At 42.6% G+C, this 72,089-nt stretch overlaps 1 protein-coding gene across 1 annotated transcript; it reads left to right on the forward strand.

The window, feature by feature from the left end:
- Positions 1-13,013: 13,013 nt before the first annotated feature.
- On the forward strand, positions 13,014-58,589 carry LOC124003565 (contactin-4-like). Its single transcript, XM_046311922.1, has 22 exons — positions 13,014-13,144; positions 23,430-23,556; positions 23,729-23,898; positions 25,061-25,156; positions 27,621-27,824; positions 28,627-28,729; positions 31,787-31,971; positions 33,488-33,630; positions 37,319-37,448; positions 37,788-37,938; positions 45,530-45,657; positions 46,236-46,408; positions 49,500-49,617; positions 50,002-50,160; positions 50,503-50,652; positions 51,564-51,634; positions 52,467-52,701; positions 52,809-52,924; positions 53,631-53,811; positions 54,374-54,486; positions 57,390-57,558; positions 57,690-58,589. The coding sequence occupies exons 1-22, from the start codon at positions 13,090-13,092 to the stop codon at positions 57,773-57,775; spliced, it is 3,063 nt and encodes a 1,020-aa protein (XP_046167878.1). The 5' UTR covers positions 13,014-13,089; the 3' UTR covers positions 57,776-58,589.
- Positions 58,590-72,089: the final 13,500 nt, after the last annotated feature.

Here is a 72,089-nt window from a genome sequence, read left to right on the forward strand (position 1 = left end):
AACTAGGTGAAAAATGTGTTGATGTTCCCTTGAGCAAAGCACTTAACCCTAATTGCTCCTGTAAGCCACTCTGGATAAGAGCGTCTGCTAAATGACTCAAATGTCAAACGTAGCTGTTGATGAGAAAGTGTCAAGACTAAAAGTTCAATCTAGGAAATCATACTCTCCTTGAAACTTTCCATTGTGCTAAAGATATGCCTATGTGTGCTCATTATCACCTAATTTGAGTCATTTAGTAAGATGCAGTAGGCTTCAACATTGCAAGAAAACAAGCTGTGAAAAATGTTGTGTGTCGTAAGCAACTCACTGGAAACAATGGCATGAACCCGATTACATGCATTTGACTTGCGCTGTCAACCCTTAAAATAGAAAAGCCATTAGTCTAGAGAAGCATAACACCACACTCCAACACTCCTCTTAGCTCAACGGGTAGCGAAATATATATATATGATTGGTTAAGGGTGGTGTTATATTGCACCCAACAGGGAACAGCATACCATATCCATTCACTATTGTAACAAGAGTGGCAGAATTATGCATAGTAATCAGTAATAAAGAATTGCCTTATATTGTTCCCCTCATTACTCTCTATTGGACACAGCCATTCAGATAGAATGAGATGTTCAATATCACTGCTGTTGCTTATATTTATTGTTTTTTTTCCTGTTAGAAATATAATTCTCTCTCTGGAGAACAACCGTTCATCATAATGATTAAGTAGTAAAAGTTGTCTTAAGTTATCTTTTCTTATTATTATTGAGCCTTGGTTCTTTTCACTGAATATGAAATTGCCTACCAAACAAACACGGACACTAGTTTTGTATGAAATACAGCTCTTAAATAATATGAATTCTCACGAGTTGGATTACATTTAGCCATTTCAACAGCAACTTGCTCAGTGATCCTTTCTAAGACACTTGTTGTGAAATTGCTAGTAGTTTGCTCCTCTGCCTTTTTTCTGATGTTGCGCTGTAGAGTATGCAGAGTGCTTTTTATTAAGGCTGCTGCAAGCTGGGCTCTATCCACCTGCAGAAACGATCTGTCTGTTTGTGTTAGCCTTGCTGGTGTCTGTCATGCTGGAAACCAAATTACAATGAGTAAATGTCCTCTGTATTGCAAACACAGGAATTCAGGTCATTGTGATTGGTGTGTGTGTTTGTGTGTGTGTGTATCACAACAATGCCTCTTAGAAATGGTCATACCCTATGAAGTAGCTAACACTTTTACAAAACATTTTTATAGCGTTATACATACAACATTGTAGAAAAGTTAAAAGCAGTGAATTTATTGGCCAGTATTTAACTTTTTAATATTTAGCACTGTATATTCTTACCAAGTTTATGATTATTTTATTCTTACCAAGTCTTGAGTCAATAATGCATATGTCCAGGCAAAATACAGAAATTATTTCAAGCAAACTATGACCTTATCACTGTTTGACATCCAGTCATCCTTTTTCTTCAGGAATTCAAGGACAATCCTTGAATCCTGTAGTGGTGGACTGTTGCCGTCACTGGTGCCATAATTGTGCAGAGCCTTGAAGAAGGAATGTTCTCTGTGATCAGGGCTGTACACTGTGTTACAGACTGGTAGCAGCAGCAAGGCACAGTGTCTCTCTTTCTCTCTCTCTCTCTCTCTCTCTCTCTCTCTCTCTCTCTCTCTCTCTCTCTCTCTCTCTCTCTCTCTCTCTCTCTCTCTCTCTCTCTCTCTCTCTCTCTCTCTCTCCCTCTCACCAAAGGAAGAGGCTGATTGTGTCTCAGCTCCTGGGGAAGTATAGAGCTCTCTCCAGTTACTCTACGAGTACTCAATCAGTGGGAAACATGGTTGTCAGTGGAGCTGGTGATTTATTGCTTAGTGTAAATGAGTGTGACTTTGGGTGTTTTTTTTTCAGGTACAGGAGCTGTGGCTACTGTAATCCCATTATTCTATGTGATGTGTCTACTGTACAGTGTGTGGGCACGCATGTTTGAGCGTTTATACACACTTTACATATAGAGATACTGGGCTGTGAATTTTCAACATACAGCAACTGGCGCTGTCCATGGTGCTGATCTGTGTTAGTTACATTATTGGTGATGGCACTTATCGTCTTATCACTGTGTCTGCCTAATCCGAATCTTACTATGTTCTTCCTTTTATACCACACTGTCGGGAGAAGCTCTCTTCACCTCCATGACAACAACCATTTTTCAAATAACAGGATCATTATTTATTTAACTTACCATTTTGCGCCGCCGCTTTTCATAACCTATAAAAGTCTTGTTTTATTTGTATTTATTGGATAGTGATTTAAACATATGTGTGAATCACTGGGTTACTGTAAGTTCAGAGTGTAAAGATTAATCTGTGGGTTAATTTGAGATCCATCTATTTATATGAACGATTTCTCTTTAGAGCTATCTTCATTCACTCTGTCCTTCACTCTTCGTTGCCTGTTGACTCTGTGAACTCACTGTCGTGTTCCTGTGAATACTAAAAACAAGAAGGGATGTAATTAGGTTTTACTCGTCAATTTTCTCCTCTCCTCTAGCTAGCAACATGTTCCCCCATTAGCCGGTGGATGTTGATTGACATCTAGTCACCATAGTGCTGCCTAGCTTCCCCTCTCCCATGCCTGGATATGGGTCGACAGTAACCTGAGATCAAGGAGATTACAGGAATGTTTTGGAAAGGTGAGCTATGATATGATTAGGATATAAATGGAAGTGGATGGACAAGATTTAATTCAGTCTCTACCCCCGGTATAATATTTCATAGCAATAATTAAGGTCTGTCCATTGCAACACTGTAGATTCTTAGGTTCCCTTTCCCCCTTCCTCTACCCTCCTTGACGTTGCAATTTCACAGAGAAATGGTGTAGTCCAGCCTGGTCCAGATGCTCTATGCCATGATTAACCCTAACAAAATGAGGATTTTGAAACCCAGGGTGTGTGATTCTGTATACTGGTCTTATTAAAAGGGGTACACTCGAAAAACATGACTTAATTACCTCTGGCTAGGCTGCTGATGTACATTTTCAGTGGTCACGTGTTTATCTCAGTACTCAGGAACTAATGAAGTGGAACACTGCTCACCAGAGTTCAACTCCATCCTCCTCTCAGTTCCACCTAGTTTACATATCCCACTAGGGGATGCTGCTCATCAGTAATGAACATTAAACCAGCCAATGCATCATACTAGAATCCAGCCGTGTCGATACCCATACCTCATTGAATCCAGCTAGCTATCTTAATCTCGGAGGCCGTTGAGGGAGAAGAGGCTCATTATCTATGCCACAGTGTTATTAGGGATTATCCCTGACAGATAGTTTCCCTTGCAGGCACCATTAACTCGCATTCATCCCACTTGGTATTTCCAACACCTGCGACCACCTTCCGCTGGGCACAATAATTATTACAGTTGTATATAAATTAATCATGGGGTTCATGAGCAACATTTTTTAAATTTTTGGACTGTGACCAAGAAACACATCCTCCCCAAAGATTCCCAGGACCTAAGAATCATTAAAACAGAGCTGTGTTATCTGACAGAGGAACAGCGCCAGCTCTCTGTCGTACATTATGCTTACGGGACTCTAGTTTCTGCATCTTGACGCTGAGCAAAATCATAGCAGCGATCCATGAGGCAAATGCATACAGTTCCGTGAGTTTGACTTTGAGCGCCAGGGGGAGAGGACGTGCTACAGCGAGGAGACAAAAGAAAGTTGATCAGCTTGAAAATGAAACTGGACAGCTGACTAAAGCGAACATAAATTAGCATCGATCATCTGGCAGAGCAGGGACACTAATGACTTTAGGCTTCAGGGCCTTGTTAGACAACCTCAGCAATGGGCTGCAATGGTTCACCTTCCCTCACAATCCCATAAATAGCTATAATTCCTCAGTGAGCCTCGTCACAATAGGAATGGCTAGATTTAATGCCACTACTCCTCTACTACACAATTCATATCCATGTACAGTAACACGTTTGGCTGGATCCTAAAGTGCTTTACTGTGTGTTTGGGTTTAAATCAACTCATCCATTAACATGTGCACCACTTGTCTGGGTGATGCAGAGAAAAGAGCACCAGAATGATCACTACTTGATGCAGCAGTTCTTGGAGTTGGAAAATGTGAGGAGTCATTCCATGCCATTCTAAACTGAGGGATGATTGGATGGCCAAAATATTATGATCATGGATTTAGTCATGATACAGTATTTAAGGCCCTGACTCTACATCATTACAGTAGGATATACTTGGAACATTAGGAGGAGTGACCCCTCTTGGCCAATGTACATCACTACTGTCAGTGAATTTGTTGCACCTTATCTCACTCAGACAGTTTTCGGCAAGCTTGTCTGAATTTAGATCACATTGATTGTGAATGACTCACCACAGTAACTGGCATGCATAATTTATTGATTACAAATAGGCATTTTGGGTAGTTGGCTGGCAAATATTCCTGGCAGGTTCAGAGTTAAACATTTCACACAAACTTAATATAACATAAAATTGTACATATACTCCCACCAAAGACTGGAGATTGATGGTATTGCAGACTGATGGTATTGCAATGGATAGGGGGAAAAGTCAGTACATTTAGTTCAAATGAATCAAATGTGAGTTCCTTTTATTGTTAGATGTATACTGTTTCAGAGTCAGTTTTTCCTACATGAGACAGATACATGATCCCTGTAACTCGAAGGGAAGTCATCATCAACGTAATGTCCTGTTATTGACTTAAAGTATTCCTCCATAGTTGATTGAGACCAATGGCAAGACTGTGGGCAGAATGACAAACAACAAAGCAGGAGGTTAAACAATGGAAACCAAATCAATGGAGATGGCTGAAAAGTCCCTCTGAATAGAAGATAAAGAACCTAATAAATCTCATCTAATTTAATCTCTCTTCTCATCCCTTCTGAGATCTGCTCAACGTGAGCAAGACAAAGAAGCTGATAGTGAATTACAGGAAAAGGACTGCGGAGCCCTCCCCCATTCACATCAATGGGGCTGTAGTTGAGCGGGTTGAGCACTACAAGTTCCTTGGTGTCCACATCACTAAGGACCCATCATGGTCCAAACACACCAACAAAGATGCAAAGTGTCATGTTTTGTCATAGATTGTCATGTCTTGTCCCTGTGCTTTCTCTTCTATTCGTTTCCCCCTGCTGGTCTTATTAGGTTCTTTCCCTCTCTCTCTCTCTCTCTCTCTCTCTCTCTCTCTCTCTCTCTCTCTCTCTCTCTCTCTCTCTCTCTCTCTCTCTCTCTCTCTCTCTCTCTCTCTATCGTTCCATTCCTGCTCCCAGCTGTTCCTCATTCTCCTAACTACCTCGTTTACTCTTTCACACCTGTCCCCTATTTTGCCCTCTGATTAGAGTCCCTATTTCTCCCTCTGTTTCCGCTTCTGTCCTTGTTGGATCCTTGTTTGATGTTTGCTGTGCTGTGTTCTTGTTCCGTCGTGTTTTTGCCTTCATCAGATGCTGCGAGTGAGCAGGTGTCTTTATCAGCTACGGCCTGCGCCTACCCGAAGCGACCTGCAGTCTGTGGCCGCTTCTCCTGTTGTTCCCCTCTACAGACTAGAGGATTTCTGTTATTCCTGTTTGGACATTACCTGTGAAAGAATTCAGGATTAGTCGTTTTCTGTTAAGACTGGAATAAACTCTGTTTCTGTTAAGTCGCTTTTGGGTCCTCATTCACCTGCATAACAGAAGGATCCGACCAAGAATGGACCCAGCGACTACGGATTCTCTCTACTCTGCTGTCGAGTTCCAGGGAGCGATGCTAGGCAGACACGAACAGGAATTGTCTGCTGCTCGACATGCCGTTGAGACCCTGGCCGCCCAAGTCTCCGGCCTCTCGGAGGAGATTCACAATCTCCGCCTCGATCCACCGGTTACCTCCTGGGCTTCCGGGTCTCCGGAGCCCAGAATTAATAACCCACCGTGCTACTCTGGGGAGCCCACTGAATGTCGCTCGTTCCTTACCCAGTGTGATATAGTGTTCTCTCTCCAGCCCCACACGTACTCCAGGGGTATTGCTCGTATCGCCTACGTCATATCTCTCCTCACTGGACGGGCTCGGGAGTGGGGCACGGCTATCTGGGAGACAAGGGCTGAGTGTACTAACCAGTATCAGAACTTTAAGGAGGAGATGATACGGGTTTTTGATCGTTCTGTTTTTGGGAAAGAAGCTTCCTGGTCCCTGTCTTCCCTATGTCAAGGTAATCGATCCATAACGGATTACTCTATAGAGTTTCGCACTCTTGCTGCCTCCAGTAACTGGAATGAGCAGGCGTTGCTCGCTCGTTTTCTGGAGGGACTCCACGCTAAGGTTAAGGATGAGATTCTCTCCCGGGAGGTTCCATCCAGCGTGGATTCTTTGATTGAACTCGCTATTCGCATAGAACGACGGGTAGAGCTTCGTCACCGAGCTCATAGAAGAGAGCTCGCGTTAACTGTGTCCCCCTCTCCCGACACTACCATCTTTCCCCACTGACTCAGGTGTTGAGCCCATGCAGCTGGGGGGTATTCGCATCTCGACTAAGGAGAGGGAACGGAGAATCACCAACCGCCTCTGTCTCTATTGCGGTTCCGCTGGTCATTTTGTTATTTCATGTCCAGTAAAAGGCCAGAGCTCATCAGTAAGCAGAGGGCTACTGATAAGCGCTACTACTCAGGTCTCTCCATCTAGATCCTGTACTACTTTGCCGGTCCATCTACGCTGGACCGGTTCGGGTGCTACATGCAGTGCCTTGATAGACTCTGGGGCGGAGGGCTGTTTTATGGACGAAGCCTGGGCTCGGAAACATGACATTCCTTTCAGACAGTTAGGGAGCCCACGGCCATGTTCGCCTTGGATGGTAGTCATCTTCCCAGTATATTATTTGAAACACTACCTTTAACCCTCACAGTATCTGGTAACCACAGTGAGACCATTTCTTTTTTGATTTTTCGTTCACCTTTTACACCTGTTGTTTTGGGTCATCCCTGGCTAGTGTGTCATAATCCTTCTTTGATTGGTCTAGTAATTCTATCCTTTCCTGGAACGTTTCTTGTCATGTGAAATGTTTAATGTCTGCTTTTCCTCCTGTTTCTTCTGTCCCCACTTCACAGGAGGAGCCTGGTGATTTGACAGGATTGCCGGAGGAATATCATGATCTGCGCACGGTCTTCAGTCGGTCCAGAGCCAACTCCCTTCCTCCTCACCGGTCGTATGATTGTTGTACTGATCTCCTCGGGGTAGACTATACGTTTAACATCCGCGTAAGGTTCCGAGGATTATTTGTTGTGTCACCTGACGTCACTAAACAGTTCATTCCTCGCCGGGTAGACGGGTTTTTTTTTCAGAGAAGGGGCGCCCTGGGAGCCATTCTGTCCCAGCGCTCCCATAACGGTTAAGAATCCACCCTTGCGCGTATTTTTCTCATCAGCCTGTCGAGATTCTGGAGGAGCCAGGTGCTTTACTGATGTTGGAACTGCTCGCCATCCGTTTAGCCCTAGGCGAATGGCGACAGTGGTTGGAGGGGCGACGGGGCGTTACCTTTTGTCGTTTGGACTGACCATAAGAACCTTGAGTACATCGGGTTCTGCCCGACTTAATGCGCGTCAGGCTCGTTGGGCAGCTGTTTTTCAGGCATTTAGTTAATGATTTCTTATCGTCCGGGCACTAAGAAACAGCCTTTGCTTTTTGTCTCTTCAGTTCTTGATTTTTTCACCGTCCCGAGATTCATGTTCCCTGAGGGGCGTGTTGTCAGCGTTGAATGTCTAAAGGGAATTGAGAAACAGGTAAAGCAAGCACTCACTCACACTCCGTTCATTTCCGCTGCGCATTTGTCCTAGGAACCTTCAGTGATTTCGTTCCCGTTTCTACTCTTTCTAGGCCGTTCTTCAGTGGGCTCACTCTGCCCAGTTAGCTGGCCACCCACAGCTCTTACTTCTGTCAAGACTTGCTTCTAGTGGTCCGGTTCGCCAGCGTTTTTGGTGGCCTACTCAGGAGCGTGACACTCGTTTCCTGGCTGCTTGTTCGGACTGCGCGCAGACTAAGTCCGGTAACTTTCTTCCTGCTTCTGCTCCTGGCCTTGCTGGGTCTCAGTCTGTCCCCAGCCACCGCATCTCTCCTGCCCTTGATGTGTCTCAGTCTGTCCCCAGCCACCGCATCTCTCCTGGTCCTGTTCCTGCACTTGCTGTGTCTCAGTCTGTCCACAGCCACCGCCTCTCTCCTGTTCCTGGTCTTAGCCTTGCTGTGTCTCAGTCTGTCCCTAGTTGTTACTCTCCTGGCCTGTTTGGTCCTGATTGCTCTTATCTTACAGTTCTCTACCCGTGTCTCATTTTTATAATAGTAATTGCACTAGATTCTTCTTCATTGTTTCCCGTTGACAGTCCTGAGGAGAGGAGATGGGTTCTTTCTCGGACGTGCTGGACCGTTCGTTGATCAATGATTTCCTCCGTTTGCTGTTCTTCAGTGGGTTCCTCTGCCAAGTTAGCTGGTCATCCCGGTGAGTGGGGGCACTGTCATGCTTTTTGTCATAGATTGTCATGTCTTGTCCCTGTGCTTTCTCTTCTATTCGTTTCCCCCTGCTGCTCTTATTAGGTTCTTTCCTCCTCTCTCTCTCTCTCTATCTATCTCTCTTCTCGACCATCTCTCTCTCTCTCCTAGACTTCTCTTCCGGTCTGCTCTTTGTCTCGGGGAAGACTCTGATTCTCTCTCTGTCGTTAGGTTCCTGCTCCCAGCTGTTCCTCATTCTCCTAACTTCCTTCCGTTTACTCATTTCACACCTGTCCCCTATTTTGCCCTCTGATTAGAGTCCCTATTTCTCCCTCTGTTTCCGCTTCTGTCCAATTTTGGAGGGATCCTTGTTTGCTGTGCTGTGTTCTTGTTCCGTCGTGTTTTTGCCTTCATCAGATGCTGCAAGTGAGCAGGTGCCAATCAGACGGCCTGCGCCTTTCAGAAACGACCTGCAGTCTGTGGGCTTCTCCTGTTGTTCCCCTGGGCAGAATAGAGGATTTCTGTTATTCCTGTTTGGACATTACCTGTGAAAGAATTCAGGATTACCAGTCGTTTTCTGTTAAGACTGGAATAAACTCTGTTTCTGTTAAGTCGCTTTTGGGTCCTCATTCACCTGCATAACACAAAGAGGGCTCGACAATGCCTATTCCCCCTCCGGAGGCTAGAATTATTTGGCATGGGACTTCAGATCCTCAAAAGGTTCTACAGCTGTACCATCGAGAGCATCCTGACAGATTGTATGACTGCCTGGTATTGGCAACTGCTCCCAGGGCATCCGACCTGTGCAAGGCACAGATCTTCGTGCGTCCATCCTGGCCCAGTGTCATTACTGGGTCGAGCTTCTTCCATCCATCACCTCTATACCAGGTGGTGTCAGAGGATGACCCTAAAAATTGTCAAAGACTCTAGCCACCCAAGTCATAGACCTTTCTCTCTGCTACCGCATGGCAAGCAGTACGGGAGCATCAAGTCTGCGAGCAAAAGGCTCCTTAACAGCTTTTACCCCCCAAGCCAAAGATTGCTGAACAGTTAGTCAAATGGCTATTTGCATTGACCACCTTATTTTATTACTATTTATGTAATTTTTTGCACATGCTCGATGTACACACACTGGAATCTAACCGCACACTCACCGCACACTCACACATACTACACTGACACTCCAGCACACACTCACACACATATACAAACAAACACGCACAAAACACACACAAAACTCACATGCATATTGACTCCACACACACACACAAACACAACATGATCAAAAGTATGTATACACCTGCTTCTTCCACACCGAGCTTGACAAACTGTTGCCACAAAGATTTCTGTATGGCCTTTGCTTTTTCACAGGGGCATTGTCATGATGAAAAAGGAAGGGGCCTTCCCCAAACTGTTGCCACAAAGTTGGAAGCACAAAATCATCTAGAATGTCATTGTATGCTGTAGCGTTAAGATTTCCCTTCACTGGAATTAAGGGGCCTAGCCCGAACCATGAAAACCAGCCACAGACCATTATTCCTCCTCCACCAAACTTTACAGTTGCCACTATACATTGGGGCAGGTAGCGTTCTCCTGGCATCCGCCAAACCAATATTTGTCTGTCAGACTGCCAGATGGTAAAGCGTGATTCATCACTCCAGAGGACACGTTTCCACTGCCCCAGAGTCCAACGGCGGTGAGCTCTACACCACTCCAGCCGGCGCTTGGCACTGCGCATGGTGATTTTAGGCTTGTGTGTGCCTTCTCGGCCATGGAAACCCATTTCTTGAAGCTCCCGATTTAACATTTATTGTGTTGACGTTGCTTCCGGAGGCAGTTTGGAACTCAATAGTGAGTGTTGCAACCAAGGACAGACGTTTGTTATGAGTAATGCGCTTCAGCACTCTGCGGTCCCGTTCTGTGAGCTTGCGTGGCCTATCGTGTTTTTGCTCCTTGACGTTTCCACTTCACAGCACTTACAGTTGACCGGGGCAGTTCTAGCAGGGCAGAAATTTTTACAAACTGACTTGTTGGAAAGGTGTCATCATATTACGGTGCCACGTTCAAAGTCACTGACCTCTTCAGTAAGGCCATTCTACTGCTAATGTTTGTCTATGGAGATTGCATGGCTGTGTGCTTGATTTTATACACCTGTCAGCAATGGGTGTGGCTGAAATAGCCAAATCCACTAATTTGAAGGGGTGCCCACATATTTTTCAATATATAGTGTACATTCACATTCATTCACACTCTTCACATATGCTGCTGCTACTTTTTGTTTATAATCTACTGTATGCCTAGTCACTTTACCCCTACCTTCATGTCCATATTACCTCAATTACCTTGACTAATCCATATCCCTGATCTTTGACTCTGTACCGCTTGTATATAGTCTTGTTATTGTTTTTATAAAGTGTTTTATAGAGTTTATTTAAAGCATTTTTCCTACTTTTTTTCAACTTTGCATTGTTGTTCAAAGGACAACTCCACCTAAAACAATAGTTTGGTATTTGTTTTATTGGTCCGATATTGACATAGTCCCAAATTGTTTTTCTTGTCGGCAACCAAGTTTTCAAGATAATGTAACTTTCAGAATACAGAAATCATACCTGTATGATGCTGCGTTTTGCATCATATGGTGATGATTTCTGTATGATTTCTGTACTTGTAACAATGGTCTTGTAGTAAGCACTTATCGGTAAGGTATACCTGTTGTATTCGGCGCACGTCACAAATAAATTGTGATTTGATTATATTATATATTATTTCTGAAATGTACTGCACCAATCACATTTTATTGGTTGCCTAAACATATTTAGCAAATGTTATTGCGGGTGTAGCAAAATGCTTGTGCTCCTAGCTCCAACAGTCCAGTAATATCTAACTAAAATAAGCAAGCAAATTGTTCGACTACAGATAGCAAAACTGAAGTTCAATGCTATGATACTCTCCCTCTTAACATACTGCTTGGCTAGTTGGGCCTAAGCTTGCTGTACAAAATTAAAACCAATTCAGTCTGTCTACAAACAGGCTCATAAAGTGCTTGATAGAAAGCTCAATAGCCATCAACACTGTTACATCTTCAGAAACCACGAGCTTCTGAGTTGGGAAAATCTTGTGCAATACACTGACGAATGTCTTGTATTCAAGTTCCTAAATGACCTGCTTCCCCCTCCACTTAGTACTTTTGTTAACTCAAACCCATGGTAGCAGATCCACAAGTTCTGCCGTGAGAGGTGAGTGTATAGTTCCCTTAAGGAAAAGCAGGCAATCTTCTTTCTCTGTTAGAACTTCCCATGTCACACTGCCATCAGACACACACAACTGCACCACCTATCACATCTTCACAAAAAAACATAAATACATGGCCAAGGGCCAATCAGATTTGTGAACCTAGCTGTGTATTGCAGCTCTCCATGTTGTCTGTTGTCTGTAGCTTGTGAGGTATGGAAACAAAGTGTTTCTTTTCTGGATTTTGTTTTGTTGCTTTATGTGTTATGTTGCTCTGTCTGCGTGCTACGTGTTGCTTGTCCTATGTTGCTCTGCTTGTGCTCACTGCTCATTGTTTGTCTGCATTGTTATTGTTATTGTGATTGTTTTTAATAACCTGCCCAGGGACTGCGATTGAAAATTAGCCGGCTGGCTAAAACCGGCAATTTTACTGAAATGTTGATTAATGTGCACTGTTTCTATAAAAATAAACTCAATATTAAAATAACAATATTCATTCAAACGTCTCCCATTCAAACATCTCCCATTAGGCCTATTAATACTCCGGCAAATAAATACCTGATACCGGCACAATATAATGTCTATTGTTATTGATACCCGACCCTCTGTCTGGAACTGCTGATCAGAGCCTGTAAATGGAATGTGTATAGCAGCAAGACTTTGCTTTTAGAATTCACAGCAGTAACAGTTCCCTCATGATTCATAGAGGATATCGTCTCTGTCTGTGTCCGCTCTGTTTTGAAGTGGATTGAATGCCTTTCCACTATGTGGATTGCTCTCTCTAGTTCTCTCAATAGAGGGCTGTTTAATTTAATATGTCTCACCACGCTGTCTTATTCCCTGCCCTTTAAAAGTCTCACATCGAACACCTCCCCAGCACATCCTTTTCATGGATATATGGGGAGAGAAATGCATGCAGATCTGTATATGCTTCACATTATTTTCAGTGTAAATGTGTTGAACCAACAATAGTTTGAGAGAAATCTAAACATTGCCTTTGGCAGGGGGGCTGTGCTGCTCATCGGTTGCTGCTGTAAGCCTTGAATCTTTTTTCTCGCTCCCTTGACTTGTGCTCCGGGGAGATATTGTAGCAGCAGAATGTATACACCAAATATCATCTCCCATGGATAAGCTGCTAGCTGCCCCTCAGGGACAGGGTCTTGGCTCTGCTTATTAGATGAATGAATTGTTAATGGCTCACTGATTTTCCTCAAGTTCCAGTTACGTTTTTCAACAGGCTCAGTGTATATTGCAAAAGGATTGTTGCCGCATTGCCCATTTCATCTTTTCTCCTTCCACAGCTAAAAGGAGCAGAGTTTACACAGGAAATATTCTACTCTCACTGGCAATTGGATGGGAGAAAAGAAAATCTTTGACCTTGGAAATTGAAGATGTTGTTGCCATGGGAACTGTTAATCCTTCTGTCACTCAAGGTCTGCCTTGCTGGTAAGATGGCCCCCAAGTCGCCGTTGATACCACACCTGATCTGCACACTCATCTCTTGCATGTCTGTGTTATCCTTTCCTTATCTCTTCAAAAAGTATCATGCCATTCTCACCCAGGTTGCATGCTGTTAGAGATTTACCACTGGTATTATTATTGTGTGTGGATGTATGTATGTGTATATATATATATTTTTTTTCACCTTTATTTAATCAGGTAGGCTAGTTGAGAACAAGTTCTCATTTACAACTGCGACCTGGCCAAGATAAAGCATAGCAGTGTGAACAGACAACAACACAGAGTTACACATGGAGTAAACAATTAACAAGTCAATAACACAGTACAGAAAAAAAAGGAACAAAAAAGAGAGTCTATATACATTGTGTGCAAAAGGCATGAGGAGGTAGGCGAATAATTACAATTTAGCAGATTAACACTGGAGTGATAAATGATCAGATGGTCATGTACAGGTAGAGATACTGGTGTGCAACAGAGCAGAAAAGTAAATAAATATAAACAGTATGGGGATATGGTAGGTAAATTGGGTGGGCTATTTACCGATAGACTATGTACAGCTGCAGCAATCGGTTAGCTGCTCAGATAGCAGATGTTTGAAGTTGGTGAGGGAGATAAAAGTTTCCAACTTCAGCGATTCATATCATTTTCCCTAACCCTAACAGCACTCCCCTAATTGGAGTAACTAATGGACAACAACACTTAGGCTTCTACTTCCAGCTTATACATACTATATAGATATTTTACAGACACAGTATATATTACATTAGTTGTCTTAGGTTTGATTTTAGTCCAATCCCTCAACCCCTCTCATCTATCTCTATCTACTGTGCTGTTGTGTTTCACAAAAGTTCTGAACCTTTCTATTCTCAAAGATTCTACAGATTGTAAATTAAACATAAACATTTTTGCTAGTATTGTTATATAATTGATCGATTGACTGACTTTTGAAATCACTCAGTAGTGCTATTTGCAGAGTTAGCTCAAGGTAAATTCTTCAGCCATTCCTGAACCTGCGACCAAAAACAAGCTAGTTAAGGACAGTAGCAAAACAAATGATCTAATGATTCTGTCTCTTCGCAGCAAAATCTGCAGAGCTGGGATGGTTGTTGCCTCCATATATATAACATTCTATTGGTTGCAAGTTCTTTGTATAATTTAAATGGAAAAACTCCATGTTGAATCCAGCGTTGTTTTAGGTGTCAGTTCATGAACCATGTGCCATGGAATCGGTACATCAAAAATCTCTTCCCAACTGTTATGCAATCTGTATGGCACAGCTGTCAATTCTTTAGTCCTTAAATCAAACGGGTATATTTCTTTTATTTATCACAATTTTCTTAAACCAATTTTGGCCTTTAATACACGGCCGACAGACAAGTTCCTTACTTTCTCCTCCTTCCACTTGCTGCTTCCATTTTTTGCGGTAATGATGCAATTAATTAGTTGTAATTTTGGACAGAGCAGATATTTCCATATAGTTTTGTTAGCTGCATGTGTGACAACTCCACCAGTCTTTTTTATGATATAATTTGAAAAGATTATACCGTTTCTAAACATTGGTTAAAAAATGTTTGTTTTAATCGTGTGTCAAACTTGAAGTGAAAGTTGTAGAGTTTGTGATGAATTCACAATGGTTTCTATCCTGCTAATCTATGTTGTATTTCTCATTCTTCATGTCATATGTCCCACTTCTTACTGGTACTGTATCTCCTTGTACAATGGGATTAACACTTCCTTATCCTTCTATATCTCGCCCTCTGCCAAAACACTCAACACACAACTAACTGTAAGGTCCCAATTGCTAACCTGAATTCCTATTCCATACACCTGAGTGACCTGGTAAAGGCAGAGCTCTGGAGTTTCAATAGAGCCTAGTACCTCCCACACAGTTATGTCATAATACTGTTAGCGTATTATGAACTATCTACAGAAATAGGAGACGTTTGAAGTTGACAGGCATTTCTGACAGATATAAATGGAAGTCAAGCCGAATGTTTACAAGTCATCAGACAAATGTATTTACATTTATACAGTGTATGGAGCAGGTGGCCATTGTGTTGTTTCCTATTCTTCCATCTCCATTTATTTAGCATTTTGTCTTAAGTCAGCACTTTCTCAGGGACACCTATGGATCTAGGCAGCCTGGAAAGGGAAACAGTATGAGGAGGAGGTAACAGAATGAGGAGAGGGTAAGAAAATGAGGAGGGGGTGACGGAATGTGGAGGATGGGGTGACAGAATGAGGAGGTGGGGGTGACGGAATGTGGAGGAGGGGGTGACAGAATGAGGAGGAGGGGATGACGGAATGAGGAGGAGGGGATGACGGAATGAGGAGGAGGGGGTGACAGAATGAGGAGGAGGGGGTGACAGAATGAGGAGGAGGGGGTGAAGGAATGAGGAGGAGGGGGTGACGGAATGAGGAGGAGGAGGGGATGACGGAATGAGGAGGAGGAGGGGATGACGGAATGAGGAGGAGGGGATGACAGATTGAGGAGGAGGGGATGACGGATGATGAGGAGGGGGTGACAGAATGAGGAGGAGGGGATGACGGAATGAGGAGGAGGGGGTGACGGAATGAGGAGGAGGGGGTGACGGAATGAGGAGGAGGGGGTGACGGAATGAGGAGGAGGGGATGACGGAATGAGGAGGAGGGGATGACGGAATGAGGAGGAGGGGGTAACGGAATGTGAAGAAGTTTATGTATTTTCCCCATCATTGAGTTAGCATTTACATACATGCATGTATAATTTATATTCAGTGTGCATGTTTAGTTTGAGGAGGGTGACTGCAAGCCAGGGTGACTTCTCTCAAACTTACATGAAGCTTTTCCCAGGTCGAATAGACAAGCTATAAAAGGTTCATTAATTTATTTCATTTAAAGCACATCGGGAAATGAAGCACCTCCCTTCGAGGCTGGTAAAAAAAAGGAGGCCTTCACCTTAGGCGATGCTTCTCCCCCAAACTCTCATTAGGGTGATGATGCGGGAGGGACTACTTCTCTTTGTCCTAGTCGTCAAGGTTAGAGACCATATGAAATAAAAAATAAAAAAACAGGTGATTTTCAAAGGGGACATAAGAAAATGTGACTGTAGCTGTGAAAAGCCACCAGGATAGTGTACCCTACTGTATATCTCAACACCAAGATAGTGTACCCTACTGTATATCTCAACACCAGGATAGTGTACCCTACTGTATATCTCAACACCAGGATAGTGTACCCTACTGTATGTCTCAACACCAGGATAGTGTACCCTACTGTATGACTCAACACCAGGATAGTGTACCCTACTGTATGTCTCAACACCAGGATAGTGTACCCTACTGTATATTTCATCACCAGGATAGTGTACCCTACTGTATGACTCAACACCAGGATAGTGTACCCTACTGCATATCTCAACACCAGGATAGTGTACCCTACTGTATGTCTCAACACCAGGATAGTGTACCCTACTGTATATCTCAACACCAGGATAGTGTACCCTACTGCATATCTCAACACCAGGATAGTGTACCCTACTGTATGACTCAACACCAGGATAGTGTACCCTACTGTATGTCTCAACACCAGGATAGTGTACCCTGCTGTATATCTCAACAGCGGGATACTGTAGCCTACTGTATGTCTCTACACCATGATACTGTACCCTACTGTATGTCTCTACACCAGGATACTGTAGCCTACTGTATGTCTCTACACCGGGATACTGTAGCCTACTGTATGTCTCTACATCAGGATACTCTAGCCTACTGTATGTCTCAACACCAGAATACTGTTGCCTACTGTGTGTTTCTACACCAGGATACTGTAGCCTACTGTGTGTGTCTACACCAGGATACTATAGCCTACTGTTTGTCTCTACACCGTGATACTGTAGGCTACTGTATGTCTCTACACTGGGATACTGTAGCCTACTGTGTGTGTCTACACCAGGATCCTGCAGCCTACTGTATGTCTCTACACCGGGATACTGTAGCCTACTGTATGTCTCTACACCAGGATACTGTAGCCTACTGTGTGTCTACACCAGGATACTGTAGCCTACTGTGTGATTCTATACCAGGATACTGTAGCCTACTGTATGTCTTTCCACCAGGATAATGTAGGCTACTGTATGTCTCTACACCAGGATACTGTAGCCTACTGTGTGTGTCTACACCAGGATCCTGCAGCCTACTGTATGTCTCTACACCAGGATACTGTAGCCTACTGTGTGTCATTTACATTTACATTTAAGTCATTTAGCAGACGCTCTTATCCAGAGCGACTTACAAATTGGTGCATTCACCTTATGACATCCAGTGGAACAGTCACTTTACAATAGTGCATCTAAATCTTAAAGGGGGGGGAATACTTATCCTATCCTAGGTATTCCTTAAAGAGGTGGGGTTTCAGGTGTCTCCGGAAGGTGGTGATTGACTCCGCTGTCCTGGCGTCGTGAGGGAGTTTGTTCCACCATTGGGGGGCCAGAGCAGCGAACAGTTTTGACTGGGCTGAGCGGGAGCTGTACTTCCTCAGTGGTAGGGAGGCGAGCAGGCCAGAGGTGGATGAACGCAGTGCCCTTGTTTGGGTGTAGGGCCTGATCAGAGCCTGGAGGTACTGAGGTGCCGTTCCCCTCACAGCTCCGTAGGCAAGCACCATGGTCTTGTAGCGGATGCGAGCTTCAACTGGAAGCCAGTGGAGAGAACGGAGGAGCGGGGTGACGTTAGAGAACTTGGGAAGGTTGAACACCAGATGGGCTGCGGCATTCTGGATGAGTTGAAGGGGTTTAATGGCACAGGCAGGGAGCCCAGCCAACAGCGAGTTGCAGTAATCCAGACGGGAGATGACAAGTGCCTGGATTAGGACCTGCGCCGCTTCCTGTGTGAGGCAGGGTCGTACTCTGCGGATGTTGTAGAGCATGAACCTACAGGAACGGGCCACCGCCTTGATGTTGGTTGAGAACGACAGGGTGTTGTCCATGATCACACCAAGGTTCTTAGCGCTCTGGGAGGAGGACACAATGGAGTTGTCAACCGTGATGGCGAGATCATGGAACGGGCAGTCCTTCCCCGGGAGGAAGAGCAGCTCCGTCTTGCCGAGGTTCAGCTTGAGGTGGTGATCCGTCATCCACACTGATATGTTTGCCAGACATGCAGAGATGCGATTCGCCACCTGGTCATCAGAAGGGGGAAATGAGAAGATTAGTTGTGTGTCGTCTGCATAGCAATGATAGGAGAGACCATGTGAGGTTATGACAGAGCCAAGTGACTTGGTTTATAGCGAGAATAGGAGAGGGCCTAGAACAGAGCCCTCGGGGACACCAGTGGTGAGAGCGCGTGGTGAGGAGACAGATTCTTGCCACGCCACCTGGTAGGAGCGACCTGTCAGGTAGGACGCAATCCAAGCGTGGGCCGCGCCGGAGATGCCCAACTCGGAGAGGGTGGAGAGGAGGATCTGATGGTTCACAGTATCGAAGGCAGCCGATAGATCTAGAAGGATGAGAGCAGAGGAGAGAGAGTTAGCTTTAGCAGTGCGGAGCGCCTCCGTGATACAGAGGAGAGCAGACTCAGTTGAATGACTAGTCTTGAAACCTGACTGATTTGGATCAAGAAGGTCATTCAGAGAGAGATAGCGGGAGAGCTGGCCAAGGACGGCACGTTCAAGAGTTTTGGAGAGAAAAGAAAGAAGGGATACTGGTCTGTAATTGTTGACATCGGAGGGATCGAGTGTAGGTTTTTTCAGAAGGGGTGCAACTCTCGCTCTCTTGAAGACGGAAGGGACGTAGCCAGCGGTCAGTGATGAGTTGATGAGCGAGGTGAGGTAAGGGAGAAGGTCTCCGGAAATGGTCTGGAGAAGAGGGGAGGGGATAGGGTCAAGCGGGCAGGTTGTTGGGCGGCCGGCCGTCACAAGACGCGAGATTTCATCTGGAGAGAGAGGGGAGAAAGAGGTCAGAGCACAGGGTAGGGCAGTGTGAGCAGAACCAGCGGTGTCGTTTGACTTAGCAAACGAGGATCGGATGTCGTCGACCTTCTTTTCAAAATGGTTGACGAAGTCATCTGCAGAGAGGGAGGAGGGGGGAGGGGGAGGAGGCTTCAGGAGGGAGGAGAAGGTGGCAAAGAGCTTCCTAGGGTTAGAGGCAGATGCTTGGAATTTAGCGTGGTAGAAAGTGGCTTTAGCAGCAGAGACAGAGGAGGAAAATGTAGAGAGGAGGGAGTGAAAGGATGCCAGGTCCGCAGGGAGGCGAGTTTTCCTCCATTTCCGCTCGGCTGCCCGGAGCCCTGTTCTGTGAGCTCGCAATGAGTCATCGAGCCACGGAGCGGGAGGGGAGGACCGAGCCGGCCTGGAGGATAGGGGACATAGAGAGTCAAAGGATGCAGAGAGGGAGGAGAGGAGGGTTGAGGAGGCAGAATCAGGAGATAGGTTGGAGAAGGTTTGAGCGGAGGGAAGAGATGATAGGATGGAAGAGGAGAGAGTAGCGGGGGAGAGAGAGCGAAGGTTGGGACGGCGCGATACCATCCGAGTAGGGGCAGTGTGGGAGGTGTTGGATGAGAGCGAGAGGGAAAAGGATACAAGGTAGTGGTCGGAGACTTGGAGGGGAGTTGCAATGAGGTTAGTGGAAGAACAGCATCTAGTAAAGATGAGGTCGAGCGTATTGCCTGCCTTGTGAGTAGGGGGGAAGGTGAGAGGGTGAGGTCAAAAGAGGAGAGGAGTGGAAAGAAGGAGGCAGAGAGGAATGAGTCAAAGGTAGACGTGGGGAGGTTAAAGTCGCCCAGAACTGTGAGAGGTGAGCCGTCCTCAGGAAAGGAGCTTATCAAGGCATCAAGCTCATTGATGAACTCTCCGAGGGAACCTGGAGGGCGATAAATGATAAGGATGTTAAGCTTGAAAGGGCTGGTAACTGTGACAGCATGGAATTCAAAGGAGGCGATAGACAGATGGGTAAGGGGAGAAAGAGAGAATGACCACTTGGGAGAGATGAGGATCCCGGTGCCACCACCCCACTGACCAGAAGCTCTCGGGGTGTGCGAGAACACGTGGGCGGACGAAGAGAGAGCAGTAGGAGTAGCAGTGTTGTCTGTGGTGATCCATGTTTCCGTTAGTGCCAAGAAGTCGAGGGACTGGAGGGAGGCATAGGCTGAGATGAACTCTGCCTTGTTGACCGCAGATCGGCAATTCCAGAGGCTACCGGAGACCTGGAACTCCACGTGGGTTGTGCGCGCTGGGACCACCAGATTAGGGTGGCCGCGGCCACGCGGTGTGGAGCGTTTGTATGGTCTGTGCATTGAGGAGAGAACAGGGATAAACAGACACATAGTTAACAGGCTACAGAAGAGGCTACGCTAATGCAAAGGAGATTGGAATGACAAGTGGACTACACGTCTCGAATGTTCAGAAAGTTAAGCTACGTAGCAAGAATCTTATTGACTAAAATGATTAAAATGATACAGTACTGCTGAAGTAGGCTAGCTGGCAGTGGGTGCGTTGTTGACACTACACTAATCAAGTCGTTCCGTTGAGTGTAATAGTTTCTACAGTGCTGCTATTCGGGGCTAGCTGGCTAGCTAGTAGTGTTGTTTACGTTACGTTGCGTTAAAAGAACGACAATAGCTGGCTAGCTAACCTAGAAAATCGCTCTAGGCTACACAATTATCTTTGATACAAAGACGGCTATGTAGCTAGCTATGTAGCTAGCTACGATCAAACAAATCAAACCGTTGTACTGTAATGAAATGAAATGAAAATGTGATACTACCTGTGAATGCGACCGGGTTGTTGAGTTCTATTCAGAAGACGTTGGCTAGCGTTGGCTAGCTGTTGGCTAGCTAGCAGAGTCTCCTACGTTAAGGACGACAAATAGCTGGCTAGCTAACCTCGGTAAATTAAGATAATCACTCTAAGACTACACACTCTAAACCTAAACAACACAATTATCTTGGAACGAAGATACGAAGACAGCAAAGACAGCTATGTAGCTAGCTAACACTACACTGATCAAGTCGTTCAGTTGAGTGTAATAGTTTTCCCAGTGCAGCTAATCAGTGGACGTTAGCTAGCTGGCTAGTGAAGACTACGTTAGGACGGCGAAATACGATAGTTACGCAATTATCTTTGATACAAAGACGGCTATGTAGCTAGCTGAGAAGAAATTGCTAAGATTAGACAAATCAAACCGTTGTGCTATAATGAAATATAATGAAATGTAAAAAGTTATACTACCTGCGGGAGCGAAGCGCCGATGCGACCACTCGCACCAAACCGGAAACCGTGTCTACACCAGGATACTGTAGCCTACTGTATGTCTCTACACCGGGATACTGTAGCCTACTGTATGTCTCTACACCAGGATACCGTAGCCTACTGTGTGTCTACACCAGGATACTGTATCCTACTGTATGTCTCTACACCAGGATACTGTCGGCTACTGTATGTCTCTACACCAGGATACTGTAGCCTACTGTGTGTGTCTACACCAGGATACTGTAGCCTACTGTGTGTGTCTACACCAGGATACTGTAGCCTACTGTGTGACTCTACACCAGGATACTGTAGCCTACTATATGTCTGTACACCGGGATACTGTAGCCTACTGTATGTCTCTACACCGGGATACTGTAGGCGTTTGCATGTGTCTACACCAGGATACTGTAGCCTACTGTATGTCTCTGCACCGGGATACTGTAGCCTACTGTATGTCTCTACACCGGGATACTGTAGCCTACTGTATGTCTCTACACCGGGATACTGTAGCCTACTGTATGTCTCAGCACTGGGATAATGTAGCCTACTGTATATAGGATAGGTTAAGTAATCCCTCTCACCCCACCCCCCTAAGTTTTAGATGCACTCTGACTGTCCCACTGGATGTCATAATAATTTGTAGCCTACTAAATGATTTAAATGTAATGTAAAAAATGTATGTCTTTACACCGCGATACTGTAGCCTACTGTATGCCTCTACACCGGGATACTGTTGGCTACTGTTTGTCTCTACACCGGGATACTGTAGCCTAATGTATATGTCTACACCAGGATACTCTAGCCTACTGTATGTCTCTACACCGGGATACTGTAGCCTACTGTATGTCTCTACACCGGGATACTGTAGGCGTTTGTATGTGTCTACACCAGGATACTGTAGCCTACTGTATGTCTCTACACCGGGATACTGTAGCCTACTGTATGTCTCTACACCAGGATACTGTAGCCTACTGTGTGTGTCTACACCAGGATACTGTAGCCTACTGTGTGATTCTACACCAGGATACTGTAGCCTACTGTATGTCTCTACACCGGAATACTGTAGCCTACTGTATGTCTCTACACCGGGATACTGTAGGCGTTTGTATGTGTCTACACCAGGATACTGTAGCCTACTGTATGTCTCTGCACTGGGATACTGTAGCCTACTGTATGTCTCTACACCAGAATACTGTAGCCTACTGTATGTGTCTACACCAGGATACTGTAGCCTACTGTATGTCTCTACACCGGGATACTGTAGCCTACTGTTTGTCTCAGCACTGGGATAATGTAGCCTACTGTATGTCTTTACACCGCGATACTGTAGCCTACTGTATGTCTCTACACCAGGGTACTTTAGCCTACTGTATGTCTCTACACCAGGGTACTTTAGCCTACTGTATGTCTCTACACTAGGGTACTTTAGCCTACTGTATGTCTCTACACCAGGGTACTTTAGCCTACTGTATGTCTCTACACCAGGGTACTTTAGCCTACTGTATGAATAGTGAAGATTGTTAGTTCTGTTGGAAGGGACTTTAACCATTGTGGGAATGATAGCTACATTTCCGTGGAGTTAATTAGATTAACATGGGGTAATTACTCTGTTGAATTGGTGTGTTGGCTACAGCTTACCAAAACAACAGACCTGACTGAGCTGCCATGCGTGCCATGGGTATGCCAACAACATACTGCACGTTGGTAAGAATTCAAATGGAAAGAAGGAAAACACTAGGATATGTCAGGTTCTTCTGTAAACTGAAGAGTCATAATATGCATGCAGAGCTACTGGGTGTAGAGAATGTAATCAGTTAATTGGCCTCTTGTGTCAGTGTAGTATTTGTCCTCGCTCATGTCAACACTGTGGGCTATTCTTGTTGCCTAAGACTACTGTCTGTATAATGAAACGATTTGGCACATAATTGGGTTTAGGTTCATACAACTTATCATTTGGCCTCAGTAATTCTCCTCGGGAATTGCTTTTACCATTCAGGCATTAGTTGTCAACAGCAAGGTAAAACTAAAACAGTTGTGCTCTTTCACTCAGAGAGAAACCCTCGCCATGGACCCGTCTTCAGTCAAGAACCAAGTGACAGCATTTTCCCCTTGAGGTTTGAGGACAACAAGGTGTTCATCAATTGTAAAGCAAAGGGGAACCCAGCCCCATATTATAAGTAGGTGTTTGTCCCTTTAACTTTTCATACCTTTCCTCTTTTTCCCCTCTATCTTCAACTGAGAAGACTGTTTTATCCTTTTTGTGTATATTGTCTCCATTTCCTAAACTCCATCAGTTATATAGAAACATGATAGTGATGAATAATTGTGTTTGTGTGTGTTGCTCTACAGATGGAAGGTTGATGGGAGAGAGATTGACATGGATTTGAACTATAACCTGGTTGAAGGAAACCTGTTGATCAATAACCCTCATGCAACACATCATGGGGGTGTTTACCAGTGTATTGCTACCAATACCTTTGGAACCATCATCAGCAGGGAGGCCAAGGTGCAGTTTGCATGTGAGTACATCTAGTCCTCTATCTACTACAAGCAACAATTCAAGTGAATTTAGACCACTACTCCTTCTTAGACACATTCTGTTTCTCATCGAATGAAGGTGCGATTTGCTGTGATTTGACATACAACTGAGTACAACATAAGCGAATCAGTCAGGTTACGAACACAAAAAGTGTTTTTGCTCTCATTCCGTGGTGTAATTTGAAAAGAGACATTATTGGGGGTAATTGCCATGTTGACATGCACTAAGCCTGCAGCTCCATGAGTGATTAGTGTAAGTCTGAATCGTAGCTTGGTTTTAACACTGGCTTAATGTTACACCCTGAGGAGCACATCATCTGGAGCATTTCAACAACGGAAGGCTCCTTTTCTCTTCCTCTCACTCAAATGCACTGTAGAAATTCACTCCCTCTTATAGCTTATGAAAAGATAGATCATTTTAGACTAAAGTTATCCTAAAAATCCATCAACATATTCACATCTCCGGAGACGATACTAAGAGCAACCCAGTTATAAAAGTCCACCGAGATGATCTTCCTTGCTGATTGCTTGTTTATCGTTGTCCCATCTTTAATTGGTAGACCTGGTTGGCTGTTCATGTGTCAGTAGAACATTGATTTATATTGTTTCACTTTACAATGCAGGTTTACTGCCAGGCTTAGCTAATTAACCAATCTAAACCATTACATTAGGGAAATTATAACCAATCGCAGGTGGTAGGGGGTTGTTATATTCATGCAGGTAGGGGGTTCATACTTGATCTTTTCATTTAAATGGTGATAAGCCTTGGATGAGATGAGTTATGACTTTATTATTTGTGATATTTGCCTGTCCCCTCTTGGGATTTGGATGATATTTGCCAAGGTTTGTGGTCCCTAGTGCTGTTTGTTGTTCCTTATAAGGCAGCAGCATTTAATGAAAAGTGAAAGTGATCTGTAAATCCAGTTTAGAGGAAGGTATTTATGCATTTACGCCTCTCCCTGTTCACACGTCTCTGTTGGTATCAGCAGGGAACTAAAGTGGATGAGGTATAATAAAAGTGCATAGAGAGGAAAATGGTCTTCAATATGAAAATGTCCCCCAGAATATCACTGCACTATAGAGGCTGTTGTACTGTAGAAGTCTGAAACTAATAAAAGCCCTTTTGTCTTTGCCTCCTCACAGATCTACAGAATTTCAGCAGAAAGCCCAGGAACACAGTGTCAGTGAGAGAAGGCCAGGCAGTGGTGCTACTGTGTGGCCCTCCACCCCATAATGGAGGTACTATAATGCTTTGTATCCTCAAAGCTCACAGACTCTATGTTGCTTCACTCTCAGTCACGCCCTGCACATCTTATTGTCCCTTACTGTCATACCCACTATCTGTCCCTGACACTGTTAAATGTTTTTGTTCTCATGCCTACTATTTCTTCTCACTACTCTTAGTCTTTCAGTCTTTTCATATCCTGTTTCCTCTCTCTTCCTCTCCTGTGGGACTGGCTATTATTATCATTTCTACTGGACTGCAGCATCACCACTCCTCTAGGTGAACGCTCCCCAAACTCATACCTTTCACATCCATAGTTCATACCCCCTCAAGCTGACTTTCCCCCATGTGAGCCGCGACCATGCTGTCATCTGTAAAGCCTCCGGTGCTCCACTTCCTAGAGGCAGGTTTTTTCAGTGTAGCCTGGGTATATGTGGGTAATAAAGGCTCCTGGTGGCTGTTCCGGGGAGGGGGGGCGTTATCCCGTGGCACAGCTGTGAGTCTGCTCCGTGTCTGTGTGGTGCTGATTAGCAGACTCTCAACTCTGTTTCTAAATGAATCAATGGCCACAAGGGATTCGAACTGTACCGTTTTGCAATTTGCCCTCCTTTTCCCAAAATGCCTTCATCTCTTTATTTGACATTTTCTTGCTTTTTTTCCAGATAGACCATTGTCACACATTTTATTGGATTTTGTTACACAGTGCTGCTGTCTTCAGGTGGATTTGAAAGGAAGTCCCGTGTGGCTCAGTTGGTTGAGCATGGTGCCTGCAATGCCAGGGTTCTGTGTTCAATTCCCACTGGGGGCCAGTATGGAAATGTATGCACTCCTTGCTTTAAGTTGCTTTTGGTAAGAGCTTTTGCTAAAATAATCAACGCTTCAATTGGAAAACAATGCTGTGGATTTTAGATTGATGGATTCTGGGTACTTACTCCTAAACTTGGGATATGGTTAATTATCAGGTATCCTATTGAAATAGTGAGTGCTTAGGTTTAGAGGGTCTACACCAGAAGTTACTGGTTATCTGTAGGAGGAAGGTATATAGTCCGTGCAATTAAGTGTGGAATGTGTTGAGTGCAGAGAAAGCCATCACATGTGGCAGGCATTGATAAGAGGAGTGAGCACTTTGGGGTAGAGGTCAGATGAAGGGAGGAAGAACAGATCTCACTAAGGTTCTGTCTAGCAACAGACATGCATCTGCTTTAGAGGAAGGGTTAAATATCAGTGCTCTTGTGAAATATCATTGTCTAATGCAGGTTAATCTTTCATAGTGTCTGTAGAGTTTTCACTCTGAGAATTAGAACCTAACAACATCCAAGCAAACATGTTTTTTTGTTTTCTGCCATAAGTTGCAGTAATGTCAAACCAAATGAATGCAAGTTAATGCTTGTACAGAAATACATTTACCTATATACATAGAAAGATACATGTCATTTGATGTAACTTTGATCAATCAGTGTTATGTGGTCTAAAACGGTCTGTGTTCAGTATTATGTGGTATATAATGGTCTATGTTGAGAGTTAAATTCTGTCCGAGAAGATTATGTGCCTGCGAGTCATCTATTGCGAGTCATCTATTGTTATGAGACCACAACCCGTAAGCAGAACCACTGATGATTTGAATTCACTGTTTCCCAGAAGGAAGCAATGGTATGTTTTACTGTCCAGTCAAAAGACTGACTGCAGGATGTAATGTGTTTCTGATCACAGAGTGGCTTTAATAACCCAGCCCATCCTACCCTCCCCGTCCCCCACACCTCTAATAACAAGCTCTTAATTTCACATTAATTTCTTCAGATTTCTTCAGATCCCGCTGCTAAATGCCTCCTCTCCTCCTCTCTCTCTCTCTCTCGCTCTGTCTCCGTCTCTGTCTCTCTCTCTCTGTCTGTCTCTGTCTCTGACTTGGTCGCTGTCTCGACATCTCTCTTTCATCTCTCTCTTTCTTTCTTTCTTTCTTTCTTTCTTTCTTTCTTTTCTCTCTCTCTCTATCTCTCTATATATTGTTTTTGAACTTACTCCTCTGTTTGATCTGCACAAGCCTGTGGTACTGACCCTTAATACTGACCCTTAATATGTGTGGCTAACTGAACATGTAATTCAATAGCGTATCCAAATCTCTGCTTACTCTCTGGGATACTTAGAGATGTGAAAAGGGCAAGGTTCAGCCATGTTAAACATAACCATTTGAATGATGCATTATTGAATTATTAACTGTTTGCACATATCTGGTATGGGAATATCTGGCACCTCACACTAAGTGCAATGTTTCATTGATATTATAATTTGAAAACTGTACTCAGCTACTGTGTCTCCACCTTTCTTATAGCTACAGTACAGGTACACAAATGTAACCTGATCTCTTGTCTATTCTTAGTTTCACCACACTGGCAGATTTTGGAATGTCATTGGAACATGTATCTCTTCCTTTGTCAATACCCACGATCCTATGCGGTTACTGTCTGTGCTCTTCCTCTGCAGAGATCAAATACTCGTGGGTTTTCAACGGACGCCCGAGTTTCCTGCTGCAGGATACCCGTCGCTTCGTCTCCCAGAGGACAGGCAACCTGTACATCGCCAAAGTGGAGGCCTCCGATGTGGGGAACTACACGTGTGTGGTGAGGAACATGATGACCAACACCACCGTTTACAGCTCGCCCACCCCCGTGGAGCTGCGCAGGGACGGTAAGAATGCTCCACTGGCTCCTGCTTATCCTGCACGCTGAACTTGCCTGTGCCGTTGCAGGGAGTGAAAGCTAAGGAGATAAAATCAGTCATCTGTTTGTTTTTCTGCTGCTCAGGAGTGGGTTGTGCAGTATTCATACTCTACAGAGCTGTGGGTCTGAAACTCTCTCTCTGCATGAAAAGAAACATTTAAACATTTACATATGCAGAGTGCAGCAACACACACACACACACACACACACACACACACACACACACACACACACACACACACACACACACACACACACACACACACACACACACACACACACACACACACACACACACACACACACACACACGCACGCACGCACACACACACACACACACACACACACACACACACACACACACACACACACACACACACACACACACACACACACACACACACACACACATACATACATACATACATACATACATACATACATACATACATACATACATACATACATACATACATACATACATACATACATACATACATACATACATACATACATACATGCACAGGGAGATTCACCTCAACCTCATTACTGCTGATTATACAGTGTGTGCCACTTAAGATTTGAGCTGGAGCAGAGATTTTATCCAAAGTCATACAACCCCTGAACAAAGTATTGCTCTAAAGCATATCAACATGCAGGCTTGCCCTCTACCATCCTGTCCTGTGCCACAGGTCTTGCATTTAATTAGAGTTATAGAACACAATGTTGACTTGGTTTGAATGTATTTGATTTTCTTTCACCTCACACAGCTGTAATGGCAGAGTATGAGCCAAAGATCGAAGTTCAGTTCCCAGAAAGTCTTCATGTCACCAAAGGATCATCAGTGAAACTGGAATGCTTCGCCTTAGGAAAGTAGGTCTTAACTGGGATCATTATCTAGAACACTGTAGCAGCATCATATAGTCTGCATATGCAATGAAATATTCTGAGAATGTACTCTGTTAGTCATGGCCCGAGATGGCACACATTTCCCATGGCACACACCACTGTTAGATACTGCAGAGATGGCACACATATCCCATGGCACACACCACTGTTAGATACTGCAGAGATGGCACACATATCCCATGGCACACACCACTGTTAGATACTGCAGAGATGGCACACATATCCCACACACCACTGTTAGATACTGCAGAGATGGCACACATATCCCATGGCACACACCACTGTTAGATACTGCAGAGATGGCACACATATCCCATGGCACACACCACTGTTAGATACTGCAGAGATGGCACACATATCCCATGGCACACACCACTATTAGATACTGCAGAGATGGCACACATATCCCATGGCACACACCACTATTAGATACTGCAGAGATGGCACACATATCCCATGGCACACACCACTATTAGATACTGCAGAGATGGCACACATATCCCATGGCACACACCACTATTAGATACTGCAGAGATGGCACACATATCCCATGGCACACACCACTGTTAGATACTGCAGAGATGGCACACATATCCCATGGCACACACCACTGTTAGATATGCAGAGATGGCACACATATCCCATGGCACACACCACTATTAGATACTGCAGAGATGGCACACATATCCCATGGCACACACCACTATTAGATACTGCAGAGATGGCACACATATCCCATGGCACACACCACTATTAGATACTGCAGAGATGGCACACATATCCCATGGCACACACCACTGTTAGATACTGCAGAGATGGCACACATATCCCATGGCACACACCACTATTAGATACTGCAGAGATGGCACACATATCCCATGGCACACACCACTGTTAGATACTGCAGAGATGGCACACATATCCCATGGCACACAACACTAACTACTGCAGAGATGGCACACATATCCCATGGCACACACCACTGTTAGATACTGCAGAGATGGCACACATATCCCATGGCACACACCACTGTTAGATACTGCAGAGATGGCACACATATCCCATGGCACACACCACTAGATTAGATACTGCACTGCAGAGATGGCACACATATCCCATGGCACACACCACTGTTAGATACTGCAGAGATGGCACACATATCCCAGAGATGGCACACACCACTATTAGATACTGCAGAGATGGCACACATATATGGCACACACCACCTGCAGAGATGGCACACATATCCCATGGCACACACCACTATTAGATACTGCAGAGATGGCACACATATCCCATGGCACACACCACTGTTAGATACTGCAGAGATGGATGGCACACACCACTATTAGATACTGCAGAGATGGCACACATATCCCATGGCACACACCACTGTTAGATACTGCAGAGATGGCACCACATATCCATATCCCATGGCACACACCACTGTTAGATACTGCAGAGATGGCACACATATCCCATGGCACACACCACTGTTAGATACTGCAGAGATGGCACACATATCCCATGGCACACACCACTGTTAGATACTGCAGAGATGGCACACATATCCCATGGCACACACCACTGTTAGATACTGCAGAGATGGCACACATATATGGCACACAACACTAAGATACTGCAGAGATGGCATATCCCATGGCACACACCACTGTTAGATACTGCAGAGATGGCACACATATCCCATGGCACACACCACTGTTAGATACTGCAGAGATGGCACACATATCCCATGGCACACACCACTGTTAGATACTGCAGAGATGGCACACATATCCCATGGCAAACACCACTGTTAGATACTGCAGAGATGGCACACATATCCCATGGCACACACCACTGTTAGATACTGTTGTTAGTGAAAGTATACACACCCCTTGCACAGTCGTCACATTTTTCTGCCTTACAATTACATCTAAAAATGTATTGTTTTCCCTATTGATCTACACAACCTGCTCCACATCTTCAAAGTGAATAAAAAATTAGAGAAACATTTAGACATTGCTAAGAAATACAAAATGAGGATGTCTTGATTGCGCATTTCTTCACACCCCGGACTTAATACTTGGTGGAAACACCTTTGGCAGCCATTACAGCTGTGAATAATTTTGAATAAGATTACCAACCTGGCACAACTTATTCATTGTTCTTGTCACAATTGCTCAAGCTCAGTCAATTTGGTTGGATCATTGATGGACAGCAATATTTGAAAGGTGTCAGTGATTTCTTAAGCAGATATAAGTCAGGACAGTGACTGGACCATTCAGGAACACTCAACACCTCTTAGAAAGCCATTCTGGTGTGTTTTTGGCATTACAATTTGTGTAATTGTCCCACAGAAAAATACAACTCTATCCAAGGGTTAGGTTTTCAACAGACTGTGGCAGGTTTTCCTCAACAGTTGTACCAATGCTTTGCTGCTAGCATATTTATTTTGATCCTAACATACTCCCCAGTCCCTGCTGGTGACAGGGAGGATCAGGTGTTGAGTGTTTCTGAGTGGTCTAGTCTCTGAGTCAAATCTGCTTGAAAATCAGAGACACAATTTGAATATTGCTGCCTATCAATGATTCCCAACCAAATGTACTGAACATGAGCCATTTTTACAAAAACATGGACATGTAGTATATTCCCCTAAGAGTTGTGAAAGTAGAATATTATTTCAAATGATTCACAGCTGCCAAAGGTGCCTCCACCAAGTATTAACTCTGGGGTGTGAAGAAATCAAGACATTTAAATGTTTTAAATTATTATTAATTTGGAAAATGTTCTATCTTCCTTTCACTTTAAAAATGTAGAGTAGGTTGTATAGATATTTAGGGAAAACATCTAATGTAATCCCTTTTTAGATTTGACTCTAAAGCAGCAAAATGTGAAGACTGCAAGTAGTGTGTAGACTTTCACTAGGCACTGTATCTATGTCTGGCAGGTAATGTCTTAATACTAAGTGTCAGTATCAAGCATGTGGCTGTGGTGACCTTTACTACCTGACCTCTCCAGCCCAGTGCCTGCCATCACATGGAGGAGAACAGATGGGAATCCCCTCCCTGGCAAGATGAAAATCAACCATTCCAATGGGGTCCTGGAAATACCATATTTCAGACCGGAGGATGCTGGTGCATATGAGTGTGTTGCAGAGAACTCCAGAGGAAAAAACATTGCCAAGGGGCAACTCATATTCCAGAGTATGATCGCTCACAATGTATATAAATTAACAATTGTATGTTGCTTTTGTGATATGTGATAATGAATTGAACTGTACAGAAGGTTATGAACAGTCCAAATCATGTTTTTCATGAAATTGGATGAAACCAGATCAAAGTATGAAAAATAACTTTTGCTTCTACATTGATAAAGTGATCATAAAGTCACTGGAACCCACCCCCCTGTCAAACACTTAGATTCAGGAGGCGGGATTATTAAGGGGATATGGTAACATCACCTTAACCCTCTCATTTTAATACAGCAGTGGTGAGATGATATTCTCGTACCTAATTTAAATAAGTACCGCCTTGTAACCAACGGAGAAGGCGTGTTTGCAGAGGAGCGTGGTTATATATAGCTAGATAGCTACTCTACTGATGTCAAAATTTGTCCATAGGGTGTCAAATCTAATTAAAATGTTTACCCTATTTATCTATGACAAAGATGTGTCCCCTTTCGTCTGTGTCTGGTGTTAGCTAGTTACTGGCTAGCTAGGTCTTCAGCCAGCATGAAACAATTGGGGGGAGGGTAGTTCAAAACTCCGACGCAGTTTTCAAGTCAACACATCCATCAGCCGTAAACCACATCAAAAGAGACAAAAGGGAGATGTATAAAACATTTTTGACATCATTGATGCAATTTCGATGTTGTTTGACTTGCTTTGTGTATCACCAAATTAGCTTGAGATTATTTTGCTGTAACACTGCATCCAAGTTGCTTGACATAGGCGTTTCAAAGAGCTGTCGTTCAAGGAGAAATCATGAATTTAAGCTCACTGGCCACTCAGCCTGTCTTTCCAACTTCCTGGTAGTTAGCCATGAGAGAGAAAAAATTAATCTCAAATATTGCTCATTTCTAAACAAAACAAATACTATGGGGGATATTTTAGTCACTCAAAAGTCTATTTTACATGGGATTCAGAATTATTTTTCGGGACCTTTAACTTTATTTCCCATCCTTGTTGCTGCTTCTTAATATAATAATAAATTGATTAAAAGCAATAAGTTGTTTTCAACTTTAAATTCTTAACATGAAATATAACTAATAATAACTAACACATTGTTTGAATGCTAATGATTTTATCTGTCCTTTGTCAATGTTTAGCTAATCAAGTCTAATTAAAATATCTGGTCCATAAATTATGGATACATTTTGGTCATAAGTCAGGCCTGGAAAACCTTTTGCTCACTCTATGAAAGGGCATTATAAAGACAGGATAATCTGGAATTAATGTGTACCAATTAACCTTTATGTTTAGTCATTCTGAAGTGGCTAAGTCGTTGTCTTGCCAACTTGAACACTGCCACAACCCAGTTGGTCCTTAGAGAAAAATTCAAATTGCATCCCAAGCTTAGGACAGCTTTCAGCTCTATCATACAGCTATTCTTTGTGCCATTAATTATTGAATTATTTAGGCCAATAAAGACCAGTTTTGCATTAGAACTGTCAATATAGATGCTGACATTTTGAAACTAAATTGTGATATTTATTCTACAGATGTTGAACATCTGCACTGGGTCCAGACGTTAAAAGATGCTCATATGGCTATCGAGGCTAATCTTCAGTGGGAGTGTAGGGCGAGCGGTAAGCCTAAACCCGTGTACAGATGGCTGAAGAACGGGGAGCCCCTGGTGTTGGAGGTGAGAATGACTTTAGAATTTGAATGTGTAATTGTGCAATCCCATTAAGAACTAGTCTAACCATCTTAAGACCCCTTTTCATCTCAGATCAAAGACATGAGATCAAACATTAAGCCAATTTTTATTTCAGAATTCTACCCATCAAAGTTTGCTGCAAAGGTCACACACAATCATCAGAGATATTACAATCATCAGAGATATTACAGGGCATATAAAACTGATACACACAGGAAACTTTTGAGAGTGAAAAACCCAGCAGCCTTGTAGTTATTAACACAAACCGCTGCGCCTGGCACCTGCTACCATACTCCGTTCAAAGGCACTTAAATATTTTGTCTTGCCCATTCACCCTCTGAAAGGCACACATACACAATCCATGTCTACATTTTCACAATTGCTTATAAATCCTTCTTTAACCTGTCTCCACACTTTCATCTACACTGATTGAAGTAGATTTAACACGTGACATCGATAGAGGATCATAGCTTTCACCTGGATTTACCTGGTCATTCTATGTTAATGTTTTCTATACGCAGTGTGCAGTACCAGTCAAACTCAAACGTTTGGGCCCTTATACTCATTCAAGGGTTTTTATTTATTTCTACTATTTTCTGCATTGTAGAGTAATAGTGAAGACATGATGTAGTAACCAAAAAAGTGTTAAACAAATCAAAACAGATTTGAGTTGGGAGATTCTTCAAAGTAGCCACCCTTTGCCTTGATGACAGCTTTGTGCACTCTTGGCATTCTCTCAACCAGCTTCATGAGGTAGTCACCTGGAATGCATTTCAATTAACAGGTGTTTCTAGTTCATTTGTGTAATTTATTTTCTTCTTAATGCGTTTGAGCCAATCAGTTGTGTTGTAACAAGTTAGGGGTGGTATACAGAAGAGAGCCCTATTTGATAAAAGCTTAAATAAGCAAAGCGAAATGACAGTCCATCAATACTTTAAGGAACTTGTCAACAAAATCAAATCAAATCAAATTGTATTTGTCACATACACATGGTTAGCAGATGTTAATGCGAGTGTAGCGAAATGCTTGTGCTTCTACTTCCGACAATGCAGTAATAACCAACAAGTAATCTAACTAACAATTCCAAATCTCCTACCTTATAGACACAAGTGTAAGGGGATCAAGAATATGTACATAAAGATATATGAATGAGTGATGGTACAGAGCGGCATAGGCAAGATACAGTAGATGGTATTGAGTGCAGTATATAAATATGAGATGAGTATGTAAACAAAGTGGCATAGTTAAAGTGGCTAGTGATACATGTATTACATAAGGATGCAGTAGATGATATAGAGTACAGTATATATGTATACATATGAGATGAATAATGTAGGGTATGTAAACATTATATTAGGTAGCATTGTTTAAAGTGGCTAGTGATATATTTTACATCATTTCCCATCAATTCCCATTATTAAAGTGGCTGGAGTTGAGTCAGTGTGTTGGGAACAGCCACTCAATGTTAGTGGTGGCTGTTTAACAGTCTGATGGCCTTGAGATAGAAGATGTTTTTCAGTCTCTCGGTCCCAACTTTGATGCACCTGTAATGACCTCGCCTTCTGGATGATAGCGGGGTGAACAGGCAGTGGCTCGGGTGGTTGTTGTCCTTGATGATCTTTATGGCCTTCCTGTGACATCGGGTGGTGTAGGTGTCCTGGAGCGCAGGTAGAATGCCCCCGGTGATGCGTTGTGCAGACCTCACTACCCTCTGGAGAGCCTTACGGTTGTGGGCGGAGCAGTTGCCGTATCAGGCGGTGATACAGCCCGACAGGATGCTCTCGATTGTGCATCTGTAGAAGTTTGTTAGTGTTTTGGTGACAAGCCAAATTTCTTCAGCCTCCTGAGGTTGAACTTTCAAGTGCTATGATGAAACTGGCTCTCATGATAACTGCCACAGGAAAGGTAGACCCAGAGTTACCTCTGCTGCAGAGGATAAGTTAATTGGAGTCAACAGCCTCAGAACTTGCAGCACAAATAAATGCTTAATGGAGTTCATGTAACAGACACATCTCATCATCAACTGTTCAGAGAAGACTGCATGACTCAGGCCTTCATGGTTGAATTTCTGCAAAGAAACCACTACTAAAGGACACCAATAATAAGAAGAGACTTGCTTGAGCCAAGAAACACGAGCAATGGACATTAGACCGGGTGTAAATCTGTCCTTTGGTCTGAGTCCAAATTTGAGATTTTTGTTCCAACCGCTGTGTCTTTGTGAGATGCGGAGTAGGAGAACGTATGATCTCTGCATGTGTGGTTCCCTGTGTTCCATGTGTGCGCTTAGTGGGACTATCATTTGTTTTTCAACAGGACATTGTCCCAAAACACACCTCCAGGCTGTGTACGGGCTATTTGACCAAGAAGGAGAGTGATGGAGTGCCGCATCATTTACCTGGGGCCAGATTCACAAACCTTCTTAAGGAAAAAATGGCAGTTAAGAAGAAAGGTCTAAACTATAAACTTAAGGAGAAAGTTAAGCCAAGTTGCTATTCCTCCAAAAGGTTATTGGAAATTATCTTGCGCTATTTCTTATGTTTCTCCTTAAGCAAAATTTAAGAAGAAGTTAGATTCTTGAAAATGAAGTTATTGGAAATGTTCTTTCAATTCCAAGATGGCTAAACCCTTGTCTTAAACTCAGGACAGTGAGAGAAAAATCTCATGAAAGCAATTGAACATGTTTAATTCACACAAACTTCATCTGAAATTGTCAGTATTTATTATTTAAAACCCAAGAACATGTTTTAGAATAGTAATCTCAGTTGGAAATTTGCTAATGTGATTGCCATTGCTAGCTAGCTAGCTAGCTAAATCAGTTGCCTAGCAACAAATATCTTAAGATGATACGTAGGAAGATATTGGAGGAGTTTGTAAGAAAATCATTAAATCTTAAGAAATTGTTCAGGAATTGCACTTACGAATTATCTTATTGCACTTACGAATTATCTTATGAACTTATGAATTTTGTTTCTTAAGCAGCTTAAGTTTTTGCGTAATAATTTTTTTGTGAGTCTGGGCCCTGGCCACCACAATCACCTGACCTCTACCCAATTTAGATTGTTTGGGATGAGTTGGACCGCAGAGTGAAGGAAAAGCAGCCAACAAGTTCTCAGCATATGTGTGGAACTCCTTCAAGACTTTTGGAAAAGCATTCCAGGTGAAGCTGGTTGAGAGAATGCCAAGAGTGTGCAAAGCTGTCATCAAGGCAAAGGGTGGCTACTTTGAAGAATCTTTAACACTTTTTTGCTTACTACATGATTCCATATGTGTCATTTCATAGTTTTGATGTCTTCACTATTATTCTACAATCTAGAAAATGGTAAAAATAAAGAAAAACCCTTGAGTGAGTAGGTGTCCAAACTTTTGACTGGTACTGTATATTTAAGCAACAAGGCCCGAGGAGGTATTGTATATGGTGCCTGGACACATCCCTTAGCTGTGGTATATTGGCGATATATCACAAACCCCCGAATTGCCGTATTGCTATTATAAACGGGCTACCAACGTAATCTTAGCAGTAAAAATACATGTTTTGTCATACCGTGATATGCCACGGCTGTTAGCCAATCAGCATTCAGGGCTTGAACCACTCAGTTTATAATTGGAGTTTTATCACACATTTCACATCCTATACTGAGATGTGTTATTGAGGGTGTATCTCTCTTGTTACCAGGACAGGATACTTTTAGAAGGTGGACGATTGGCCATATCCAGGATCAACCTGTTGGACTCTGGGATGTACCAGTGCCTGGCAGAGAACGAACATGGAGTCATCTATGCCAGCGCTGAACTCAAGGTTGTAGGTAAGTATATCTAGATGACTCTAGTCTGTAGTATTTTTTTTGTCTTATTTAAAAAAAACTGAAGCGAGAGACACAGCAAGGTTAAGACATGTACTAACGCTGTCAGTAGAAATTAACAGAAAGTGAATATCAGCTGAGCCATGGTTTTTAGCCACATTTACATAATTACTTGATAAAGAAAGTCAGCCAGTGGTTTTTCATGAAATTACATTTTTATAATTGACTATGATGCGTTTGACAGTTTGGCTAATGCATACATACGGTAGCTAGCTGCTGTGCCACTGCCTCATCAAAGAGAACAGAATGGTTTCAACAGGGTTTGTTCTGTTCCACATGCAGCCTCTGCACCTGACTTCTCCAAGAGTCTTGTGAAGAAGTCCATGCTGATCCAGAGAGGGGGGGAGGTGATAATGGAGTGCCGTCCCCATGCGTCCCCAAGGGCCTCCATCTCCTGGCGGAGAGGGGGAGAGTTTCTGAAGGACAGCAGGAGGTACTGTCGCAATAGGGTCGTTCCATGAAATAAGTGCCTTTTTGTATTTTAGGCAGAAATTGTGCACTAATATTGAATTTTAAAAGCCTGTTATGTTAACTGAATCTCCCTTCAGTACAGACGACATGGAGAAATGAATACATCTAAATGTTAATATGAATTAAGGCTTTCTAAAGCTCTGTCAAACGTGTCACTTCTAGGAAGACTTCATTCCAGAATGTATCCAAGGTTCACCATCACTGTAAAGCCCTAGCTAAAAAGTCATTTCTGAAGATGAATCACATGAAAGAAATAGTGATTTGTTTAGGTCTGTCCCTCATTTTAAGGTCAACCCTGTTACGTGAACTGAACTCTCGTTTTAATATGTTTAAAATATTCCTTTTTTTATTTAAAATTGGTTGGTTTTAGAAACATTGCACAATCATTGAGTAAATGCAGGTGAGCTGGTTCTACAATTTTGTTTGCCATTTTCTGGTGTTTTGTGGTGTAAAACTGAGCGTGTCGAGCATAACACAACATCAACCCTGTTACCTATAGATAGACAGGCTAGAATAACACATCAACCCTGTTACCTATAGATAGACAGGCTAGAATAACACATCAACCCTGTTACCCATAGATAGACAGGCTAGAATAACACATCAACCCTGTTACCTATAGATAGACAGGCTAGAATAACACATCAACCCTGTTACCCATAGATAGACAGGCTAGAATAACACATCAACCCTGTTACCCATAGATAGACAGGCTAGAATAACACATCAACCCTGTTACCCATAGATAGACAGGCTAGAATAACACATCAACCCTGTTACCCATAGATAGACAGGCTAGAATAACACATCAACCCTGTTACCCATAGATAGACAGGCTAGAATAACACATCAACCCTGTTACCCATAGATAGACAGGCTAGAAATGTTTTACAATTGCATTTTTTGTGAAGCTTGCATTCAATTGCATCTCCCTGTTGCACACAACAAGCTTCCATTCCCCTTGTCACAGGGGAATTTATGGCTGATTTTGGATGAAATCGTCAACCCTGTTACTTTATTTGGCACTTAATAGGCACTAACTATAGTATTTTTCTCAAAAGGCACCGAATTGGTTGAATGACCCAATAACAGTACCAATCGCTGCTCATGCCATTGATGGCTCGTGTATAAGGGCCATTCTCCTGGGAACTTGCTAGTCTCTCGGGCTCAACACTGTTTGTGCCTCTAATCAAGGGGACGGTGACGTGGTGTGGGTGCTTTTTGCTAACATTCTCTCTTTTGCCTGTAGTTCAATAGAGATGTCCAGAACCTTGCTAGAAGCCTGTATATCTCTGTATTCAGGGATGTTCTATACAACACCTTCACAGTTATGGTAGGGACTTTCATGTTCATTATGATGACCTTGGTCTTTCAAGCTTGTATTCAGCCATGGCTATAAATGATACCTTGTAACCTCTCATGCAAGCCTCACAGCCTCACAGCCTCACAGCTTCACAGCTGACAAGTTCACTTGAGGTGCTAGTCTTAGCACAGAAGGTCTGTGGGGACAGTGGAACTGCTGCATAACCCAGCTGCAGCTACACTAAACTATAGTAAATGACTGTACTGCAGTCCTCTGAGAGAAAGACTCTGCCAAAAGCAGGCTGTGGACCAAGAGCTGGAGAATAACATATCCAGGATACCACCGCCCACCCTCTGTGTGTGTGTGTGTGTGTGTGTGTGTGTGTGTGTGTGTGTGTGTGTGTGTGTGTGTGTGTGTGTGTGTGTGTGTGTGTGTGTGTGTGTGTGTGTGTGTGTGTGTGTGTGTGTGTGTGTGTGTGTGTGTGTGTGTGTGTGTGTGTGTGTGTGTGTGTGTGTGTGTGTGTGTGAGAGAGAGAGAGTGCAAGAACAAACTATGTGAACCCTTTGGAATTACCTGGATTTCTGCATTAATTGGTCATCAAATTTGATCTGATCTTCATCTAAGTCACAACAATAGACAAACATAGTGTGCTTAAAACTAATAACACACAAAGTATTGTATTTTTCTTGTCTATACTGAATACATCATTTAAACATTGACAGTGTGAAAGTATGTGAACCCATAGGCTAATGACTTCTCCAAAAGCTAATTGGAGTCAGGAGTCAGCTAACCTGGAGTCCAATTAATGAAACGAGATTGGAGATGTCGGTTAGCGCTACCTTGCCCTATAAAAACACTCACAAAATTTGAGTTTGCTATTCACAAGAAGCATTTCCTGTTGTGAACCATGCCTCGAACAAAAGACATCTCAGAAGACCTAAGATTAACAATTGTTGACTTGCATTAAGCTGGAAATGGTTATAAAAGTTTCTCTAAAACCCTTGATGTTCATCAGTCCACGATAAGACAAATTGTCTATAAATGGAGGAAGTTCAGCACTGTTGCTACTGCAGTCCCCAAAAAACTTTGCTACACGTCTAAAGTTTGAAACAATACACCTGGATGTTCCACAGCACTACTGGCAAAATATTCTATGGACAGATGAAACTACAGTAGAGTTGTTTGGAAGGAACATACAACACTATGTGTGGAGAAAAGGCACATCACACCAACATCAAAACCTCATCCCAACAGTAAAGTATGGTGGAGGGAGCATCATGGTTTGGGGCTGCTTTGCTGCCTCGGGGCCTGGACAGCTTGCTATCATCGACGGAAAAATGAATTCCCAAGTGTATCAAGCCATTTTGCAGGAGAATGTTAGGCTATCTGTCTGCCAATTGAACATAAGTTGGGTGATGCAACAGGACAATGACCCAAAACACAGAAGTAAATCAACAACAGAATGGCCTTCTGGAGTGGCCCAGTCAGAGTCCAGACCTCGACCCAATTGAGATGCTGTGGCATGACGTCAAGAGAACAGTTCACACCAGACATCCCAAGAATATTGCCGAACAGAAACAGTTTTGTAAAGAGGAATGGTCCAAAATTCCTCCTGGCCATTGTGCAGGTCTGATTTGCAACTACAGAAAACGTTTGGTTGAGGTTATTAAATCCAAGGTTTCACATATTTTTTCCACCCTGCACTGTGAATGTTTACATGGTGTGTTCAATAAAGACATGAAAACGTAAAATGTGTGTGTTATTAGTTTAAGCAGACTTTGTTTGTCTATTGTTGTGACCTAAATAAAGATCAGACTCTGCATGCAGAAAATATCCTCTGTGTACATCGTAAAACACCAAATAATGCATGCAGAGCAGAATTAGGCAGATACCCGTTAATTATCAAAATCCAGAAAAGAGCCGTTACATTTTACAACTACCAAAAAATAAGTGATTCCCAAATCTTCCATAACAAAGCCATCACCTACAGTGAAATGAACCTGGAGAAGAGCCCCCTAAGCAAGCTGGTCCTGGGGCTCTGTTCACAAACACAAACAGACCCCACAGAGCCCCAGGACAGCAACACAATTAGACCCAACCAAATCTTGAGAAAACAAAAAAAGAATTACTTGACACATTGGAAAGAATTTACAAAAATACAGAGCAAACTAGAATGCTATTTAGCCCTAAACAGAGAGTACACAGTGGCAGAATACCTGACCACCATGACTGATCCAAAATTAAGAAAGTGTTTGACTATGTACAGATTCAGTGAGCAGCAGACCTGGCTCTCAATAGAAGAGGCTATGTGCACACTGCCCACAAAATTAGGTGGAAACTGAGCTGTACTTCCTAAACTCCTGCCAAATGTGTGACCATATTAGAGACCCATATTTCCCTCGGATTACACAGACCCACAAAGAATTTGAAAACAAATCCAATTTTGATAAACTCACATATCTATTGGGGAATTTTTTTGCAATCACAGCATAAATATTTGTGACCTGTTGCCACAAGAAAAGGGCAACCCTTGAAGAACAAACACCATTTGTAAATACAACCTATATTTATGTTCCATTTTGTACTTGAACTATTTGCACATCATTACAACATTTGAAATGTCTTTTCTTTTGGAACTTTTGTGTAATGTTTACTGTTAATATTGTATTGTTTATTTCACTTTTGTTCATTTACATTTACATTTAAGTCATTTAGCAGACATTCTTATCCAGAGCGACTTATGACATCGAGTGGAACAGTCACTTTACAATAGTGCATCTAAATCTTAAAGGGGGGGGGGGGTGAGAGGGATTACTTATCCTATCCTAGGTATTCCTTATCTTATTCCTTATTCCTTATCATTATCTATTTCACTTGCTTTGGTAATGGAAACATATGTTTCGTATGCCAATGAAGCCCCTTAAATTAGAGAGAGGGAGCTCACCAGCAGTACAATGTTTAGTGTACTCCTCCCACACTCCCTGTAATTCTGCATCTTTAATTGGGGTAGTGTGGTTGAGTCAGATGGAGGGTGAACAGGAGCCTTGGAGGTACTGCTGCTTTTAGGCTGTGGCCTGAATCGATATGTGCTGCAACATTTCCATCGTCTTTCCGTAACTCGGTGGACGTGCCTCAACATGTGAGCAGAGCGATTGATTAGTTATCATATTCCTTTGGCAGTCATGTGGAAAAAGAGAAAGAAGTGAATATGCAGGCTGTGTGTCTGGACGAGAATAGAAAATGCACAGCATTGAACAGCGTTTCTTTCTTAAAGCAGATAGTTCTTTACGTTTTATTTGTTTTGCAGCTCATTGCCCCTCAGGCCATGTTTTCAGCACGCCTCCATCACTCAATATTTGATCTTTTTTTCAATAAATCTGCCCAAAGCACCCTATGTCAGGCATGGTCTCAGCTCAGCCTGAGTGAATTCATATTTTTAAGAGCTGCAGTGAAATTGTTTGATTTCTGAGCTTGCTGTTCACAGCTTTTGTTTTTGATTTGCTGGAACAGAGTGTCACGATAGCTAGGAGTTCACAGCATTGTTTATGCATGTTTACATTTGTTAGATTTTGTTATATTTCAAAATAAAGTACAAGCATTAAAAACCCAATGTTTGTGGAATTTGGCAAACAATGAATGAAAACAACTTCATTGTTAGGAGGTTACTTTTGTTACGTTGTATAAAGTAAACCACTTTGAAATCTAGATTGTGATGTGGAAGTTATACAAACAATGGGGAAAATGTTGCAAATAAACAATTGAAGTCTGAAGTTTACATACACTTAGGCTGGACTCATTAGAACTTGTTTTTCAACCACTCCACAAATGTCTTGTTAACAAACTATAGTTTTGGCAAGTCGGTTAGGACATCTCATTTGTGCATGACACAAGTCGTTTTTCCAAAAATTGTTTACAGACAGATTATTTCACTTATAATGAACTGTATTACAATTCCAGTGGGTCAGAAGTTTACATACACTAAGTTAACTGTGCCTTTAAACAGCTTGGAAAATTCCAGAAAATTATGTTGTGGCTTTAGAAGCTTCTGATAGGCTAATTGACATAATTTGAGTCAATTGGAGTGTACCTGTGGATGATATTTCAAGGCCTTACTTTAAATTCAGTGCCTCTTTGCTTGACATCATGGGAAAATCAAAAGAAATCAGCCCTCCACAAGTCTGGTTCATGCCTGAAGGTAGCACGTTCATCTGTACAAACAATAGTACGCAAGTATAAACACCATGGGACCACGCAGCCGTCATACTGCTCAGGAAGGAAGAGATGAGATGAACATACTTTGGTGCGAAAAGTGCAAATCAATTGCAGAACAACAGCAAAGGACCTTGTGAAAATGCTGGAGGAAACAGGTACAAAAGTATCTATATCCACAGTAAAACGAGTCCTATATCGACATAACCTGAAAGGTCGCTCAGCAAGGAAGAAGCCACTGCTCCAAAACCACCATAAAAAGCCAGTCTAAGGATTGCAACTGCAAAATAGAACTGTATGGCCATAATGACCACCGTTATGTTTGGAGGAAAAATGGGAAGGCTTGCAAGCCGAAGAACACCATCCCAACCGTGAAGCACGGGGGTGGCAGCATCATGTTGTGGAGGTGCTTTTCTGCAGGAGGGACTAGTGCACTTCATATAAAAAATGGCATCATGAGGGAGGAAAATGATGTGGATATATTGAAGCAACATCTCAAGATATCAGTCAGGAAGTTAAAACATGGTTGCAAATGGGTCTTCCAAATGGACAATGACCCAAAGCATACTTCCAAAGTTGTGGCAAAATGGCTTAAGGACGACAACAGTCAAGGTATTGGAGTGGCCATCACAAAGCCCTGACCTCAATCCTGTAGAAAATATGTGGGCAGAACTGAAAAAGCATTTGCGTGCAAGGAGGCGTACAAACCTGACTCCGTTACACCAGCTCTGTCAGGAGGAATGGGCCAAAATTCACCCAACTTATTGTGGGAAGCTTGTGGAAGGCTACCTGAAACGTTTGACCCAAGTTAAACAATTTAAAGGCAACGCTACCAAATACTAATTGAGTGTATGTACGCTTCTGGCCCACTGGGAATGTGATGAAAGAAATAAAAGCTGAAATAAATCATTCTCTCTATTGTTATTCTGACATTTCATGTTCTTAAAATAAAATGACCTAAGACATTGAATGTTTACTAGGATTAAATGTCAGGAATTGAGAAAACTGAGTTTAAATGTATTTGGCTAAGGTGTATGTAAACTTCAACTGTACCTTTGACTGTTGCTTTGCACCTCAGAACTGTACCGTATTTTACAAGTCTGGATGAGTATACAGTATACTTTATGAGTATACTTTCCGACTTCAACTGTATGTAGTCTACAATCGTCCCTGATTAGTATTTGAGTAATGTGCCTTTTTCAACATTGTTGCTCGAGTTTCCTCGGTATCTCACTGTGTCCAGACAGCCAGCTACAAGTGAGATGGCTCTTTAGTCATATCTGCTTTCATTACCTTTTGGAAATGGCTTTTAGTGTGTCGATAGGATCTCACACATGTTGTATAATTACAAGGCCGCAGGTAAAGATTCCAATTCGGAGTGAATCATCTCTCACTGTTGTTCTGCTCTCTTCTCCTTCCCCTATCCTCATTGGCCTTAGCGTCCCACTGTGTATTCTATTAAAATGCACATTTAATCTTTTGTGCTTTCAATAGCATGTCGACCCAACAGCAAATCTGTTCTGCTTCAACTAAGATAATTGCTCTGTTCTGAAATGTGCAAATGTGCTTGTAGAGAATTCAGTCTTCTAGACAATTCAGTTTTAAATTCATGAAATACTTGTCTTTCAAACTAAAACATGGATGTAGGCTATTTAAGCAATAAGGCCTGAGGGGATGTGGTATATGGCCAATATAACACGGCTAATGACTGTTCATAGGCACGACGCACCGCTTGTATATTGGCCATATATCACAAACCCCTGGGGTGCCTTATTGCTATTATAAACTAGTTACCAATGTAATTAGAGCAGTAAAAATAAATGTTTTGTCATAACCATGGTCTAGGGTCTGATATACCACAGCTTTCAGCCAATCAGCATTCAGGGTCTCGTACCACCCAGTTTATAATCGAGATGAAGCCACAAGTGTTGATGTACTTGAATGCTTATCATCATTTAGAATCCCTATATAACCCAGTCAGTGCTATCAAATCATTATTGATCCTGATAACAACAGTTGTCTGTTCCTTCATTTTTGTCAGACGGACTATTATGGAGGATGGAACTCTCCGTATCACCAACATCAGCAAATCAGATGGAGGGAGGTACACCTGTGTGGCCAGGAACCCCTTTGGGACATCAAGCAGTACTGGTACTCTGGTGGTGAAAGGTACTTTTCCGGACACGGATTTCACTACCTTTTAAGCAGATGGTTTAAACCTGTGTTTAGAGGGGGAAATACTAAGCCAAGCATGAAATTGATAATGAAATATATAGTTGTTTTATGTTCCTTCTGGTTTGACAGAAACATAACTCATCATCCTTGGTTTTGTCAGCTGTGAGTTATTGGTCACACAGCAGAGGGGAGAAAATCCCTGGCATCTAGAGTAGTGAGGAGAGAGATGTTATATTCCACCCAAGTCAGATATTTCATGTTGATTTAAAAAAAAAGATCTGTTGTTTAAATTTGTTGATTTGGCTGTTTTAATAACTGATGGTTGTACATGGAGTATTCATTTGACACCATCATTGCATTATGATAAATTATTCAGCCTCAAGGCTATATCAATACAACAACAAAAAACATCTACAAACATCTTAATTGGATTGAAAGGAATAAGCATTTAATTTAAAACATCTTGTCAACATGATCAGGACATTTTTCCAGCAGCAGGCCTATATTCAAATATTGTAGCATGGCTCCAGTAACACATGATCCCGTGTTTGTTTTTCTGTGTTGTCAAACAGAGCCAACCAAGATAACGGTTCCACCACTGAGTGTGGATGCCACTGTGGGACAGAGCATCGTGTTGCCATGTGAAGTGTCCCGAGACTCCTCCCTGGATCCCACATTTAAGTGGTTCTTCAACGGCAAACTCATTGATTTTAACAAACAGGACCACTTTGAGATGATAGGAGGGGTGTGTACCTACACTGCCTTCAGAAAGTATTCAGACTCCTTGAATTGTTCCACATTTTGACACGTTACAGCCGTAATTCAAAAAATGATTAAAATATTTTCTTCCCCCATATCAATCTACACGCAATAATGACAAAGCAAAAATGTACAAATTTGTAATTTTTTTGCTTATAGGAATATTACAGCCCGGACTTGAACCCAATCTAACATCTCTGGAGAGACCTGAAAATAGCTGTGCAGCGACGCTCTCCATCCAACCTGACATTTACCTAAGTATTCAGTCTCTTTGCTCAGTTCTTTGTTGAAGCACCTTTGGCAGCCATTACAGCCTCAAGTCTTCTTGGGTATGACGCTACAAGCTTGGCACACCCCTGTTTGGGGAGTTTCTCCCATTCCTCTCTGCGGATTCTCTTCAGCTCTTTCGGGTTGGATAGGGAGCGTTGCTGCACGGCTATTATCAGGTCTCTCCAGAGATGTTCGATTGGGTTCAAGTCCGGGCTTTGGCTCAAGGACATTCAGTCAAGGACATTCAGAGACTTGTCCCGAAGCCACTCCTGTGTTATCTTGGCTGTGTGCTTAGGGTCATTGTCCTGTTAGAAGGTGAACCTTCACCCCAGTCTGAGGTACTGAGCACTCTGGAGCAGGTTTTCATCAAGGATCTCTTTGTACATTGCTCCGTTCATCTTTGCCTCGATCCTGACTAGTTTTCCCTGCTGCTGAAAAACATAGGGATGGTGCCAGATTTCCTCCAGATGTGACGCTTGACATTCAGGCCCCAGAGATCAATCATCAGACCAGAGAATCTTGTTTTTCATGGTCTGATAGTCTTTAGGCGCTTTTGGCAAACTTCAAGTGAGCTGTCATTCGCCTTTTACTGAGGAGTTGCTTCCGTCTGTCTACTCTACTATAAAGGCCTGATTGGTGGAGTGCGGCAGAGATGGTTGTTCATCTGGAAGGTTCTCCCATCTCCACAGAGGAACTCTAGAGCTTTGTCAGAGTGACCATTTGGTTCTTGGTCACTTCCCTGACCAAGGCCCTTTTCACCCGATTGCACAGTCTGGCCAGGCGGACAGTTCTAGGAAGAGTCTTGCTGGTTCCAAACTTCTTCCATTTCAGAATGATGGAGGCCACTGTGTTCTTGGGGACCTTCAATGCTGCAGAAATGTTTTGGTACCCTTCCCCAGATCTGTGCCTCGACACAATCCTATCTCTGAGCTCTACGGACAATTCCTTCGACCTCATTGCTTGGTTTTTGCTCTGACAAGCACTGTCAACTGTGGGACCTTATATAGACAGGTGTGTGCCTTTCCAAATCATGTCCAATAAATTGAATTTACCACAGGTGGACTCCAATCGTTGTAGAAACAGGATAATCAATGGAAACAGGATGCACCTGAGCTCATTTTTGAGGGTCTAAATACTTATGTGAATAAGGTATTACTGTTTTTTTTGTTTTGAATACATTTGCAACAAATTCTGAACCTATTTTCGCTTCATCATTATGGGGTATTGTGTGTCGATTGATGAGGAAATTGTTTTATTTAATACATTTTAGAATGAGGCTGTAGCGTAACAAAGTGTGAAAAAAAGTCAAGGGGTATGAATACTTTCCGAAGGCACTGTATATCAATGTTTCCCGACCCTGGTCCTCCAGTACCCCCAACAATACACTGACCCTGGTCCTCTAGTACCCCCAACAATACACTGACCCTGGTCCTCTAGTACCCCCAACAATACACCGACCCTGGTCCTCCAGTACCCCCAACAATACACCGACCCTGGTCCTCCAGTACCGCCAACAATAGACTGACCCTGGTCCTCTAGTACCCCCAACAATACACCGACCCTGGTCCTCCAGTACCCCAAACAATACACCAACCCTGGTCCTCCAGTACCCCCAACAGTCCACCAACCCTGGTCCTCCAGTACCCCCAACAATACACCAACCCTGGTCCTCCAGTACCCACAAAAATACACCAACCTTGGTCCTCAAGTACCCCCAACAATACACCAACCCTGGTCCTCCAGTACCCCCAACAGTACACCAACCCTGGTCCTCCAGTACCCCAACAATTAACGTTGTTGTAGCCCTGGACAAACACCTCATTCAGCTCATTGAGGGCTTGATGATTACAAGTTGAATCAGGTGTGCTTGTCCAGGGTTACAATAAAAATGTGTACTGTTGGGGGTACTGGAAGACCAGGGTCGGGAAACTCTGACCTGTACTGTACAGGAGACAGACTATACACAGGCATCTCTGCTCAAGTCTGTGTACTTTAACAGTACACCTACAAGTCAAACAAGACTAGGGCATTTAACATGGAGGCCTGGCCAGGTAAAACTTGTAGCGAGAGATGAAAACTCCCAGCCTGTAGATAATCTTAGGAGTAGACCACATGGTACTCGGTAGGTGGACTAGTAGTTAGAGTGTTGGACTACTAACTGGAAGGTTGCAAGATCAAGTCCCCGAGCTGACAAAGTAAACATCTGTCATTCTGCCCCTGAACAAGGCAGTTAACCCACTGTTCCTAGGCTGTCATTGAAATTAAGAATCTGTTCTTAACTGACTTGCCTATTTAAATAAATACAAAATAAGAAAATACTCCTGTGAGCAAGGAATTGAACACGGAAAGGGGGATACATAGTCAGTTGTACAGCTGAATGCATTCAACTGAAAACGTTCTTCCACATTTAACCCAACCCCTCTGAATCAGAGCACATATCTATCTGATTACAGGATGTATCCTCGGGTCTGCTGAGCACACAAAGACCCTGTGCTAAAATGGCCTGTATAACACTGACATTTTTACTGTCAGCATCATTTAGCAGAGCTCTTAAAGTTCAGGAAGTCGTTTGTTTAACACAAGGACTGTTAGAACCAGTGTCACTCCAGTGTTCCTACCTGCTCTTTTCTCTCTCTGAAGACCTAGCCTGGCCTAGTTCTTCCTGCTACTGCCATAGCGTACAGAGAGATGAAACGTTAGCAGAATGATTATTGGTACACAACATGAACAATTGTTATTGAATGACTGCATTTGTAATTACTAGTATTGTTGTGAAATTACACTTTGTCCTGTTCTATTGTCATCAGGAATCAGCTGGTGATCTGATGGTCAGGAATATTCAGCTAAAGCATTCTGGGAAGTATGTGTGCATGGTTCACACCGTGGTGGACAGTGTCTCAGCAGCAGCCGACCTCATTGTCAGAGGTACGCACGCACTTCCTCACTGTGATGCTACTTTGTATTTCTGACACGCTGTAGCAATCATCTAAAGAGGAATTAGAAAACCTCAGACATTATCACACTCTATTCATTCTCTTTACTTCAGCCAACTATTCTCAGTGACATGCATTCAGTGTTAAATAATGACTACAGGATCATCTCTAAATCAATACATTAATTTTCCACTTCTCCTTCCCTTTTGAATCATTTTGTATTTCCCCTCATCAATTGAAGGATCTTTAGCTCCGCTGGGTGAAATATTAAAAGTCTTTCTCTTTTGACTGCCTTGCATGAAACTGGTTTAATCCTGCCATTTTTTGGCTGACACAATAGAGCTCTTTGACAGTGGTTGTCTCCCTGTTCTGTCAGGACCACCAGGTGCCCCAGAGGGCCTCATGGTGGGGGAGATCACTGATTCCAGTGCCCAGCTCTCCTGGGGGTCTGGGCCAGACAACCACAGCCCTGTCACCACATACAGCATCCAGGCCAGGACCCCCTTCTCCATCGGCTGGCAGGCCGTCAGTACAGGTAGCTACAACACCAGCCCATCCATTTGCTTAGACACTACAGCGTTTATGGAAGTGTTCTCTACAGGACATTATATTCAGAGAATGTTTCTGTCATAGAGATATATCATTTGGTGGTTTCTGTACTATGATAATTTTGTGAGAAGAGTCCGCTTCAGGGATGATGTGAACAGGAGTATTGCTTTCTTTTTACTCAATTGTTATCTAAGGGGCCTTCTGGGATAAGTTATATTGATTGAATTGTATCACAGACAGTCTTTGATAACATGGATGCTTTCTGAAATGTGATTTGTTGATGGATGAGAATCAATATGTATTTAAATTCTAAATTCTTTAATCCTAGTTCCTGATTCTGTGCCTGGACAGATGTTTCATGCAACGGTGATAGATTTAAACCCCTGGGTGGATTATGAATTCAGGGTGGTGGCTATCAACAATGTGGGTATTGGAGAGCCCAGCATGCAATCCAAGCAAATTCGAACGAAAGCAGCAGGTACTTTTTAATTCCTTTCTGTCCTCTCGTGGTGAATCTAACTGTCTGATTAGTGTAACTTGTATTGAGTGTTCTGTTCTTCCCCTGATAGATTTCACCATGTAGATCCCACAGTCACTTTTATCGTGACTTTCTCGTCGCTAATTATGTGTAATGAAGACAGAATCAGCTTTGTTCCAATCGACAGACACCGAGACAGGTGTTAATGATTTACCTAATAGGCAAAGAAAGTGAGAATTTGTTCATGTGTTTAGATGACACGGCTGACACAGCCATGTGGATATTGACACTTTTGATACTTTTGCTCATTAGATTAGAACCAACCGAGCAGGATGCATCATACCTTTTAAGCATTTAGATGCTGTGAAATACCCACGCATGCCATCAGGCAATGACTTAAAAGTGTCTATTTTGAGCTGGTGATCAGAGTGCGTCCGACTGGCTCACTGAACCACAAGGGAGGAGAATACATGGATGTGACACACTGTATTAACAACAGCTGTGTGTGTGTGTGTGTGTGTGTGTGTGTGTGTGTGTGTGTGTGTGTGTGTGTGTGTGTGTGCGTGCGTGCGTGCGTGCGTGTGTGTGTGTGCGTGCGTGCGTGCGTGCGTGCGTGCGTGCGTGTGTGTGTGTGTGTGTGTGTGTGTGTGTGTGTGTGTGTGTGTAACCTTTATAGGCAAGTATGCACAGGCGCTTGTGTCACTATCAACCTAAATGTAATTGGATTTTTTTTAAACAAGCCTTTGCTTTGTGAATTTAGGAAACCGTATTGTGATTAGGGGCACTATGATAGTGATATCAAGGCTTCTGTATGGTTTTGGAGTAGTAAGGATTTAAATATGCCTTTACTCCCCCCTCTGAAGGAATACACACCCTTATATTAGACACTGTTGTTGTTTCTGTCCATCCAGTTCCTGAAGTAGCACCGGGTAATGTGAGTGGAGGAGGAGGTAGCCGAGGAGAACTGGTTATCCAATGGGAGGTAAGCTTGCTGATCAGATTTATTAGAATATGTCTTCATTCTGACGGCTGTTTTCAAGTCACTCTTCTGACATGAATGGGGTTTGACAGAATTCTCTACGGCAATGTGACTTCAATTAAATGGGTTTTAATTAAAACAAGAGCTGTCTTGCCTAGATATTTGCCTCCTCCAAACGGCTCCCCTGGTGTGTAAATCAAAATGCAAGATGCAGCGATGGTGGAAATTGTATGTGCATAAATCTAGGATGATGTCTCAGAATGGGTGTTTCTATGGATAACTTAAAGTGATTTGGCTTATCATGCAGAATGGTTTAGGAAGTGTGTATAGCTTTGGATATAAAGGAAAGGAAGCACCTTTGCATTAACTCTACAAGTGTCTGGTATATATTGGAGAAATTGCATCATTTGATGTTTTGTTGATGGCGGTGGGAAAACAGTGTCTCAGGCGCCGCTCCAGAATCTTCCATAAATTGTTCAATTGGGTAAAGAGATGGTGACTGAGACACACACACACACTCTTCACTGAGATCTCTTCTTCGAGCCATGGTAGCCAAAATAAAGGGCAACTGGGCATGACACTAAGCATGATGGGATGTTTTAATTGCTTAATTAACTCAGGAGCCACACCTGTGTGGAAGCACCTTTCAATATACTTTGTGTGCCTCATTAACTCAGGTGTTTCCTTTATTTTGCATGTATTAACTTGTTGATGTTATGGAATTTGATTATTCAGAATTTGACTTTTCCCGTTCATATAGTCATTTGATATTCAGTTCACAACCAATGGGGAAAAAATCTACAATTTATGCTGTCAAAATGTCTTTGTCTCATAGCCGATACCAGAGGAACTACAGAATGGAGAGGAATTTGGATATATTGTGGCTTTTCGTTCTCTTGGTACAACCACGTGGAAACAGACTGTGCTGCCTTCACCTGATGCATCAACATACACCTTCAGGAACGACAGCATCCCTCCCCTCTCCCAATTTGAGGTGAAAGTTGGAGTCTACAACAACGAAGGAGAAGGCCCATCTAGCCATGTGGTTATAGTGTATTCTGCAGAGGAAGGTTAGTTCCTTTGACAAGTTGTTGATGAAAGGGAAAGTTTGGGTTAGTTTGACTTGAATGTTTACCATTTTTTGATAATATTCTTGGTGTCATCTTTTCATGTTTAGAGCCCTCTATAGCTCCGTCCAGAGTGTTGGCCCGGACGCTATCAGCCTCTGAAATCGAGGTGTACTGGGAACCCATCCCCCAGACAGCCAGCAGTGGGAAGATCATTGGATATGAGGTATGACTCAGTGGTTGCATTAAGAACAAGTTTATCTTTAATTATATGTAAAACATGTATCTTTCATCAAAGTTTATGATGAGGATTTTTGTTATTTGATGTGGCTCTCTGCAATTTCTCTGGATGTTTTGGAGGCATTTCTGAACATGGCGCCAATGTAAACTGAGGTTTTTGGATATAAATATGAACTTGATCGAACAAAATATACATGTATTGTGTAAAATTGAGTCCTAGGAGTGTCATCTGATGAAGATCGTCAAAGGTTAGTGATTAATTTGATCTATATTTCTGCTTTTTGTGACACCTCTCTTTGGTTGGAAAGTGGCTGAATGCTTTCTGTGACGAGTTGCTGACCTAACATAATGATATGTTCTGATTTTGCCGAAAAGCCTTTTTGAAATCGGACACTGTGGTTGGATTTAACGAGAAGTGTATCTTTAAAATTGTATAAAATACTTGTATGATTGAGAAATTTTAATTATGAGATTTCTGTTGTTTTGAATTTGTCGCCCTGCACTTTCACTGGCTGTTGGCAAGGTGGGACGCTAGCGTCCCGAACGATCCCAGAGAGATTTTAATTTGACCTTGATTGTTCACTCACAGCCCATGTTCATCAGGTCCAGAATGAAATCAGCAAACAACAGTGCTGGAAGTGTTTCTAATGCTGCCAGGAGGTCTGGGATAACCTTCATGTCTTTGATTCCAGGTGCTTTGTTGGGAGGAGGGGGTGCGGGAGAGTGATGCTGAGATGGTGAAGGTCACGGATACTGTGGCCCTTCTCTCTGGACTCATGGGAAGTACGTTGTATCTGATCTCAGTCAGGGCCCAGAACAGTGCTGGAGCAGGGCCTTCTAGCCCTGCAGTCAATGTAACCACCAAGAAACCACGTGAGTTTTTTTCTGAGATGGGACAGCTGTTACATGCAATTTGAGCATTTCTCTCTTTACAAGTCCGCTTTCACGTTCATGAAGCCTGCATGTCCCGCAGAGGTTTACATCAATGGAATTGTGGTAATTTGCAGCAGGATATAATACGACTTCAATGACTTTAGAGCCTCTGTGAATCCTCTACATCAACAGCACTGCTGAGACGAAACACAGTCATCTGTGTATGGTCTTGACTGTGTGTTGACTGCAGACTAACGGATGGAATTTGATTATCATATACCTACAACATGAATTAGCAGGGACCTCTTTTCGAAAATTACAAAAATCTGTGACAAGATGCTGTTTGTCTTGACATCTCATGGAGAGGAAGCATGTTTATGAGCTTATCAGAGTTAGAGGCAATCATTCAGCCACTAACCTTGTACCCTTCTAGTTGAGATTTCCTTCATACAGCAGCGATAAGGGGATGGTTAAAGTGAGAAAGTAATTTAGGAGTTATTTCAGCTATTGACGGAATGTTACGTGACTAACTCGAGTTGCTATATGATTGCATATCTTTCAGCACCAAGTCAACCTCCAGGGAATATTGAGTGGAACTTGACCAACTCCAAGATCTTTTTAAAGTGGGAGCATGTCAAGGCAATGGGAAATGAGTCTGAGGTGACAGGATACAAGGTGAGTGTTGTCAGTGAAATAGCAGAATCTTTGAAAACTAGGAAACAAATGCAGTTTCTTGATAACCTCAGCAGCTATGTTCTCTAAAAATTACTCCCTGGTCGCAGTGGAAATATAAACCTCAGCACTTTCAGTATCACATATGGATTGTCCCTGTCTGGCCGTACAAAATTTAAAAAGTCTGTTCCCAGTGACATGACGCAAAACAAACCTGTTTCTCTGTTTCTCCGTGATACATTCAGTGAATCAAATCAAATTAAATTTATTTATATAGCCCTTCGTACATCAGCTGATATCTCAAAGTGCTGTACAGAAACCCAGCCTAAAACCCCAAACAGCAAGCAATGCAGGTGTAGAAGCACGGTGGCTAGGAAAAACTCCCTAGAAAGGCCAAAACCTAGGAAGAAACCTAGAGAGGAACCAGGCTATGTGGGGTGGCCAGTCCTGTTCTGGGTGTGCCGGGTGGAGATTATAACAGAACATGGCCAAGATGTTCAAATGTTCATAAATGACCAGCATGGTCAAATAATAATAAGGCAGAACAGTTGAAACTGGAGCAGCAGCACAGTCAGGTGGACTGGGTACAGCAAGGAGTCATCATGTCAGGTAGTCCTGGGGCACGGTCCTAGGGCTCAGGTCCTCCGAGAGAGAGAAAGAAAGAGAATTAGAGAGAGCATATGTGGGGTGGCCAGTCCTCTTCTGGCTGTGCCGGGTGGAGATTATAACAGAACATGGCCAAGATGTTCAAATGTTCATAAATGACCAGCATGGTCGAATAATAGTAAGGCAGAACAGTTGAAACTGGAGCAGCAGCACAGTCAGGTGGACTGGGGACAGCAAGGAGTCATCATGTCAGGTAGTCCTGGGGCATGGTCCTAGGGCTCAGGTCCTCCGAGAGAGAGAAAGAAAGAAGGAGAGAATTAGAGAACGCACACTTAGATTCACACAGGACACTGAATAGGACAGGAGAAGTACTCCAGATATAACAAACTGACCCTAGCCCCCCGACACAAACTACTGCAGCATAAATACTGGAGGCTGAGACAGGAGGGGTCAGGAGACACTGTGAAGATTCCTGCCTCTCGATCTCCCTCATTTCCGCAGTAGTGAAAAGACCTGATGTGTTTGAACCTGTGTAACAGGAAGCGTTTCATGTCATCCTTGGTATCTGAACTCTTGGAGCATTCAGCAGAGGCTTATGACTCAGAAAACGTTCTGCTTTCATTTAATGTATACATTTTCTTATTGACTGATCGGATGTCGCTCAGAGATTTGAGAGAGCAGGTGAGGAAGCTGCTAGGAGCCTGTGAAGCTCCACATTCAGACATCAGCCTTTGCTGAGCGCCACATGAGGGTCATACCAGCCTCCACGGAGCGCCACAGTGAGACACCAGCCTCCACGGAGCACCACAGTGAGACACCAGCCTCCACGGGGCGCCACTGGGCGACGCCAGCCTCCACGGAGCGCCACAGTGAGACACCAGCCTCCATGGAGAACCACAGGGGGACACCAGCCTCCACGGAGCACCACAGTGAGACACCAGCCTCCACGGAGCGCCACAGGGGGACACCAGCCTCCACGGAGCACCACAGTGAGACACCAGCCTCCACGGAGCGCCACTGGGCGACGCCAGCCTCCACGGACCACCACAGTGAGATACCAGCGTCCACGGAGCACCATAGTGAGACACCAGCCTCCACGGAGCACCACAGGGGGACACCAGCCACCACGGAGCACCACAGTGAGACACCAACCTCCACGGAGCACCACAGGGGGACACCAGCCTCCACGGAGCACCACAGGGGGACACCAGCCTCCACGGAGCACCATAGTGAGACACCAGCCTCCACGGAGCACCACAGGGGGACACCAGCCTCCACGGAGCACCACAGTGAGACACCAGCCTCCACGGAGCACCACAGGGGGACATCAGCCTCCACGGAGCACCACAGGGGGACACCAGCCTCCACGGAGCACCATAGTGAGACACCAGCCTCCACGGAGCACCACAGGGGGACACCAGCCTCCACGGAGCACCACAGTGAGACACCAGCCTCCACGGAGCACCACAGGGGGACACCAGCCTCCACGGAGCGCCAGAGGGCGACGCCAGCCTCCACGGAGCACCACAGGGGGACACCAGCCTCCACGGAGCACCACAGTGAGACACCAGCCTCCACGGAGCACCACAGGGGGCCACACTAACACCTCACACTATACAGTAATTTGCAATTCATGGCATCCTCTGGAAAGAGCTTGCATTAAAAATACAATACATTTCTTAAAACTATTTGACTGAGAGTTTGACTTTCTCTGAGAAGCACTTTTTCTTTCTTCAAAGAAACAGTACAGAGGCATTATCCATAAATCAGTAATTTCTCTTTAAGGTCAAATCACTTGTGTCGCTTAAATCAGTATTAATCAGATACTCGCCATGATATTCCCTTACCCGTCTCAAGGTTTTTGAATTTATTATGGATCCCCATTAGTTCCTGGCAAGGCAGAAGCAACTCTTCCTGGGGTCCAGCAAAATAAGGCAGTTTATACATGTTTTTTAAACATTACAATACATTCACAGATTTCACAACACACTGTCTTCCCTCAGGCCACTACTCCACCACTACTACATATCTACAGTACTAAATCCATGTGTATGTGTGTGTATAGTGCGTATGTTATCGTGTGTGTGTGTATGCATGTGTCTGTGCCTATGTTTGTTTTGCTTCAGATTCCCCGCTGTTTCATAAGGTGTTTTTTTTCTGTTTTTTAAATAGAATTTTACTGCTTGCATCAGTTACTTGATGTGGAATAGAGTTCTATGCAGTCATGGCTCTATGTAATAGTTTGTTCTGGACTTGGACTGTGAAGCGACCTCTTGTGGCATGTCTTGTGGGGTGTGCAGGTTGTGTACCGTCAGAACTGGCTTGGAAAGAGCAGCGTGGTGGAGACCAACAGGACCAGCGTGGAGCTGCAAGTCCCCTCTGGCGAGGACTACCTCATTGAGATCAAAGTCTTGAGTGGTGGAGGTGATGGCAACACCAGTGGCCCCATCAGGATACCAAAGATGTCCAGTAAGAGATGTTTTTGTCTTTCACCATTCACAGGATGAACTTTTGGGTTTCCAAAGTGCCTTAAACACATGTCTGTCTCATAAGTATGTGTCACCCAGGTATGCTTGTTAATGTGTCTTTGTCTTTTTCAGGTCTTAACTCAAAGGGCCATTTCAGCTCAGCTCCAATGAACATTTGTGTAGTTATGTTTTTTATACTTTCAGGGTTAACTTTGTAACTTAAAATGCCTTTTATGAACTCTAACTTTGAGAATCATCTACTCAGCAAAGTATGTGGCAGATTATAACAAACTGTTATTTTATGTGTAGCATTCACTTCTCAAGAATGTGAAATCAACAGCTTACTATTTAAGAGTATTCAATGCAGCTGCATTGCCTTATATTTGTATGCAGTTTTGTATTAATTTGTCAACCAAGCTTCTGAGTGTTTTATTTCACTAGATATTATGCAGAAAGGTCAGGCTTTACATATGAGAAGATTGTTCTAATGTTTGACAATCTACATGAGCCTTGCCTATTTGTGTCTCATCCCTGTGTTCTATGTACCCTGTTTATTTGTTATTGTACAGTAAACGTTCTGTTAGGATGACTCAGCTATTGAAATGACCATGGTTCATTCAGAGGTTGTCCTTTCATTTCTTCATGAAGCACAGTTACTGTATATGGTTTGTCTGGCTGCTGTCAATATTCAGCAAATTCGGTGAAAAAAAAATCTAAGTTCTGTGGTATTTGGACATTCCTGAGGTTTTACATATTCTATCATCAACATTTAAAAGCATCATCATGGTCAATATGACCATCACAGACATATTGGATCAATATACAGAACTTGTTGATAGCAGGGGAAGATTGTATAACATGTTCCATTCATTTAACTCTTTCTCCATTTTCAATTGTTTGGTAATCAAGATACTTCAAGTTGTGTGCTTGATAGCTTATTTTTTATTTATTTACCATAAATGTGATATAGATGTTGCATAAGCCTTTTAATACTATTGTATTAACAAACTAAATGTATCTCTGTGAGATGTTATTGAGACTGAATAAAATCTTTCACATTGAAATGTCTATTTTTAAATGTGTTTTCATTTTAGATGTCTGTACCATTTTGAAAGTGCCAGGGAGAATGACATCATTTACAGGAGTCAGTGAGACATCCCTCTGCATTAATGGTTACCAATAAGTTACCATGAACAGGTAGCTACACAACATTGACAGCATGGCTCCTGTGCTTCCCCTCACCCAGGTTTTTATTTTTGAACATGATCAACATCTAACTGAATACTTTGGTCCTTGGCTAGCTTAAAATGAACAAATCCAACTCCTACAGTATAGTGTCAGTCCATGCATGCAATTTGGATTGTTTCAATCAGAATTGAATTACCTGAATTGGATTCTATGCCCTGCAACTGGCAGAGGACACTGACCCGACTAATGAAAATTGGCAGTTATACCCACAAACATTGTCCAGTGCTTTACAGAGTCTTAACAAGTCATGATTATATACATGTATAGTGTATTTTACGGTAAGGGTTAATTGTGCTATGTCTATGGAGAATATAACAACCTTTATAACAAGAGAAAATAATGTCTCCCTTCATGCCATCCCAGGGTGGTATTTGTAAGCAGCTCAATACTGCTGAATGTATGGGTAGTGTGTGGATGTACCTTCCCCACATGAAACCAATCAATATGTGTATCGTAGGCTTCAGATCTATATGGTTGCCTGGAGACGATCTCAAAGCCTTTTGCATACTGATTGTTAATTATCAATAGCTCATGAATACAGAAATGACAGATTATTTTCCAGATAGTTTTAGATTACTTGTGAGAAAGGAAAATCAAGCTTTGAAATGCTCATGTATGAACTCTATTGAACACTACTACTATGATATGATTGAAGTAGGTTGACTTTGTCATGAATCTTGCTCTGGAGGCAGAACTGAGCGATTTCTGCCAGATGCAAAGTCAATATTGCCTATGTTGTAAAAAATCATAAAAACAAAAATGTGCTTTTTGATTTTAAATGAAGGTTAGGGTTAGCAATGTGGTTAGGGTTAGGTTTAAAATCTTATTTTATAACTTTGTAACTGTGCCAACTAGTGACCACTCTGCAGAGCTGCCTCCAGAACAACATTCATGACGAAAAACACTAACCTGCATGATTGAAGGCTCTCCACATTTTTTTCAGAGAGAACAAAGATTGTCTACGAAAACAAATGGATTTGCAGCAGGCAATTAGAATGGCAAATACACAGGTAATAGGAATAGCGGGTGTCAAAGAGAATCCACAGTTCCATTTTGAATCCAGCTAAATATTGTTTCATTTGTTGTTTCATTCTGCCAAATCAATGCATCATGTTGTATACATGATATTGGAATGCTGATATCTGATATTGTTATATTTCCTACTCACTATGTTACACGTCAACATTAACAGCGACAAATTGACCTGCTCACACACAGGATATTCTTCATAGTGTGCTAGGTAACGTTTTAGATATATATAATTTGCTGACCTAAATATATTATATTTTTACAAAGCACTGTGTATCATATGACAGACGACATTTCCAAGAAGAGGCGTGACATGAAGACTGTGTGACGTCTATGCCATAGCAGAGTACTGTAAGTGTATTCCAGCCAGCCACACACAGGAATAATCTTGTCATGTTGGCTGACAGGTAAGTGTCTGGACATGGACATTAATCTCCTGATACCTGCTCTAACTCTTGAGGAGAACCCAGGGATTTCATAGCCGACACCAGGCTGTCTGAAAACAGAAGCAGGTGTATTGTAGGAATGAAAGTAGATCCAGGGTACTAACCTGGTTAAATAAAGGTGCAATGTCCTATATGTCACTTTATGTTGCACAAGGTGTCTCAAATAAAGCACGGAGAACTAAGGTCTCTTTTAACAGATTATTTTTCATTACACCATCAAAATATCGATCATGAACAGTGATTTAATATTACAGATGCCATATTGTGATAATTCATTATTCGTAGCCTGAGAGTGACATACACATTTTTGAAGGTACAGACAGCATCGTATTTCTCACAGTAACATTAACTGTGAAGAGATATGATCTAGACCTCCAGGTGGAGTTATATTCCTCACTCTGACAGAGTTGAAGTATATCAGTGTCATCTTTACTGTCATATTTGAGAGAATAAGTCTGATGTAAGTGGATTGAGGGGAGAGATGAATGATATACAGGTAACAGTGAATGGGGAAAGTAGACATTTTCAATATACCAATAATTCCCATCAATCAATCACACACATATTTATCACCCCATTACTTATGTTAATACATCAAAAAACTATCTAGATGAATAATATATAGTTTTATAAGGAACTGCATGTTGTCAGATTATATAACAATTATGATCTGTGACATTTGTGATTTCTGCACCATTTTCTACTGGCCTTCTCAGCCCAGTCATGATCCCCCCCACCATCCACTGTCAGTCTTAAATCATACACACAGCAGTCTTATTCTTGACAATACTTAAATATATGTTAGATAGAGATCAGTTCATTCAAGTAGGGACAGAATAGATAGCCCCTCCTAAGGCCATGTAATGGATCTTATGCAGCAGAGCCAGAGAACATTTGGCCCAGATTTCCCACAGAGGTGGTGAAAGGTCACTGCATACACACAAAGGAGGGTCAAGGTTTAAAGGAACTCCCTGGAATTGCAATAATGTCGGTGATAGAATGAGTTTGTCGAGGTTCAAATAAAAAATGTGGATGTTGAAAAATACATTTTGAATTGTCGAGGTGTGTTGAATATCGAAATCAGTGATTAAAGGCCCAGTACAGTAAAGAAAATGTGATTTCCTGTATTTTATAGATACACTGAGTGTACAAAACATTAGGAACACCTTCCTAATATTGAGTTGCACCCTGTTCTGCCCTCAGAACAGCCTCAATTCGTCTGGGCAAAAACTACAAGGTGCCGAAAGCATTCCACAGGTATGGTGACCCATGTTTAATTGTTAGTTGAGAATGATCTGTTAATTGAATGATTAGAATATTTCACCCTGAAACATATAATTGTATGGAATTGATTTAGAATGTATAAAACCAATGCTTCCCATAGTTGTGTCTAGTTGGCTGGATGTCCTTTGGGTGGTGGACCACTCTTGATACACACGGGAAACTGTTGAGCGGGAAAAACCCAGCAGCTTTGCAGTTTTTGACACACTCAAACTGGTGCACTCTAACCAATGCGCCTGGGACCTACTACCATACCCCATTCAAAGGCACTTAAATATTTTGTCTTGCCCATTCACCCTCTGAATGGCACACATACACAATCCATATCTCGATTGTCTCAAGGCTTACAAATTATTCTTCAACCTGTCTCCTCCCCTTCATCTGCACTGATTGAAGTTGATTTAACAAGTGACATCAATAAGGAGGGATCATAGCTTTCACCTGGATTCACCTGGTTAGGCTATGTCATGGAAAGAGCAGGTCTTCCTAATGTTTTGAACACTGAGTGTATATTTCCATACTATGATGTTGGAATAATACTGTGAAATTATGGAAATTATGATAATGCCCTTTTAGTGTAAGAGCTGCCTGAAATTTCAGCCTGTTTTGGTGAGATGGAGTTTTGGCATTTTAATAAAAAAAACAATCACAGTAAGGTATATAATTGTTACCCAGAAATGATTTGATATTGAGATAAAAACGGCAACATTGGACCATTAATAAAGAAATTAATCTATTTTAGAATTATGTAAATAAACAAGACTTGACCTCAAGTTGAAACGTAATATCTGCAAGTATTTTTTTCAGGCTCAAAAAGATGCTGGGCCCAGAGTTTTAAGATCCAGGTTAAAGCACTCAATCTGCAAAGTAGCACATTGAGCTACTTGGCCTGCAAATTCACATGAATAGTCAAGGTGCCGTACTGATAAAGCTGGTCTCAGGACTGGGAGCTATGACAGAGTCATAATCTTCATTTTAAACCGGATTAGTACTCAAAGGGAAAGCATCACCTTACTGACAGCGAGATCAAATGTTTTAAGTGTGTCAGACACTATATGTGGACTTAGCATGTTCAGTTCAGGACAATGTATACCCTACTGTATGTTTGTATTGGATTGGATGTACTGTTTGTCTATGTGTCTATGGGTGTATGTGTGTGCACTACCAAATCAACTTAAGAGTTATCACAAATAGAGGAATGTGGAGCCATTTGCAGAATGGGAGGTGTGCATATTTTCAAGTCAATCTGTAAGGTCAGCTCTGTAGGGTTGATAGATAGAGATTTTGATAGTTCCATGCCTGCGTTCTGATTCTGCTCTCTATCCGTGCTTTAGCTAAAAAAGTATTTTACTAGTGTTTCTTACTTTGTAAGGCTGGGAGAAAACCATGAATAATAATCACATATAAAGTAACCCTATAAAAATGTAGTTGTTGAAACAGGTGTCTTCACATTCTATTTTAAGATCGTGTTTAATCATCTTTTTTTCTTCACAGACATACAGAATGAGGACAGGGGTAGAATGTTCATGCAACACTGTTCCAGATAGCAGACAGAATAGAAGGTTACTCCATATTATAAAGCAATGCTTTTCATATCAACGGGATACTGCATAAAACAATACAGACAGTAATAATGAGAATCGTATCAAGGGATTTTTGCATACAGTAGACCGTAGTAGATTTGCATAGAGGTGCATAGTTAAAAAAAACATTTTTTCTGCAAGAGTTGGATAGATTTGTATAACTAATACATTGTATAACAGATTGGTATGTGATATCCGGGATCTTTGGGAGGTCACTACCCCATTGAATTTGACATTTAAAATGGTTAAGGTTAGGTTTAGGTAAGGGTTATGGTTATGGTTAAGGTAGGGACGTCACAAGGATCACGGATAGCACTCGGCCCTAACAGATTACTGAGTGGAGGTAATTTTTGTAATGTGTAGAAACAGTGTGTAATTACACCAAGCCTCAAAGAGGTACACAGAATGTCTCTACGGTACATATAAACACAGTGGACATTTATGGTATACATTTATGTACATTTATGGTACAATGGAATATTTGGTTTACATAGATAGAGATATTGCTTGTAAAGGTCTTCTCAGGTCTAAAAAGTTGGATCCGGACCTGAAACAGACCTGACGATAACCAGACATAGACCCGACAAGTACCCTAACGGGTCCGGATCTAGATCAGACCCGATTGGACCCGAGTGACAAAATGTTATATTTATCAGCCAAGTTGCTCTTCTGGTTAAATGAATATGGTCGGCAAAGCCTTCTATAAGTCAATAAATTAACCTTATTAGAGTAACATAAATATGCTATAGGCTATCAGCTGTAGTTACATAGACCTGAGACCCAATGACAATCAAACAGGACCCGACCCAGACACGAGGGAAAAGTAGGAATTTTGGTCCCGGACCTTGGTCAGATCTTGGGTATTCAGTTAGGGTGGACCCATGAAGACCTCTAATTGCATAATGGTTGACTTGGAATGCATCCCTGGAGGTAGCTTTTGTGGGCCATAGAAGATATGACCATAAAGTGATTACTTCTATTTAATGCCCATCACCAGAACTTAAGCATATTTTATTTTACTTCATCATGGATAATGCATAAGAACATTTATATATTAGAACAAAAAAAAGTGATTTGTATCAACATGTTTATGCTTTTGGAAACTACAACTGTTGGCTTAACAAGGAGAGAACTTGACAAGCTAAACTAGAAATGATGTCCTACACATTTATAAGTCCATTCTTGGTGTTCTGAAAGCATCCCATTTGGAGTTGAGCCTGTTGGGATCAAATCCAGGACCACTTGACATTTGCAGTAATTAAAATATGCTAAACTGATTGGAGTGCAAATATCATTCATGGTTAATTTCAAGCCACCTTTTTTACTCTGGGTGTAACATCTACCTTTGTAACGTGGTGCTCCACAGAAATTTTAAGTTGGGGAGGAGACTGTGCTAAAATGGATTTCATAACTAACTACAATTCTAAATCATATTACAATGCACCTTGTCATGCTTCAGACATATGTTCCTGTCTTACACGTGGATAAGTAAATGTGTTTTGGAAACTAACATCACTCAAAGTCTACTTTTAAGTCATTAACATATTTCCAAAACTTTCATTTTGTTTGAGTTTAAGCTGGCTGCTCTGTAAGAGGGAAACTCAGACTTAAATATGTAAAGTAATTGGTATAACCAGAGCTAGACTCATGGATTGTAACTAATCCCCTTTTCATGGAAATCTCATAAGAACCTGTATCATTCAAAAAATGAATTATATACTTCTGGGAGCTCATTGACTTAATATTGGCCAAAGACAGCCTTCCCGATTACAGGAATAATTTTGGCCTAGGTACGTAGTTGTGTTGTCTTTGTATATTCCACTTGGGGTACAAGACAAGCGCTATATGAGTCCCATGTATTATTATTAGCATTATTATTATTATTTTGTTGTATCCTACAGTAGAGGGCACTTTATGGGTCATGGGTCACTGGTCACATATTGGCAAAGGTGACCCGGAAGTAGAGCTGCTCAAGTATGGTGGATGAATGAAGATGCCTTACTTATTGTCCCTTCCACGCTCTCCCTACATGCTACAGAAAAAAATGACCAGTGAGATGTCAATAAGTAGACCAGAGTGGCTGCACCCAGACCTGAAAGTGGGGTGTCTCGCTTTCTCTGACCGATTATGATTTTTCAACGCCGATACCGATACCAATACGTCGATTATTGGAGGACCAAAAAAAGCCGATACTGATTAATCGGTCGATTTTTTTATTTTATTTGTAATAATGACAAATTACTGCAATACTGAATGAACACTTATTTTAACTTAATATAATACATCAATAAAATCAATTTAGCCTCAAATAAATAATGAAACGTTCAATTTGGTTTAAATAATGCAAAAACAAAGTGTTGGAGAAGAAACTAAAAGTGCAATATGTGCCATGTAAGAAAGCTAACGTTTAAGTTCCTTGCTCAGAACATGAGAACATATGAAAGCTGGTGGTTCCTTTTAACATGAGTCTTCAATATTCCCAGGTAAGAAGTTTTAGGTTGTATGTATTATAGGAATTATTGGACTATTTATCTCTATACCATTTGTATTTCATTAACCTTTGACTATTGAATGTTCTTAAAGGCACTTTAGTATTGACAGTGTAACAGTATAGCTTCCGTCCCTCTCCTCGCTCCTACCTGGGCTTGAACCAGGAACACATCATCAACAGCCACGCTCAAAGCCTCGTTACCCATGCAAAGCAAGGGGAACAACCACTCCAAGTCTCAGAGCGAGTGACGTTTGAAACGCTATTAAAAACTGCATAGCCTCAAAAGATGGTTAAAACTTTATTTTTATTTTTATCATGGATCGTCAGTCTTGCATCCATAGCTCTGTCTGTGAATTTAAGAGTGTTACATTTCTCTGGGCCCATCCGGGGTGTATGCTTTGTTATTGTCTCAATTAAGGTCTCCAGCTTTAATGTGGATTTGTAACTTCCAAAATCACTTGTTCCTATAGTGTTAGAATCTTACTTTTGACCACATCTCACGTGGCATTCCAAACAAAAACAAAAAAATCTGTATTCATGGCTCATATGTAAATTTGTATTTTCACTTCAGAATTTAGTCCCATACTGCAAGGAAAAATGACTTAAATCCATAATGAATCTGATTGGCTGAACATCCCTGTTTTAATTTGAGTAAAGTTGCGCTGACATATATTTTCTGTTATTGCTGAGGTGTAGGCTGAGACATAAAAAGAGAAAGTGACAATGTTTGGACCGGCACTGAGCTCTAAAGAAGGGATAAAGTGGTGTGATGGACAGAAGATTGGCTGAGAATTAAAAAAGCAATGAGACCTCTCCGAACACCACAGGACAGCTGACAGGCCTGCAAAGCGTTCTCTCCCCAGGTCCATATGGATGGCCACTAGTGAGCTTGGAATGATAAATATGGAAAATAAAGACTGATAAATATCTATCCAGTGACGTATGGTGAGGTTGGTGGCTGGGTACGCACAGGGCTATTTTCAAAGCCAGATTTCCCCTCAAAGTAAATCTTGATGAAGCTCAAGTTCACCATACAAAAGATAGCTCCAACAACCAGAGTGACATAGTCTAACAGAAGTTGACAAACAATTTTCACCAAATGTAAATATCAATGTAGCTCAGATACACAAGCTATTGTCTCGAATGGCAGTATATTTCATATCATCCGACAAAATTACACACTGCTCAGCTGTGGTGGAAAAAGTACCCAATTGTCATAATTGAGTAAGAATAAAGATCAGGTCACACAGTAAAATACTACTTGAGTAAAAGTCTAAAAGTATTTGGTTTTAAATATACTTAAGTATCAAAAGTAAAAGCATAGCTCATTTCAAATTGCTTATATTAAGCAAACCAGATGGCACCATTTTCTTGCTTTTTATTTATTTACGGATAGCCAGAGGCACACTCCAACACTCCAACACAGCATCCTTTACAAATGAACAAAGCATTAGTGTTTAGTGCATCCATCAGATTAGAGGCAGTAGAGATGGCAAGGGATGCTCTCTTGATGAATTGGACCATTTTCCTGTCCTTGTCACGACTTCTGCCGAAGTCGATGCCTCTCCTTGTTCGGTCGGTGCTCGGTGGTCGACGTCACTGGTCTTCTAGCCATCATGGATCCATTTTTCATTTTCCATTGGTTTTGTCTTGTCTTCCTACACACCTGGTTCCAATCCAATTCATTATCTGTTATGTATCTAACTTCTTCGAGATAGGGGGCGCTCTTTTAATTTTTGGATAAAAAACGTTCCCGTTTTAAACAAGATATTTTGTCACGAAAAGATGCTCGACTATGCATGTAACTCACAGCTTTGGAAAGAAAAAACTCTGACATTTCCAAAACTGCAAAGATATTATCTGTGAGTGCCCCAGAACTAATGCTACAGGCGAAACCAAGATTACATTTCATACAGGAAATGCCCCAGATTCTGAAGGCGCTGTGTTCCAATGTCTCCTTATATGGCTGTGTATGCGCCAGGAATGAGCCTGCACTTTCTGTCGTTTCCCCAAGGTGTCTGCAGCATTGTGACGTATTTGTAGGCATATCATTGGAAGATTGACCATAAGAGACTACATTTACCAGGTGTCCGCCCGGTGTCCTGCGTCAAAATTATTGCGTAATCTCCAGGTCCATGCGCGTTCCAAACTGCCACAAATTATTTATCATCGATAGATATGTGAAAAACACCTTGAGGATTGATTCTAAACAACGTTTGCCATGTTTCTGTCGATATTATGGAGTTAATTTGGAAAAAAAGTTTGCGTTGTAATGACTTAATTTTCGGGGTTTTTCTTACCCAAATGAGATGAACAAAACGGAGCGATTTGTCTACACAAATAATCTTTTTGGAAAAACTGAACATTTGCTATCTAACTGAGAGTCTCCTCATTGAAAACATCTGAAAATGTTGCAAGCTGAATGCCAGGCTTAATGCTATGCTAGGCTATCAATACTCTTACACAAATGCTTGTTTAACTATGGTTCAAAAGCATATTTTGAAAATCTGAGATGACAGTGTTGTTAACAAAAGGCTAAGCTTGAGAGCTAATATATTTATTTAATTTCATTTGCGATTTTCATGAATAGTTAACGTTGCATTATGCTAATGAGCTTGCAGAGAGAATTACACTCCTGGATACAGGTTTTTTTCATAGCCAGACATGATGAACAAAACGGAGCAATTTGTCCTACACAAATAATATTTTTGGAAAAACTGAACATTTGCTATCTAACTGAGAGTCTCCTCATTGAAAACATCTGAAGTTCTTCAAAGGTAAATTATTTTATTTGAATGCTTTTCTTGTTTTTGTGAAAATGTTGCATGCTGAATGCTAGGCTTAATGCTATGCTAGGCTATAAATACTCTTACACAAATGCTTGTTTAGCTATGGTTCAAAATCATATTTTGAAAATCTGAGATGACATTGTTGTTAACAAAAGGCTAAGCTTGAGAGCAAATATATTTATTTCATTTAATTTGCGATTTTCATGAATAGTTAACGTTGCGTTATGGTAATGAGCTTGAGGCTATAAATAGGATCCCGGATACGGGATTGCTCGTCGCAACAGGTTAACCCTCTGTTTCCCCTCATGTCTTTGTCTCCCCTCATGTTTCCCCTTATGTCTTTGAGATTGTTTGTTATTATTTTTGTGTTGTTTGTATTGGTGCGCGTCGGGTCCTCGTACTCACTTTGTTTTGTGTTTTTTTTCACGTCATTAAACTACTCCATATTACCAAGATCAATTATTCTGCGCCTGATTTCCTTGCCACCTATACACATGCGTTTGACAGAATATCTGACCTAAATTATGAAGTCAGCAGGAGAAGGTTGCCCGGCCATGGAGGTGGAGGATCGCATCCAGGAACATACGGAGATGATTTACCATCTGAGCACCGCCTTGGATCGCGTTGTCCAGAATATGGACCGCTGGGCTAAACAGGGAGTTTTTCCAGCGCCTCCACCAGCACAACCGGGGTCTATCCTGAGCGCCTCTCTCCCACCTGAACCCAGTGGGATACGTTTATCGATGCCAAAGGGGTACGACGGTTGTGCTGCCACCTGCCAGGGTTTCCTCCTCCAACTAAGCCTTTACCTGGCCACGGTCCACCCAGCTCCATCGGACTGTGAGAAGAGTTTCGCCCTCGTCTCGTGCCTCACCGGGAAAGGCCTGGAGTGGGCCAGGGCTATGTGGAGAAGAGGATGCAGCGTTGGACCATTTTGAGGAGTTCACCCACAATTTACGGGCAGATGCCTCTACCATCTGAGGCAGGAGACGAGGAGCCCCCAGGAGTTTGCTCTGGAGTTTAGGAACCTGGCTGCCGGCGCTGGATGGAGCGACACGGCCGTGATCGACCATTACCACTGTAGTCTACGCGAGGATGTCCGTCGGGAGCTGGCCTGCAGAGACACCACCCTCACCTTCGACCAGCTGGCGGACCTGTCCATCCGGCTGGACAACATGCTGGCTACTTGTGGACGTCCAGATCAGGGTCTAGTTGTTCCATCTTCCCGCACCTCCTCTCCTGTACCCATGGAGTTGGAAGGTACGGTGCACAGGGAGACCGGAGGGGGTTACCGCTCGTGCACCATATGTGGTCGCAGAAGTCACACTACTGGTTGGTGCTGGGTTGATTCCTCTGGGAATCGCGGCAGCAGGTAGGCCTCTCTGGCGTCACCCCAGGGGAGTAGGCACCATTCTCATCCAGAGCCCTCTGTTGCACATACGTTTGTCAATGTCACTTTTCCTGAATTTTCCCTGCGTTCCCAGCATAAGGTGCTAGTAGATTCAGGCGCGGCTGGGAGTTTCATTTATAAAGTGTTAGCTCATAGTTTAGGGATCCCCATTGTTCTTGTGGATGTGCCTTTCCCTGTTCACGCCTTTGTTACGATACAGGTATCCTGTGGGTGTGTGTGTATGTATCGTGTGTTCTTTTCTCTCCTTCTCCCCTCACAGGTGAAAATCATCACTCCCCAATCTGTCACCAATCAAAAGACACACCTCCTTCTTTTGTTGCGACTCGAACAATACCTCTCCGTCCAATCTAGCAGCAGGCTACATGGAGAATGTATAGGCAAAACCGCTTGAGTCGTACAAAATGGAATATAATGTATAAGTTCAGAATGACACAATTTCATGTGAAGACCTGCATTACCATAGCATTTCTAAAAATATGTATTTTGGGTGTTTTTTCAGCGCCCCGACTGCACACAAAAAAAGATGAGGAAACGACTCTCTGTTTGGGATAAGTTCCTCAAAAACAAGTGAAATCTCAAAAAAAGTGTCTAGACCATTCTATAACATGATATTTACATAAACATTTTACGTATGTACTTTATATATACTTGATATACAAGGAGATGAGATTGTGGACTACAGGAAAGAAAGGACCGAGCACGCTACAATTCTCAACGACAGGGCTCCTGTGGAGCAGGTTGAGAGCTTCAAGTCCCTTGTTGTCCACATCACCAACAAACTAAAATGGTCCAAGCACACCAAAACAGTCGTGAAGAGGGCATAACAAAACCTATTCCCTCTCAGGAGACTGAAAAGATTTGGAATTGGTCCTCAGATCCTCAAAAGGTTCTACAGCTGCACCATCGAGAGCATCACTGCCTGGTGTGGCAACTGCTTGGTCTCCGACTGCAAGGCACTACAGAGGGTAATGTGAACGGCCCAGTACATCACTAGGGCCAAGCTTCTTGCCATCCAGGACCTCTATACCAGGCGGTGTCAGAGGAAGGCCCTATAAATTGTCAAAGACTCCAACCACCCTAGTCATAGACTGTTCTCTCTGCTATTGCACGGCAAGCGGTACCAGAGTGCCAAGTCTAAGACCAAGTGGCTTAAACAGCTTCTATCCCCAAGCCATAAGATTCCTGAACATCTAGTCAAATGGCTAACCAGACTATTTGCAGCCCATCACCACCCCCTCTTTACACCACTGCTACTCTCTGTTGTCATCTATGCATAGTCACTTTAATCACTCTACCTACATGTACATACTACCTTGACAATCCTGTGCCCCCGCTCATTAACTCTATATCGAGACCCCCCTGTATATATTGTTATTTCCCTGCTGCTCTTTAATTACTTGTTACTTTTATCTCTTATTCTTATCTGTATTACTTTTACAACTGCATTGTTGGTTACGGGCTCATAAGTAAGCATTTCACTGTAAGGTCTACACCTCTGGTATTCGGCACATGTGATTAATAAAATGTTATTTGATTTGAGTTTATATATATTTTTAACGCTAAATTCTCCTTTAGCCTTTATTGTAGCTGACATTCCATCCACTCTGAACATTATTCCTACTTGGAAAATTGTTGAGGTGCAGTATACTATAGTGTCAATTTGTCAGATAGTCTGTTCAGTTCAAGGGAGGTGAGCGCCAAATTATGTAGACACGCCCAAATGTGCACAGCTTGCCCTAGGCAATACCCACACAACATGTTTAGGCAATATGCATGCGAAAATATGAAATCCAATGTAACATTAAACAACTGAGACATAAACTGAACAAGTTCCACAGACATGTGACTAACAGAAATGTAATAATGTGTCCCTGAACAAAGGGAGGGTCAAAATCAAAGTAACAGTCAGAATCTGATGTGGCCACCAGCTGCATTAAGTACTAAACCGCACTCTTCCACCAAGGCACCTGCAAGTTCCCGGACATATCTGGGGGGAATGGCCCTAGCCCTCACCCTCTGATCCAACAGGTCCCAGATGTGCTCAATGGGATTGAGATCTGGGCTCTTCACTGGCCATGGCAGAACACTGACATTCCTGTCTTGAAGGAAATCACGCACAGAACGAGCAGTGTGGCTGGTGGCATTGTCATGCTGGAGGGTCATGTCAGGATGAGCCTGCAGGAAAGGTAGCACATGAGGGAGGAGTATGTCTTCTCTGTAATGCACAGTGTGGAGATTGCCTGCAAAGACTACA

The sequence above is a fragment of the Oncorhynchus gorbuscha genome, linkage group LG18, assembly GCF_021184085.1.
Source record: "Oncorhynchus gorbuscha isolate QuinsamMale2020 ecotype Even-year linkage group LG18, OgorEven_v1.0, whole genome shotgun sequence".
NCBI lineage: Eukaryota > Metazoa > Chordata > Actinopteri > Salmoniformes > Salmonidae > Oncorhynchus > Oncorhynchus gorbuscha.

Excerpts from the sequence above, each read along its gene's own strand:
- LOC124003565 (XM_046311922.1), top strand. The coding sequence starts at position 13,090 with ATGTTGTTGCCATGGGAACTGTTAATCCTTCTGTCACTCAAGGTCTGC. Across the intron at positions 33,631-37,318 it reads GGGAGCCCCTGGTGTTGGAG|GACAGGATACTTTTAGAAGG; the intron begins GTGAGAATGACT and ends TCTTGTTACCAG. Across the intron at positions 45,658-46,235 it reads TGGTACTCTGGTGGTGAAAG|AGCCAACCAAGATAACGGTT; the intron begins GTACTTTTCCGG and ends GTTGTCAAACAG.